This window comes from Homo sapiens, chromosome 18 (assembly GCF_000001405.40).
Source record: "Homo sapiens chromosome 18, GRCh38.p14 Primary Assembly".
Lineage (NCBI taxonomy): Eukaryota > Metazoa > Chordata > Mammalia > Primates > Hominidae > Homo > Homo sapiens.
The window spans coordinates 7,321,964-7,394,052 of NC_000018.10; the positions used below are offsets into that span (position 1 = coordinate 7,321,964).

Consider the following 72,089-nt stretch of genomic DNA (forward strand, 5'->3'; position numbering starts at 1 on the left):
GATGGTTGGGTAGATGGATGGATGGAAGAATTGAGTGGATGGGATAATGGATAGGAGGATGGGTAGATGGATGATGGATGGACAGTTGGATGAATGGATGGGTGGGAGGATGGAGAGATGGATGGATGGATGGATAGTTGGATGAATGGATGGGTGGCAGGATGGATAGGAGGTTGGATGGGGCATGGATGGATGGATGGATGGATGGATAGATGGCTGGATAGATGGTCAGATGAACAGTATTCACTTATACTTATTTTAACCTGGGATTCAGACAAAGGTGTCAGGGACTCTGAGAACTCCCTGAAATTGCACACAACATATCCCAAGGAGGATCATGCCATTGCAGGGCAATTGGAACAGAAAAGTCCCCTGCTGCAGATTTTTATATGGGAAAGAAGGGAAAGGTTGTGACAGTAGAAGCAATATGAACATGATTCTGGAATTGAGTTTTCTCCTTGTCATAGATTCAATTAAATCCTGAAGCAGGGGTTGTAATTTTTAATACCAATGAGCAATACTGATAACCATGCTATTTAGCTTTGAAAACCATATCAGAAGATGAGGGCTTTCAATTTATTTATGTATTTGGTGTAACAAATAAAGTCTAGGTCCTAGCAGAGTTCCTCACTCAAAATAGGTTATTGAAAAATATTTGTCCCATTGAATTCTTTCGCCTTCCCCAAACTTAAGGAGCACTTGAAGATGGAACACTTACAGCACGAGAGTGATTTTCATTCTTTGACACCAGTGTGGGTCGAGGGACCAGGAATCTTCCACTCTGTCCAGAATGTCTTGTCTTCCTCCCTGTTAAAATTTCAGCAGCAAAAAAAACCCAAACCAAAACAAAACACACACCATGATAAAGCCATCATGATGATGAACAGTGGCCTTAATTGGTATTAAAGGATATTTATGTCTGTATGACTAAGTTAAAACCCCTAATTGATTGGAGACACTTGAGTAATAGAATCCATGGAGTCCCATTAGTATTGCATTGACATATTAGCATATCTTCTCCATGATGGCAAACGGATACGGTTGGGAGCTTCACACTGTAGCACATCTGACCTTACATTTATGTTATCTAAAGCAACAAACCCAGCTGCCTACTTCGTGGTCTGAATTACAGATTTTCCATTTAGCCGGACACCATGAATCTGCTGCTACAATTATGTCTACAATTACAACCCCCTTGAGTGCGTAACTAACCTGCACAGAGTGCATATGGCATTCTAATGCAGTTGTTTACTTTATACTCTGGCCTTTCCTTTGAGTAAAAGTGCATCGGCAGCCCCAGCTCCCTCTCCCCTGGAAGGTGCTGCACGTTGTTACTTGGTAGAGCTGTCAACTAGACAGATGCCGGCAGTACTCTCAGGAGCTGACTTCCTCCTGCTGTTCTGTTCATTGCTGCCTTTCTCTCTTCAAAGGAGATCTCCTTTTCATCAGAGCTTTCCAGTCTAGGAAATAATGAACTCAATTCTCCCCTCTGTTCAGGGAATGCACATTCCCAGGGCAGAGTAGTGGGGAGCTTTTTAAATTTAGTTAAGTATCAGCTGAGTCCAGCACTGCACTGGGCACTAAAACCCCCTCCCCAGCTCTGTGTTCTGGGTAAACAGAAATGTGACAGGTCCAAGGTTTTCTCCCAGAATGCCCCCAGCTGATGTGCTCTGGTCCACATCCTATGTCCAGGATCCAACTCCGATGCTCTTCTTTTTCCTTGCTTTTTATAAAAAACAAAAATGTGATGATATTATACATGGCATTTTCTGACCTGCTTTTAGAAAATGTCAAACATTTTAACTGCAATAGTGATTCACTCTTATTTGGAAAATTTACACATTACCTAAGTATATAAAGTTAAGTCTTCGCAGGAAGAGCTACTATTTCCAGATCTCTTTCAATGCATATACAAACACAAGCATATACATAAAAATATGCACCTAAAATCGAAATGAGATTTTGATATAAATCTTTTCCTAAATATTACTATTTATTTGTGGCTAGCACATTTGGATAGTCTCAGCATCAACAAATTACATTTATATTATTACAGCCACCTAAATGCATGGATCAGATGCAGGCTTTTTTATTTAATTTATCCCTTATTGTTAGATATTTTGAATACTTCCTGTATTTCATGATTATAAACAACCAGAGGATTAGCATTTTTTTAGCTGCATCTCCTTTCCCTTTTTCCTTTTATTATGAAAAATTCTGAACATCCACAAAATAAAGAGAATAGTGTAATGAATCCTCACAGCTCCATTATCTAGCTTCAAAGTCATCAACATTTTGTCAATCTTGTTTCATCTAAGTCCCTTCCCCAGCACACACACACACACACACACACACACACACACACACCTTTTTTTTTCCCCTGGAGTATTTGAAAGGAAATCTGACATAAGACACAGGAAGAGAAGTATAAGAAAAGGCCAGCAGATAAGGCCTACTCCCTTCCTCTCCTTGTCTAACATGACTCCCTCCTAGGGATGCTGTGTGGGGGTGAGTTAAGCCCTCTCTTCCTGCTTTTCCTATGAACTTGGAGTGCCAGGCACATTAAATCTACTTTAAGAGGTGCCAGTAGCAGGAAGTTTAGAATCAGAAAGATGTATGTTGTGCCCTTGGTTTTCTCACTAGCTTCCAAATTTTATCAAGTTACTTAGACATTCCAAGCTTGAGTTGGAATCGTCATCACCAGCTCATGGCTGCACTGAGGAGTGCGTGAGTTCTTGCAGTGGTCACAGCTCTAAGCAGCTCGAGCAGAGGCGTTTTGCACCTGAGCTCAGCAGCCAAGGCCTTGACCCTGAGGAAACTGGCTTGGCTCACAGCAGCACTGCACGTGTGTCCTGATTTGTCACCAAACCACAAAATACATGCCCTATTGCATGTCTCTGTAGCCAAACCATACCAGACAGCATGAATTATGGCATCATGAATCCAAGCAAACATGAAGAAATTAACTATGAATGAATCCAAAGGCAGATTGTCTAACCAAGCTACTGTTGGTTAAATTGAGTCACCCATGACCAATATCCTTGCATTTCCTTGGAGCGCTGGATTAGGAAGCCCCACGGGGTTCTCACTCCTGCTGTGGATCCTGTGACTCTAGGCAAGTCAGTTACATCTCTGGGTCACTGTCCTCATCTGTAGAATGAAGACAGTATATTCCACCATCGCCAGGGGCATTCCAAAGAGGGGTGCACCTTTAGACCTTGAAAACACCTGACGTCTGAGTCAGCCTGAACTCAATCATGCAATTGAATGTGCACATGTGCCTGCATTTTTGGCTGTGTGGTTGAAAGAGCCCAGACTTTGCAGCCAGCAGACCCGCCTCCAGGACTCAGCTGTATTATCCACTAGCTCTGTGACTCAGGGAAAGTCGTGCCCTCCCTAAGTTTCTACTTCCTCAGCTAGAATGTAGACATTCATTTGCTCATTCATGCTTCTAATTTTATTCAGCGCCTACTATGTACTGTACCATTCTAGTGCCCACAGTCTAGTGAGGATGTGATTGGAGGTGGAGGAGAAGTAAACAAAAATAAATTGTAAAATGAGCAGTAAGTTAGATGGAGATTGATGCTAAGGCAAAAATAAAGTAGGTGGGGGAGTTGGGGAGCATCAAAGGAGCTGTGGGGGAGGGGCAGTGTTGCAGTACTAGAGAGACATCCAGGTAAACCTCACTGAACAGGTGACGTCTGAGTAAAATCCTGAAATGAGATGAGGGAGCCAGCCAAGAAGATACCAAAGGAAAAGTGTACTAGGCTGAGGGAACAGAAGGTGCAAGGATCCTGAGGCAGGAGCATGCCCAGAATGTCCGAGGACCCACAGGGTGGCCACTGTGCCAGGGACAGAGGAAGGGAGGGCACTGGCCATGCGGGTTCTTGAAGCCCACTGTCAGGACACTGGCTGTTATTCATCCTATGTCTGGAAGCCTTTGCAGGGTTTTGAGCGGAAGTGTGATGTGCTCTACCCCAGCATTTTTCAAAGCATGATCGGGTGACTCCTGGAGCCCCCGACACTTTTTCAGAGATCCCCATGAGGTCAAAATTATTTTCATAGTAATATAAGACATGATTTTCCCTTTTTGTTCTCATTCTCTCTTAATTACACAGTTGAGTTTTCTAGAGGCTACACGACATATATTGCAACAGATTCAAAGTAGAAAATGGAGAATTCATCTATTAATCCAGACATTAAAGAAACTTACAAAATGTGCTCTCCAAAAATATATACTGCTACTTTTCTCAGTTTTTTTTTTTGTTTTGGAAAATAGTGTTTTTTTGTTTTTTTTTGTTTTTTTTTTTCTTTTTGAGACAGAGTCTCGCTCTGTCGCCCAGGCTGGAGTGCAGTGGCACGATCTTGGCTCACTGTAAGCTCCGCCTCCTGGGTTCAAGCGATTCTCCTGCCTCAGCCTCCTGAGAGGCTGGGATTACAGGTGCCTGCCATCATGCCTGGCTAATTTTTTGTATTTGTAGTAGAGACGGGTTTTCACCGTGTTAGCCAGGATGGTCTCGAATTCCTGACCTTGTGATCCACCCGCCTTGGCCTGCCAAAGTGCTGGGATTACAAGCGTGAGCCACCACTCCCAGCTGAGTTATTTTTTATAAATTTGTTTTACTTATGTTAACATGCAATAGGTTTATTATTATTATTTAAAATGAATTATTTTTTAAACTTCAGCTTTAATTTCTTACACTTGATCTTAGCCAAAAGGCCAAGAAGCGATTAGCTTTAATTTCTAATACAGCAATATCAATAAATATAATCCACATAGGCAAGAGCTTTTAGGGGTCTCCAGTCGCTCACTTCTAAGGGAAGAAAGTATTCTGAGACCAAATGTGTGAGGACCACAGGTCTAATGCGAGTTTGAACCTCCATTCAAACCCACCTCTTGCATTGAGATGAGAGGGGGCAATGTCAATGGCGGGATGGTGGGCTCACCAGGATGGTGGCAGTGCAGAAAGTGAGAAGTGTTCAGATTTTGGATAAATTTTGAAGGTAAAACTGATAGAAATTGCCAATGGATCTCATGTATTAATAGATTACGGGAGAGAGTCAAGAATTGCTCATTGGTGTTTGGCTTGATCAATCAGCAGGATAGAATTGCAATTCACTCAGGTGACAAAGTAGAGAGGCGGGTTTGAAGTGGTGGGGTAGGTGGGTGGGGGAGAGCAGGAGCTCTGCTTGAGACATTTTCTTTTCTTTTTTCTCTCTCTCTCTCTTTTTTTTTTTTTTTTTTTTTTTTGGAGACGAGTCTCGCTCAGTCACCCAGGCTGGAGTGCAGTGGCAGGATCTCGGCTCACTGCAAGCCCCGCCTCCTGGGTTCACGCCATTCCCCTGCCTCAGCCTCCCCGAGTAGCTGGGACTACAGGCGCCCGCCGCCACACCTGGCTAATTTTTTTGTATTTTTAGTAGAGACGGGTGTTTCACCGTGTTAGTCAGGATGGTCTCGATCTCCTGACCTTGTGATCCGGCCGTCTCGGCCTCCAGAAGTGTTGGGATTACAGGCGTAAGCCACCGCACCCGGCGAAGCATTTTCATTTCAGATGTCTGTAGGCATCCAGATGGAGATTCCAAGCAGGTAGATGTGTACTGAAGTCTGAAGTCCAGGCTGGAGACATAAATTTGGGGTGTTACCAGTAAGTAGGAGCATTTGAAGTCAAAAAACTAGCTGAGCTCTCCAAGAGACAGCAAGAGCACATCCAAAGACTCTGCCATATGCAGAGGTGGGAGAAAAAGGGAAATGGCCGGGAGACCGAGGCAGAATGGGAGGAAGAGAAGAGACTGTGGGATTCTGGATTCCAAGTGGAGAGAGAGTGTCAGGAAGAAGGGAGTGATGTTTGAGACTGGGCAGTGGGTGCTGACTCTGGGGCTTAGCAACTGCAGATTCCTGGTGCCTTTGCTCACAAAGCTGACCAGGCAAGTTGATGAAAGAACAGAGAAGGCAATACTAAGCAACCCTGCTGAGGGGTTTCTCCCTCCCTGAGGAGGGAGAGAAAGCAAGTGGTAGTGGAGGAAAGACAAAGTCCATAGAGGGTTTTTTCCCCCTTTGATATGGAAGAAAATAAATTTTGTTTACTCTTCTGATGTGGAAAAAACAATAAAAAGACTGACAAGACAGGAAAGAGTGAATTTACTTCCAGGAGAATTAATTGCATGAAAGAATTCTTTTTTTTTTTTTTTTTTTTTTTTTGAGATGGAGTCTCGCTCTGTCACCCAGGTTGGAGTGCAGTGGCACGATCTCGGCTCACTGCAAGCTCCGCCTCCCAGGTTCAAGTGATTCTCCTGCCTCAGTCTCCTAAGTAGCTGGGCACTCACCACCACACCTGGCTAATTTTTGTATTTTTGGTAGAGACGACGTTTCACCATGTTGGCCAGGCTGGTCTTGAACTCCTGATCTCAAGTGATCCACCCGCCTCGGCCTCCCAAAGTGCTGGGATTACAGGCGTTAACCACCACCACGCCCATCCATTTGCATGAAGGAATTCTTAAGGACGAGAAGAGATGGGTCTGATGAGGATGGGTCTAGTCTTGCTGGGAACCTGGGCAGTTCCTCCAGATACCAGGAGAGAGACAAGGAACACAGGCACAGGCAGATGGAGCTTGTGTGAGCTCTGTTCTCACCGCTTCTATTTTCCCAGTGAAATTGGAAGCAAGCTCATCACTGTGAGGAAGGATAGGGTAGGAGGTGTGGAGGGTTAAAGAAAGATAGTTATCTTGGTAATTATAAGACCATATGAGGTAGGCTCTTCAGTGCTGGATAAATGCTCGATGCTGTTTATTCTTAAATATAGGTGTGGGAAGGCAGTGCTATTTTTCACTGTCTTACTGTGTCCCCAGTATAAAGGGAATGATTGTTCTCTATAGGTCAAATACATACATTTAGTAACATTCGGCTTCATATTGACACACCTTCCCAGATTTCTCATTGTAATCCACAGGTCTGTAGAGATGTGGAAGAGATGCTGCTTTATAATATGTATTTCAATGTAGTTTTGATGACTGATGATGAGAAATGGATTTTTTAAGTTCCATACCTATGACCTGTATTTATCCATCCAAAAGCCCGGTGGAATGAGATCCATGAAGGGCCCCTGTGCAGTATCATATGGCTTATGGAGCCCTGCCTGGAAACTGCTGCTTTGTATGTATCCCCAGAGCAGTGGTACCTGCAGACAGAGGAGTGCCAAGAGAGGAGGGCAGGAGGATATTAAGCCATGTGTTCTCTTTCCAGGCAATTTCTCCACTGGGCCCCAGGGCCTTCCTCCACCCAGGCAGCTAGCAATGATTCATCACTGTCTTAGGGGGAAGTTATCCTCGCAGAACCAGAGAACAAAGACAGTAGATTCTTGGCTTTTAAGCTCAAGATCCTTTCCTTTCCCCCTCCCTCCTCCAAGCTTGCAAAGAGGGAAGGTAAGGAGGCGAAGATGAAACAAGAGAAGTAGACACTGGCTGCCTCCCCTCTAGCTATATGGGAGGTGGTGACAAGAAGCCCAGCTCCCTCCTGACTGATGTCACAACACTGTGCAAATGGCCCAGGACTCAAGGAGAAACCCTGAAATGAATTGGTCAAATCCAATCCTGAAGATGACCAAGTCTATCCATTATATGGATTGTATTTCTGCCATCAGGAAGCTTAAAGTAGAGATTCATTGGGCTGCAGAAAAATCAAGAAATTGATATTTCTGCGGGCCTGCGTGGCTTCTTAGTTCCACTTGCAAAAGGGAAAGATTCATTGAAGAAATAACATATTAAGTCGCTACACCTTCGTATTAATGAGCTTATCACAGTGGTTCTCAAATGGGAGATTTTGCTCCCAGGGACAACGGGCAATGTCCGGAGACATTTTTTATTGTCGCAGCTGTGGAAGGAGGGTTGCTACTGGCACCTGGTGGGTGGAGGCCAGGGAGGTTGCTGAACATCTTATGATGTTCAAATAAAAGAAAAAGAATGTTTCAGCCCCAAGTGTCCATAGTTCCTAAGTTGAGAAATCCTCGATTTCTGTCCCGAATCAAAAGATAGGTTCAGCATAAAAGGATCAAGTTCCTCAAGGAGCAAGGAGGAAGAATATAAAATGAACTGAAAGAGAAAATCATTTCTAACCTATTCTACATTTTGGAATACCAGTAGTTCCAGCAGAGTAACTTATTACTTCTAACAAGAGAAAAAAGGAACTTCACAGCTATTGCATTTCCTAGAGTCTGCAAAACAAGTACTCAAAACAGTAGCAGTCACACAGTGTAATAAAAACACTCAGGTTTTAACTCATCACCACCTGGAAGGCACAACAAACACCTCCTACGCAGGTTTGGTGAGAGTCTTAGCTTTTCTCCTGCCGGGTTCTCATGACACTGTTACTTTGTTTTCTCCACCTCCAGCTGAACCTTCCCTCTGGGTCTCCTGACCTCCTCTTCTTCTGCTGTTTCCATGTTTGTTTCCGTTCCTATCATTTGCTTCACTCTCCAGCCTGCCATGACAACTCAGAACTGAGCCCCTTGGCCTTGGCCACCTCTTTTTGGCCGGTAGGCCCCCAGTCCTTGTCTCTGAATCCTTGCCCCAGGGCAAGGCCGGAATTTTCAGCTGTTTCCTGACCACATGACACTCTCTGCACAGTCTCATCACCTATCCAAGGAGGATAGCAGTACCATTTCATAAGGTGACAGCGAAGAGTGAAGGAGTCAGTACTGTGCTTGGCACAGAGTAAGCACTCACATGATGGCCATTTGTATTATTGTCACCTTTTTCCATCAGAAGCCCAAACAGGACCTCAAAATTAATATAGCCACAACCAGACTGTTTTTCCTCCAAAATCTGTTTCTTTTTCACTGCTGCTCCCTTGCGCTTAGCCAACTCAGTGTCACCTTTAACTAGAGTTAAAGAGAGCATTATTAATCATAAGACCAGAGCAACAGGCACAAGCCGGGGCAACTCCTGGCAACCTGGAGAGACGTGTGGTCCTGCTGCTTTAACCCTTTTCTCTCTCATCGCTAATGGAACCATAGTCCAACCACCATCCTGTCTCATTTGGATGAGTGCAGTATTCTCTCCACAGAGCCCCTTCTCTCTGCCTTCCCCCCTCTTCTATTCCTACATGTCTTTTCCTGCTGCAAAACACCCTGTCTCCTAATGACTTAGGAATAGGGCATGCATTATTTGTTCTAGAGTTCAAAGCTTTCTTTTTTTTTTTTTTTTTTTTTGAGACGGAGTCTCGCTCTGTCACCCAGGCTAGAGTGCAGTGGCACAATCTCGGCTCACTGCAAGCTCCGCCTCCCGGGTTCACGACATTCTCCTGCCTCAGCCTCCCAAGTAGCTGGGACTACAGGCGCCCACCACCACGACCGGCTAATTTTTATATTTTTAGTAGAGACGGGGTTTCACTGTGTTAGCCAGGATGGTCTCCATCTCCTGACCTCTTGATCTGCCCACCTCGGCCTCCCAAAGTGCTGGGATTACAGGCGTGAGCCACCATGTCCGGCCGAGTTCAAGGCTTTCTAAGATCTCAGCCAGCATTTTTAACCTCGTTGCTCAGGACCAGGCCCTTCTTTTTTGTTTGTTTGTTTGTTTTTGAGATGGAGTTTCCCTCTTGTCACCCAGGCTGGAGTGCAATGGTGTAATCTCGGCTCACTGCAACCTCTGCCTCCCGGGTTCAAGTGATTCTCCTGCCTCAGCCTCCTGAGTAGCTGGGATTACAGGTACCCACCACCATGCCTGGCTAATTTTTGTATTTTTTAGTAGAGACGGGGTTTCACCATGTTCGTCAGGCTGGTCTCGAACTCCTGACCTCAGGTGATCCACTCACCTCAGCCTCCCAAAGTGCTGGGATTACAGGCATGAGCCACCGTGCCCGGCCAGGACCAGGCCCTTCTAATGGCACCATCCACTGCCATGGGTATCCCCTGGACTTCCTTTTCTCCCACCACGCCTCTCCTCTGGAATGACCCCCTCCCCTTCCTCCACACCCCACCCTTACCTTCATAGATCCACATCCTACCTTCCCTCAGAGCTCATCCCTCACGCCCCCTTCTCCACAAAGCCATCCCTACCACGAGGATTTAGGGTGTCAGGGTGGCCTGATCCCTGGCTACAAGTAACTTCCTCTCCTTTGAGCTCTTATGGTTTTTTTTTGTTTGTTTGTTTGTTTGTTTGTTTGTTTGTTTTTGAGACAGAATCTTGCTCTGTCACCCAGCCTGGAGTGCAGTGGTGCGATCTCGGCTCACTGCAAGCTCCACCTCCTGGGTTCATGCCATTCTCCCACCTCAGCCTCCCGAGTAGCTGGGACTACAGTTGCCCGCCACCATGCCCGGCTAATTTTGTTTCTGTATTTTTAGTAGAGACGGGTTTCACCATGTTAGCCAGGATGGTCTCGATCTCCTGACCTCGTGATCCACCCATTTCGGCCTCCCAAAGTGCTGGGATTACAGGCGTGAGCCACCGCGCCTGGCCACTCTTATGGTATTTAATTTGTATCTCTTTTGTGGCACTTACCCCCTCTAACCTTGAATGAGAGTGACTTGGATTGGTGCTTTTATCTCCACATAATACACTGTACATTCCTCCAGAAGGAACCTATTAATTCAATTTATCCAAGGGACCTTAGCACATGGTAGAGGCCCAGCAGACATTTGTTGACTCTATGATGCTTCCACAGGCTTTTCTGAATATTTTTTATTGGCTGAATTTAAATGTATATTGACTGAGTCATCCTATCCTGGTTTTGTCATCAGATAGTCTCAGCCTACACACAGCACCAGAGACTAGTTAAAACTCTCATTTTTCCCTTTTTTTCTTGGGGGAGATGGGGACATGGTGTGAGGGATACTTAGCGAGAGCTGGAAAGAGAGTGTCAAGCTCACTAATATTCATACTAGGTAAATTGTCACAAGGCGGTGACATCTCAGTGTCCAGATGCGCAAACTGAGGCCTGGGAAATAGAATTTCATTTGACACCACTGTCCTGACCAATGCCAGGGAGAATTAGAGTGGGGGCTGTCCTGAAAGATCGTGTCCTGCACCCCTCTCATTTTACCTCCAGAGAAAATCATGAATCAGAGCAGAGAGAGGTGACTCCCCCAGGTCACAGAGAGGGTGTGGCAGGGGGAACCCCTTCCTTCTGGCCTGCAAGGTTGGTGTCTTAAAAGACTTGTATTCATGTCAAAGAAATACATCTCTGATTTGAATCTGCATGAAGCAGAAAGCAAACATTTAGAAACTGTGTAATCTCAGTAAATGCATAACCACTTCCCATGTGGGTAAAATGTGTGTCGTGGAGAATGCTACAGTCCCTACCAGAAGCCAGGGACAGCCTGGGACTGGAAGGGCCGGAGGGCAGAGCAGGGCTGCCTGGGCTCCTGTGAAGGTGGATAAAGCTCAGGATGGTGACCTGACTATGCTGGCCATTTCCTGTGTGGTCACAGGCCTGGTGACACACTGCAATCCCCCACCGTAATCCCCCGCATGGCCCTTGAGTCTGAGGGAGTCCAGGCTGGAGAGGAGCTGGAGAAGCGGGGGGAGTGGCATTCTGGGTTTTCATGTGGTGCCACTGCAGGGTTGATGGCAGGGGCTCCCTGGTGCTTTTTCCTGATTCTCTCTCAGTCTCGCCAGGTCCCCTCCATGTCTCAAGTGCCTAGCTTCGTCCTGGGCAGGGGAGCAAGCGGGGGAGACCCCACTTGGTGAGAAGAGGGGAGAAAGGGTGATTTTGGTTCCTATGTTTATTTTTTCTCATATCAAACCCCAAACACTTTCTTTCTGATTTGCCCAACAGCCTCCTGGGAGGGCTTTAAGGGAAGACTGTCTGGGAACTGCTTACCACATGCCAGGTGCAGAGCGGGGCGTGAGGCCGGGATCCTCTCATCCTCACACACCTTCCAAACTCAGGCAGCTGCAGGGCAGGGAGCTGGGATTAGAACCCAGGGAGGTACCTGTGATAACCATTATGCCACATGTGGTACAAAGGTAGAGGAGAGGGCGGAGGGGCAGGGACCACACATACACCCAGGCCCCCACAGGAGCAGAGCGTAGCTGGGTAACGTGGCCGCATAGTTCCCGCTGAGGTGCACTGAGGCACGGCACGCTTCTTCCGGAAGCCTCTTCCCTTTCCTCACAATATGTCACCTGTCTGCACACAGATGAAGACAAGAGATGCCAGCAAGATGTAAAACTGTAACACCCCCGACATCATTTCTCTCCCCTCTCTTCTTTCAATAACATCTCGTTCTGACCCATGCCAGGTGACCATTGTTCTCCTGCGTTGTAAAGTCTCTGGTGTCACACAATTTGCAATTGGAAAAATGTGGAATCAACCCAAATGCCCATCAATTAACAAGTGGATAAAGAAACTGTGATATATATATGTATATATATACACACACACACATACACATGTATAAACACACATAATATATACACACACATACACATATATACACACACATACACACACACACACACGGAATACTACTCAGCCATCAAAAGGAGTGAATTAATGGCATTTACAGCAACCTGGATGGGACTGGAGACCACTGTTCCAAGTGAAGTAACTCAGGAATGGAAAACCAAACACTGCATGTTCTCACTCATAATTGGGAGCTAAGCTATGAGGATGCAAAGGCATAAGAATGACACAGTGGACTTTGGGGACTTAGGGGGAAAGGGTGGGGGGGCGAGGGATAAAAGAAGACAAATTGGGTTCAGTGTTTACTGCTCGAGTGATGGGCGCACCACAGTCTCACAAATCACCACTAAAGAACCTACTCATGTAACCAAACACCACAAACACCACCTGTTCCCCAAAAACCTATGGAAATAAAAAAATTTTAAAAAAGAGAAAAGTCTCTAGTGTCACAGCTCTTAAGATCTCATATCATTTTATGCTGTTTGCCTGAACTATACTCACATTTTGTGTACCCTTTCCTGGGTATTGGCGTATTTGAGCTTTCTTACTGTCCTAGCAGGATGAGTGGTGTGGCTACCCTGAAATGAGTTTTAGGCAGCATCCAGGCCTTAGGAGAGATATTTGAGAGACCACGGAGCCTTCTAGTTGTCCCTAAAATTATTCTTTTCCCAAGGATTGCCCTGAAGGTAAACCTGCTTTCCTTGTTGCCTCATGCCTGAGGCCAGGGCTGGGGCCTGAGGAATGTGGCCACCTCCCTGCACCCTTAAAGCTGAGCAGCCACAGATTCCTCAGCAGAGGGGAAACCCCAGGGCAAAGGCCAGGCGTCTGCACTTTCACCTCTACGTTGCTTTTGTCTATTATTATTGCACATTAGTAGCAATAATAGTAATAGACCAATGACTTCATTTATTAAGAAACTGCTATATGTCAGGCACTATGCTAAGTCCTTTATATACTTTATCTTTAAAGCTGTCATGGTTGAGTGTTTGAATCTGGGTTCCAGGTCACCACACTATTTAACTTTGAAGGTTTGCTATGAGGGGAAGTGAAAAAAAAACTATGTAAATATTTGGCACAGGGACTAGTATATTAGAAGTATTCTAGAAATGTTAGCCATTAATTAACCTTTAAGGATAGGTATCATTATATCCACTTTACAGATTTGGAAAACAAGGCTCAGAGAAGTCAAATAAAGTATTCAAGATTCTATTGTTAGAAAGTGGTGACGTTAGGAGCTGAACCCAGATCTTTCTGATTTTCTCCACTACTGATCTTCTGCATTGCTATTTGAGTGATTTCAAAAGCACCAGGGACATTAAATTGAGTGGCTTACTTGGTTTTTGGAAATATAACACTCCTGATTCAGTATGTTAGGTTTGCCTCCATTCATTTAACTAAACAGATCCGTGTACAATCTCAAGTGAGTGATTTCTATTCTGTTATGACAAGGCAATATGGTAGCTGTTTTGCAATAAGCAACTTTTATTTTTGGAATACAAGTTTTACTTTTTAAAATCATGAGATCATATTTCAAAGACCACTTACACACAAAAGTGGAGTCATGGACCTTTTCACTCCCAAATCAAGGCTCCTGCATATGGTAGGAGTTCAAGGAATGAGAGGTGATGGATGGATTTGTGGGTAGTTGTCCCATATGGTTTTCAATGTCCCATGTGATGTCCAGTCTTTTGGCTTCATTAGGCCACACTGGGAGAGGAATTGTCCCGGGCCACATATAAAATACATAAACACTAACAATAGCTGATGAACTAAAAAAAAAAAAATCTCATAATGTTTTAAAATTTACAAATTTGTGTTGGGCCGCGTTCAAAGTCGTCCTGGGCTCCATGTGGCCTGCAGGCTGTGGGTTAGACAAGCTTGGTCTATATGTTTATGCACAATAATCTATAAATTGTTGAGGCCGGGCACGGTGGCTCATGCCTGTAATCCCAGCGCTTTGGGAGGCTGCGACGGGTGGATCACAAGGTCAGGAGATGGAGACCATCCTGGCTAACATGGTGAAACCCCGTCTCTACCAAAAATACAAAAAAGAAATTAGCTGGGCATGGTGGCGGGCGCCTGTAGTCCCAGATACTCGGGAGGCTGAGGCAGGAGAATGGTGTGAACCTGGGAGGTGGAGCTTGCAGTGAGCCAAGATTGTGCCACTGCACTCCAGCCTGGGCGACAGAGCGAGACTCAAACAAACAAACAAATCTATAAATTGTCAAGACAAGCCTACCTTAAATCCCATCCAAGGGGCTATAAAAGTGATTACAGCTCCTACATCCTGAAATGTCTTGTGCAAACTTGCTGGAAGGCATTCTCATTACCCCAAACCAAGGACAAAGTAAAGTCAGCCCCCAGCAAGTGTCTATTCCACTTCAGGTGAAAGCAACAGCTGTACTCTCTCCATTTTTATTAGTAAAGTGCTGGAAATGGCTAACTACTTCTGTTCTAACTCGTTTATCAACATCCCACAATCCCAAATAATGACTCTTAGGTTTCTTTTCTGTTGTTTTCTCACCAAAAAGCCCAAAGTGAAGGTCCTAGGTCTGGGGCACTCTTGTTATCTGAGCCAGGAAATTAATTCACTGTGATTTACTCTAATGCACCCAAATGTGCAACTGTGGCTGGTGATTGTAGAATAATGTGACTTTTCACAGTTAACTCGTGACCCTCTCAGTAGGCACATGTTCAAAATGAGTATAAGTGCAGCTATGTTATTTACAGCTTACATGGCTTTGATAACACTTTGTTCATCTTATTCTGTAGATCGCATTTAACTCTGCAACGCGTAGTAGCACCTCCAGAGGAAAATGCGAGGGATCTTAAATCTCCTTTTCTAACACAGTTGCAAAGGCATATTAGAGCTCATGTTATCTCCCCTAGAACATATTCAGCTCAAGATAGTATTTTGCAAGGTTTGAGCTGAAAGATTTCTGGAATGATCCAAAGCAGTGCTTTGAGAAATATCTGTGGGAAAGACGAATTGTTTTTGTTTTGCTTTGCTTTTTTACAATCTATAATCCATTGCCCATTGAAACTTAAACATGATAAAAATGAGTTATGAGAGAAATTTAATGAAAAAGGGCATAAAAATATAAGCCCCAAATTTTAAATATTAGATACAGCAGACATCATAAAATTACTCTGTCAAGTTGCCATCAGAGTTTCTAAATGCTTACTGTCAATTTCTGGACTCATTCCCTCAAAGACCAGAAATAAATTACAGATAGACACCTTCCTCAGATCACAGTTTAAGTATACTGTTATAGGTTGAGCTTCCCTAATCTGAAAATCCAAAATTCAAAATGCTCCAAAATCTGGAACTTTCTGAATGCCCACACCTCACCTCATGTACACAAACTTTGCTTCATGCACAAAATTATTGAAAATATTCTACACAGGGCCGGGCGCGTTGGCTCACGCCTGTAATCCCAGCGCTTTGGGAGGCTGAGGCAGGAGGATCACGAGGTCAGCAGATGGAGACCATCCTGGCTAACACGGTGAAACCCCTCTCTACTAAAAATACAAAAAAAAATTAGCCAGGCGTGGTGTCGGGCACCTGTAGTTCCAGCTACTTGGGAGGCTGAAGCAGGAGAATGGCATGAACCCGGGAGGCGGAGCTTGCAGTGAGCCAAGATTGCGCCCCTGCACTCCTGCCTGGGCGACAGAGCGAGACTGTGTCTCAAAAAAAAAAAAAAAAGGTAATATTGTACACAATGGAAATGCAAAACTTTTTTTTAATATTCTGTATAATTATCTTCAGGCTATGTGTATAAGGTGTAGATGAACAATAAGTGAATTTCATGTTTAGGGTTGGATCTCTTCCCCAAGATATCTCATTATGTATATGCAAAGATTCCAAAATCCCCCAAAAAATCAAAAATCCAAAATTACTCTAGTCCCAAGCATTTTGAGTAAGAGATATTCAACCTGTATGTGTTGAGAACAGACAAGGACAGACTATAAGGATCACCCAGCTCTGATATGCAATAGTTCTGTGTCTATCTTAAGACCTGGTCAGGGCCAGGCACAGTGGCTCATGCCTGTAATCCCAGCACTTTGGGAGGCTGAGGCGGGTGGATCACCTGAGGTTGGGAGTTCGAGACCAGCCTGACCAACATGGAGAAACCCCGTCTCTACTAAATATACAAAAATTAGCCGGGTGTGGTGGTGCATGCCTGTAATCCCAGCTACTTGGGAGGCTGAGGCAAGAGAATTGCTTGAACCTGGGAGGCGGAGGTTGTGGTGAGCTGAGATCTGGCCATTGCACTCCAGTCTGGGCGACAAGAGCGAAACTCCATCTCAAAAAAAAAGAAAAAAAAAACCTGGTCAGAGCATGATTTTTATGAATTGAATGTTTGTGTCCCCACAAAATGTATATGTTGAAGCCTTAACCCCTAGTGTGATAATATTTGGAGATGGGGTCTTTGGGAGATGTACAGGCTTAGATGAGGTCATAGGTGGGTGGGAAATGATAGGACTATTGACCTTATAATAAGAGAAAGAGAGACCAGAGCTCTCTCTCTCTCTCTCTGCCTTGTGAGGATATAGCAAGAAGGAGACCATCTGTAATCCAGGAAGAGAGCCCTCACTAGGAACCAAATCTGCTGACACCTTGATACTGAACTTTCCAGCCTTCAGAACTATGAGCAATAAATGTCTGTCATGTAAGCCAGGCATTTTGTTGTTATGGCAGCCCAAGCTGACTAATACAATGGTGTAACACTGCCTCATGTTGAACAGAGCTGCCAAGGCCGAGAGTTCCTTTTGTGGGCTGAACATCCTTCGACCCTTAAATTATGACCCCAATTGTATCAGTATCTGGTTCAAGAGCACAGCTGACTGTATCTACTCTGTTGATGAGCACACAAATCACAGCTTTCCTATCTGGTCCCTGAAGAATGGATGCCTTGCTGCTCTGATTAATTATGCATCAGTTAATTAATTTGTTGGCTTTAGTGAATTGAATCAATTACTTTAAATGGCTTTTAATTGTTAATATATGCATTATAACAGAAGACAAAAGCTGTTAATAGAATTCAACATGAAAACCTCCCAGGACAGAGGATGGCCTTGTAAAATAAATTATTTAAAGTTTCCCAAAGAGTCCTTGTGACTTCCAAAAAGCCAATAGTATTTAAGGCAATATGGAATTCTGTTTGAGAGTTCTTTTTGGAGTAATTCTAAACAAATACAGATGGATAAGGTGTGAGGATTTATTGAGAGGCGATTGTCACCCACATAATCAGTCTCTAAGCTCCTGCATGTAGATGTCCTGGGAAAGCTAGAAGGCCCCATGAGAGCAGGATTACTGCTGATGGAAGTGTAAACCTCATCTAGAACCCTGATTTATAGGTGAGGAAGCACTAAATGATTGTCAACAACTCTGATGAGTGGCGTAGAGGGTTCTCTGTGTGTTGCTGCTAGATTCTCTTTCATTTCAGGGAGGAAGCCAACTAAGCAGTGGGGTCTGGGAAACAGTGGGCTGGGGCGGGGGCAGGGGGACCCTCCAAGTCTTACTATCTCTTCTCACCCAGTCTGGAAACCCAGAACCCAGAACCCAGTGGCAGAAAATGACATCCACACAGCTCTGCATCTGCATGGGCAGCTCTGGTTGGGGTGGGGGTGACACACATTCCCTCCCACTTCTGCTCTGGGATTTACTCCATGCGCTGTGAGAGGAAGAGGGCAGAGGGCAAATTAGACGCTGGTGTCAGAACAGTGAGCAAATTCCTCCCCTAGGTACCTTAATCAGCAGTCACAGAGAAGATCTTCAATCATGAGCCAAAGTAGCTCCTTGGCTAAACTTGGTAGACGGTAATATTTTTACGCGAAGATCAGACCTAGTCTGTAAGCAAACCTCAGTTTCAAGACTGATTCCTGTGGTGGTTAATTGGTGCAAAAAATAGAAAGAATGAATAAGACCCACTATTTGATAGCACACTTGGATGATGGTAGTCAATAATAATTCAAATGAATATTTTAAAATAACTTAAAGAATGTAATTGAATTGTGTGTAACTCAAAGGATAAATGCTTGAGGGGATCAATACCCTGTTCTTCATGATGTGATTATTTTACATTGCATGCCTGTATCAAAACATCTCATGTACCCCATAAATATATACAACTACTATTTACCCACAAAATTTCTTATAAATAATGAAAAACATTTAAAAAAAAGACTGATTTCTGCTTCTAAAAACCCTGTTGCTGATGTCCAAAAGAGGGTTGTTGGTAATCCAGAGAATAAAATTGGGAGAATATCATTTTTTTTTTTTGAGACAGAGTCTCTCTCTGTTGCCTGGGCTGGAGTGCAGTGGCATGATCTAAGCTCACTGCAACCTCCGCCTCTCAGGTTCAAGTGATTCTCCTGCCTCAGCCTCCAGAGTAGCTTGGACTACAGGTGCCCACCACTATACCCGGCTAATTTTTATATTTTTAATTGAGACGGGGTTTCACCATATTGGCCAGGCTGGTCTCAAACTCCTGACTTTGTGAACCGCCTGCCTTGGCCTTCCAAAGAGCTGGGATTACAGGCGTGAGCCACCGATGGGAGAATATATTTTTAAGCAATTGTTTGACTAACTCATTTACTGTCCAAACATTTGAGAGCCCCCTACACACCAGGCCATGTGTTAGGTGCTGTGTCTGCAACTCTCAACAAGATGAATCTCTGGAAATAGACATTTGGAGCATCATGTAATAAATGCTACAAAAAGACATATACCGGGGGCTATAATAACACATTGGGATGCCACTTAACCTAGGGTAGCAGAATCATGGAGGTTTCATAAAGGAGATGAGTCTGGAAAGACAGGGTAAGAGGAGTTAGCTAAGCAAAAAGTCAGGTCCAAGGGGGAAGGTATCTGACGGATAAATAAACAGATGGCATGTGAAAGCCTAGCACCAACTCCACATAGTTCTTCAGGGCCAGAGTACAGCTAGGATGGAGGTCCAGATTGTGAATCCCACAAGTGATGAGATGCTCTTGAATGGTTTTGAGGAGAAGAATGGCATGATTATATCTAGATTTAGAAAGATTATCACAACAGTAGTGTGGAAAATGGATTAAAGAATGCTGAAGACAGTAAGCAGAGAGACAAGCTAGGACCCTGTTGCAGCAATTCAGGAAAGAAGTAAGGGGAACTGCAAATAACTGGTGAGGCTGGGATGGAGACTTGAGGATGGTCATGATGTGCACACCACAACATGCCATTCAGACACCCATCAGTGAACGACTTGTTGCCCCAGTTACTGAGAATGCCATGAGCAGGCAGTCTTCAGCTGCCAGTCCCATCAGGGATTGCTTGAGTTGCACACAGCTTCTTGCCTGAGGTCACTTCCCATCCCAAAGCCCAATGACAGTGATGTGAGGGCATGAAGGCTTGGTCAACTTGGTCCAATTCAGGGCCACTCTGAAGGACCATCTAACTCCAGTCCTCCCTGTGAAACCCCACAAGGCTGCCATTGTGTCCACATGAGCCCCACTTTTCCCTCTGTCTAATCCTGCCTCAATTCCGTCCCTTACACAGGGTTGATCCTAGAAGCACATCCTAATAAGCCTGCCGCACACTAACTCCATCTGCGTCAGCTTCTTGGGAATTCCAAGCTGCAAGAGTAACCAACTTGATTCATAGGTAAGAAGGAGAAAAATAATCAAGAATAATTCCAAGATTTCTAGCTTAGTTTATTAAGATAGGAAATAAAGGAAGAACAACTTTGGGAGGGGAGTGATGTATCCAGGTCCGAGCACTGTTACTTTTTTGATGACACCACAACTTTTAGGTCTCCTTAGCTGGAAACCCTACAATCATCTTGACCCTTCCTTCCCTTCAAGCCCAACTCGCAATAAGTCCTATCAATTATTTTCTTCATATGGTTGTGGGATTCATCTTTCATTTTATTCCCACTTCTTACTTCTATGTATTCCAAACCTTACCATTTTATGCCTGAATTGCCACAATAGTCTCAGCTTTGGATTGGACCTTCTTGGCCTCTGTCCCTAACTTGTGGTTCTGGTCAGTGTTTTAAAATCATCATTACCTTTATTGTGCCACTACCACCTTAGCATATCTCAACATTTAGTGCTACGTGATAGATATTAGTCAATTTACTGTTCTACACTATTTAATTCGATTCCACTCAAGAAACCACATTTAAGCTACTACTGTCATTTGGGCATGATATGAGAAGCTTGGAGAACCCAATATGAATGAGATATTTTCTGCTTTCCAGAAATTCTCAATTTATAGAGGAGACTAGCACTTAAATAATAGTGAAACAATGTGAAGAGAGCTCAACTGGGACACAGGTGTTTATAGAAAACAGAGAGTAGAATGGAATTATTTCTGTCCCAACTCTTTCTGAGGGCTCTCAACTCTTTCTTGTGCACTGTTTCCTGGCTTCGTGCTGTCTGCCCAATCTAATTCTCACTCTCTGAGTTGGTGTATTTACTATGTGTGTGTGGTGACCAGCCTCCAGTGATTCTTGTTTTCAGATATTTATTTATTTGGGTAATATCTCCTCAGTAATATCTCCTCTCCAATCAGTAGAATATGGTAGAAATAACAAAATGTGGCTGGGCACAGTGGCTCAAGCCTGTCATTCCAGCACTTTGGGAGCCCGAGGCGGGTAGATCACGAGGTCAGGAGATCAAGACCATCCTGGCTAACATGGTGAAACCCCGTCTCTACTAAAAATACAAAAAAATTAGCTGGGAGTGGTGGTTAGCGCCTGTAGTCCCAGCTACTTGGGAGGTTGAGGTGGGAGAATGGCATGAACCCGGGAAGCAGAGCTTGCAGTGAGCAGAGATTGCACCACTGCACTCCAGCCTGGGCGACAGAGCGAGATTCCATCTCAACAAAAAAAAAAAGAAAAGAAAAAGAAAGAAAGATATAACAAAGGTGACATCTGAGGCTAGGTCATAAAAGACATACTTTCTGTGAATAAAGTATATAACATACTGTTTTTCAAGACACCGGACATCAGTCATGAAGGACAGTGTTTGCTTGGAGATAGGAAGCAAATGATGTGAGCCCTTTAACTACTTGAGTTTACTGCCCGATCACAGCTCCCAGGCCATAGCACAGGAAGAGGGATACCAGCAGGAGCAGACTCTGGATTGAGAAGACAGGGTTGAAAGTCCAGGGAGAAGAAGGTGGCTGGACTTTGCAGGCCAGAATATTAGAGGGGAAAGAGAGATACTATGAGAGAGATCCCAGTGATCTGCAGAAAGTTCTTCAGTGTTCAGCTGGGTACCTACCGATCAGTGCATGTCTGTGCAGCATAAAACAAAAGATGGGGAAACATCCTTACTTATCTTAAAGGATAAGAAGGAATAATACCCAATGCTCACAGGGCCAAGAATAGTACCTGTTCCCACGAGCCAGGCACCGATCACTGGGTAAAGCATTCATAACGGTCTTGTCTCAGTAATGGATGAAAATTAGCCCTTCTCTTGTCCTACCTAACAAATCTTAAGTGAAAGATTCAATGGATCAAACTATTTACAAGTAACTTAATTATGTCCCAGAACAAAGTTCAAGAATACTTGTAGCAATTCAAAACCATCCAGTAGCCGAAAAGGCAATATCTCGCATCCAGTAAAAAATTAGCAGAAGAGGCAGGAATGTGACTCATAATAAAGAGAAAAATCATTCAGTTGAAACTGACCCAGAACTAACACAGATGTTAGAATTAACAAACAATGGCATTAAAACATTATTATTATAAATTTATTCCATGTGTTCAAAAAGTTAAGTGAGACCTAGAAGTACAAAATGACCAAATGCAACTTCTGGAGATAAAAACTAAAATGTCCGCAATGAAAATTGAATGGGATTAATGAGAGGTTGGACATTGCAGAAGAAAAGATCAGTGACCCTGAAGACATAGCAATAGAAACTATCCACACTAAAACATAAATAAGGATTTTTAAAACTAAAAATATGGGCAGTGAGCTATGAGACAATTTTGAGCACCTTAACGTGACACTGAAGTCTCCAAAAGAGAGCAGGGAAGAAAAAAATATTGAAAGAAATAATGGCCAACAATTTTCCAAAATTGATGAAGACAATAAACTCAGTGTCACAAGTAGTTCAATGAGCTCCAAGGCATAAAACTACACAAAGGCAAACCAAACTGAAGTTGCTCAAACTAGTGATAAAGAAAATTTAAAAATCAGCCAGAGAAAAAAGACATACATAAGAGGCACATAGTTAAGAATGACAGCTGGTTTCTTGACAAAGGCAATATAAATAAAAAGACAAGAGAAATAGTTTTAAAAGAAAAAAGTCATTCAGAATTCTATACCCAATAAAAATATCTTTCAAAAGTGAAGGCAAAATGTAGATATTTTTAGACACACAAAAGCTATAAGAATTCATTATTCCAGCATAACCATACTATTAAAACATCTTAAAGGAAGTCCTTCAGACAGAAGGAAAATGATGCCAGATGGAAATTTGGATCTATACAAAGAAATCGGCCAGGAGGGGTGGCTCAGGCCTGTAATCCCAGCACTTAGGGACGCCGAGACGGGCGGATCACGAGGTCACAAGATCAAGACCATCCTGGCTAACACAGTGAAACCCCGTCTCTACTAAAAATACAAATAATTAGCCAATTGTGGTGGTGGGCACCTGTGGTCCCAGCTACTCGGGAGGCTGAGGTGGGAGAATGATGTGAACCCGGGAGGCGGAGCTTGCAGTGAGCCAAGATCAGGCCACCGCACTCCAGCCTGGGTGACAGAGCAAGACTCCATCTAAAAAAATAAAAAATAAAAATAAAAATAAGTGGCCGGGCGTGGTGGCTCACACCTGTAATCCCAGCACTTTGGGAGGCCGAGGCGGGCGGATCATGAGGTCAGGAGATCGAGACCATCCTGGCTAACACGGTGAAACCCCGTCTCTACTAACAATACAAAAAAATTAGCTGGGCGCGCTGGCAGGTGCCTGTAGTCCCAGCTACTCTGGAGGCTGAGGCAGGAGAATGGCCTGAACCTGGGAGGCGGAGCTTGCAGTGAGCCGAGATGGCACCACTGCACTCCAGCCTGGGTGACAGAGGGAGACTCCGTCTCAAAAAAGTAAATAAATAAATAAATAATAATAAAAATAAATAAAAAAAAGAAATCAGGAGCGCCAGAAATAATAACTAATGATTACATAGATGATTGCTTTTCCTTATTAAATAAGTTTAAAAGATAATTGACTATTTAAACAAACATAACAATTATGTATTGTGGAATCTCTAACATGTGGAAAGGTAAAATATATGACAGCAGTAGCACAAAGGCTGGCAGAGGGAAATGGGATATACTATTTTATATTCTTTTGTTATATATATGAAGTGGTGTCATATCACCTGAAAGTTAACCAGAATAAGTTAGTGATGCATAGTAAAAATCCTAAGAGAATCACCCAAGTACAAAACAAGGAGTTAAAGCTCATAATTCAACTAAGGCAATAAAATGAAATAGTAAAATGTATTTAGTTAATCCAAGAGAAAGCAGAATAAGAAGAAAAAGAAAACAAAGAGACAAATAGAAAATAAATAGGAAGAGAGTACATTTAAACCTAAGCATATCCATGCTCACAGTAAATGTTAATAGACTAAAAATTCCAACCAGAAGTTTGAAATTGTCATATTGGACCAAAAGGCAAGACTACGCTGCCTATAAAAATACAATTTTTTAAAAATTTTTCCATAGGTTATTGGGGTACAGGTAGTGTTTGGTTACATGAGTAAGGTCTTTAGTGGTGCTTTGTCAGATTTTGGTTCACACATCACCCAAACGGTATACACTGCACCCTATTTGTAGTCTTTTATCCCTCGCCCCCTCCCATTCTTCCCCCCAAATCCCCAGAGTCCACTGTATCATTCTTATGCCTTTGTGTCCTCATAGCTTAGCTCCCACATATCAGTGAGAACATACGATGTTTGGTTTTCCATTCCTGAGTTACTTCACTTAGAATCATAGTCTCCAATCTCATCCTGGTCACTACAAGTGCCGTTAATTTATTCTTTTTTATGGCTGAGTAGTATTCCATCATATATATATATATATGTATATACACACACACACACACCAAGTTTCTTTATCCACTCATTGATGGGCATTTGGGTTGGTTCCATGATTTTGCAATTGTGAACAGTGCTGCTATAAACATGCGAAAAACACAGTTTAAATATAAAGACACAGATTAAAAATATATTCCACACTAACATGAATCAAAGAAAGTTGTAGTGGGTAGGCCGGGCGCAGTGGCTCACGTCTGTAATCCCAACACTTTGGGAGGCTGAGGCGGGCAGATCACTTGGTCAGGAAATCAAGACCATCCTGGCTAACACGGTGAAACCCCGTCTCTACTAAAAATACGGAAACAAAATTAGCTGGGCGTGGTGGCGGGCTCCTGTAGTCCTAGCTCCTCGGGAGGCTGAGGTGGGAGAATGGCGTGAACCCATGAGGCCGAGCTTGCAGTGAGCCGAGATCGCGCCACTGCACTCCAGCCTGGGCTACAGAGCGAGACTCCGTCTCAAAAAAAGAGAAAGTTGCAGTGGTTATATCAATCTCAAGCAAGGTAGATTTCAGAGCAAAGAATATTACCAAGAATAAAGAAGGTCAGTTCTTAATGATAAAGAGGTAAATTCATCAGCAAGATATAACAATCCTCAATATGGATCTAATAATAGAGCTTCAAAAGTACATGAAGCAACAACTGATAGAAGCACAGGGGAAGATAAACAAATCCATAAATATAGTCCAAGATTTCAGGACCCCGCCCTCAATAATTGACAGCACAATTAGACAGAAAATCAGTAGGGTATAAAAGACCTGAATACAACTATGAACCAAATTGGCCCAATTGATATTAATTCAAAAGAGACCATATGTCTAAATGTAAAACCTAAAGCTATACAACTTCTCAAAGAAAAGATAGGAGAAAAACTGTAAACTTAGGTTAGGCAAAGATTTCTTAAATATGACACCAAAAGCATGCGCCATAACAGAACAAATTGGCTAATTAGACTTCATTAAACTTTGAAATCTGCTCTTTACACTGTTTAGAGAATAAAAAGTCAAGCCATAGACTGAGAGAAAATGTTTGCAAAGCATATGTCTGATAAAGTATTTGCATCCAGAAAAAAACCCAAACATAATAATAAGAAAACCAGCAACCCATAAAAAGTCAGCTAAAGATTTGAACAAACATTTCATCAATAGCCATTAGACAAATGCAAATTAAAACCACAATGATATACCACTACACACCTATTAAAATGACTAAAATTAGAAAAGACTGAACATATGGATGAGGATGTGAAAGAACTAGAAATCTCTTGCACTTGTGGTAGGAATACAAAATGATATAGCTGCTTCAGAAAACAGTTTGCAGTTTCTTAAAAAGGTGTACATACGGCCAGGTGCAGTGGCTCACGCCTGTAATCCCAGCACTTTGGGAGGCCGAGGCGGACGGATCACGAGGTCAGGAGATCGAGACTATCCTGGCTAACATGGTGAAACCCTGTCTCTACTAAAAAATACAAAAAATTAGCTGGGCGTGGTGGTGGGCGCCTGTAGTCCCAGCTACTCGGGAGGCTGAGGCAGGAGAATGGTGTGAATCCAGGAGGCGGAGCTTGCAGTGAGCTGCAATAGCTCCACTGCACTCCAGCCTGGGCAACAGAGCAAGACTCTTTCTCAAAAAAAAAAAAAAAAAGAGATGTACGTATACCTACCATTCGATCCAATCATTCCATTCCTAGGTGTTCACCCAAGAGAAAAGAAAGCAGAGATCCATGCAAAGACCTGTACACAAATGTTCATAACCACTTTATTTGCAAAAGCCCAAAAAGGACACAACCCACGTGTCTATCAACAGGTGACTGCATAAGAAAACTGCAGCATATTTATATAGTGGAATACCACTTAGCAACAAAAAGAGAGGAAGCATGAATACACAGCAGCAACCTGGGTGAATCTCAAAATAATGTAAAAAGCCAGCTAACTGATAGTGACAGAAAGCAGACTGGTGGTTGCCTGCAGGTGCGGAGGAAGGACAGGAAAAAGGGATCACTAAGGGACAAGAGGAGAATTTGGGGGATGATGGCTATGTTTACTGCCTTGTGGTGTAACACATCAAATTTTACCACTGAAATATGTCTATTTTACTGTATATCAATTATACCTGAAGAAGTGGTTTTACAAAAGAGAGAAACTATGAAGCTCATTACTGACATTGTAATTGCAAAGAAATCTGGCCTAGCTATGAAAGCAGCTTTCCTGCAGAGCATAAGTGACGATTCCAGTTCTCTGCTAGAGAGCGTGGCCAGGTAGATGGGTCGGCATCAGCACTTTTCCCGTTAGACTACACAACACGCCCCGGCCGTAATTTCACCAGCAGAGCTGGACTTTGCTTGCAACCTGTTAAGCTCAAGCCCAGCGTGAATGTTTTGCTAGACAGAGCCATCTTTCTCTGGATGTTGCAGGTCAGTGCTGGGTGACCGCAGAGCTTCTCTAGTAAACCCACATCATCCCAAGAGTGGCCTCCTGTCCAGAGAGGCGCTCATCTGCCTGCTCTGCAGACGGACAATCGCTCTGTTTTGTTTCAATGCTCAACCTGACCAGCCTCCAGCTACCACTCTATCTATCTTTCTAATGATGCCAAGCGCCATGTTGGACCATTTCCAGATACTCTAAGCTCCTCAAGGAAGCATTACAATCTGTGTGCCATCCATCTTGTGCTCCCAGCACCAAACGCAGTTCCTGACTGGGAGTTGCCAGTGAATACATGTTTATTTTATGAACGAATGAATGAACAGATGAATGTTTAATGTAAAGAAGAGAAGGTTCAAGTTAATCCTGATACCTAAAAGTGCCCACATTATGACCAGATAGTGATCTAAATCTTAATTCACAAGGAAGTTATTTAGAAATAGCAGCTTATTGTGTTATATAATACGGGTCGCTAAAATTACTTGAGCGCTTACTATGCTAGGCACTATTCCAAGCATGTAACATGCATTGTCTCATGGAATCTTCAAAGGTACCAGCAGTAGTCTGCTAGGAACGCCATAGCAAAGCACCACAACAGTGCATTTTCTCACAATTTTAAAGGCTGGAAGTCTCTGATCAAGGAGTTGGTTTCTCCTGAAGCCTTTCTCCTTGTGGGTGGCCTCTTCTCCTTGTGTCCTCACATGGTCTTCCTTCTGTATGTGTCTGAGTCCTAATCTCCTCTTCTTATAAGGACACTAAGCATATTGAATGAGGGCGCACCCTAATGGCCAGAGGTAATTTTAACTCAATTGCCTCCGTCATTAAAGGCCCTATTTCCAAATATAGACACAGTCTGAGGCAGTGGGGATGAAGACTTCAACATATGAATTTTGAGGGGACACATTCAGCCCATAATAGTACCAATAAAGTTGGTTGTAACTATTGTTCTCATTTTACAGGGGAGGAAACTGAGGCAAAGAGCAGCCACATTGTCCAAGGTCATGCCCTTAATACATGTCAGAACCTGGACACCAAGAATGGTAGTCTGCCTGTTCCAGAACCCCATTCTTAATTATCATTCTATACTGACTTGCAATTGATCCACATATTCTCAGTGGAGGTCAGATTCTCAGGCTAGCCCCAAAAGCCTAATTCATCATAACACAGTTGGGATGCTACTAAGGGTATTCCAAAACCTGGGTTCTTGAAGACTTAGGGATAAAGAGAAGAAGTTGAACTTAAAAACTAGCAGTGGGGGCTCCATGAGCAATAGCTCTGGGGCGCTGGCGGAGTGAGAGGCAGCCAGGACCCTTGGTACTGGTCACTCCTGTAGCGTGATAAGGGGACAGGGGTCAGTGGCCATTTCTACACAAGGGCCACCTATTAGTCAAGTGGCATAATTCTGAGACTGTTTCTATTTACAAAAACAAAAAGATGATAAATAGAGTAGAAGGCATGATTAATACGCCACAGGGATCTTTAAAAATTATGTAAATTATTTTAAGGCTTTTAATTTACTTTACCTTTTTAACGTGCTGTAATATACTACATAGACACATGCAATATAATTTTAAATCCCCGGAGGCCTTCTTTTTGGATAGTAAGTAATTTCATAGCACAGCAATATTTCTTAGACTGAATATCTCAGGCAGAAGACAGTACTGATTCCTTTCTTCTTCCACTTCAAAAGCACACAGGAACCCATCTATTTCTCTAAATATTTTTTTTTCTGGCCCATCTGTATCTTAAGCAATGTCCAGGTTTGTCAACCCCATCATTTTTGTCTGTGTTATGAAGGAATGCATGTTTAAAAATGCATTTCGAAAAGAAATAAAAGCGGTCATGTCAATGGATACCTCCCTGTCCATGGGATTTCATTCTAATATTTAGGCACTATTCTAGGTGTTGGAAATGTAGCTGCATAAAAAAGCCCTTCCTGTGGTGGAGATCAAATTTTCGTCCTTTTTGGCAGGTGAAGGCTCAGGCGCTTGTGAGGACAGGCCTCTGACCTAATTCATCTGCATGCTGTACTCTTGCCCACTCGGGCAATGTTGTCCCAGTTGAGGAAATGCCTGTACACAAAGAAGCCTGAGGGAAGAGTCTAGAATGTGTGAAATCGTGGGGTGCTGCAGAGCTCTCTGGTTATAGTTGTCTCAGCACCTGGCCCTCTAAGCCCAATGGTCCTGGGATGGCAGCTTTCAGCCTTTGTGGATGTGCAGCCCAAAACCCGGAAGCAGAAAGAATGCAGGCTTATTTCTCCTCCACCAAAGAGAGAGGAATAACATTTCATATGTGTCACCCAAATGAAGCTGAACTTTCAAGTTCTCCGAACAGCATCACATTCAAAAGAAACACCATTAAGATATCAAATGAAGCGATTAAAAGCAATTTTAAAATATTAATGAAATTGCAAAAAGGACCAAGAAGGAATTTCATTCATAAAACTGAGCTAAGTTGTTAAAATTCTTCTTACCATGTTTCTTCTCAAAGCTCCACTCATTATAGCTCAGCAGCTGCCCCAGTTGGTTCTCAGGTTCTAACAGAGATGGGGACAGAGAGTTGCACTTGAATGTCTTTTTTTTTTTTTTGAGACGGAGTCTCGCTCTGTCTCCCAGGCTCGAGTGCAGTGTCTCGATCTCGGCTCACTGTAAGCTCCGCCTCCCGGGTTCACGCCATTCTCCTGCCTCAGCCTCCCGCGTACCTGGGACTACAGGCGCCCGCCACCACGCCCGGCTAATTTTTTTGTATTGTTAGTAGAGACGGGGTTTCACCGCGTTAGCCAGGACGGTCTCGATCTCCTGACCTCGTGATCTGCCCACCTCGGCCTCCCAAAGTGCTGGGATTTCAGGCGTGAGCCACCGCGCCCGGCCAGAGTTGCACTTTAACCTCTTACGAGTGCTGAGGTTTGAACGGACATGTTCTTCCAACATTCTTAGGTTGGAACTTAAACCCGAAGGTGATGGTGTTAAGAGGTGGGACCTTCAGGAGGTGATGAGGTGGTGAGGGCTCTGCCCTCATGAAGGGATTAGTGCCCTTATGAAATGGCTCCAGGGAACTAGCTAGTCCCTTTCTGCCCTTCTAATATGTGAGGACACAGCAACAAGGGACCATCCTGGTAACAGACAGAACCCTCACCAGAGACTGAATCCGCTGGTACCTTGATCTTGGATTTCCCGGCCTCCAGGATGGTAAGAAATAAATTTCCATTCTTTATAAATAAGCCAGTCTCAGGTTATTTTGTTATAGCAGCACAAATGGACAAAGACACCAAATTTAGGGGGTGCCCTCTGATGCAGGCTGGCTTGATACAAAACAAGAGCCTTATGACTTCTATGCCCTCTTCCTGCTCTGGAGAATCTCTGTCTGGTGTCCAACCTGAGCCCTGCAGAGGTGCTGGCCCTGCCCTGTGCTCCAGGCCATCCTTGCCATGGACCTGTAATGCACTGCTGTTCTCTCCCAGCAGAGTTCTTGTCAAGGGGATGATCGCCTGGTACATGGCCAGAAATGCTTTGGTTCATATTTCCCATGTGTCCCCTGCCCCCATCCCATACACACCCCCAGGAGGTACACTCAATAGGTAAACCCAAAGGTGAGCCTCAACTCCCTTTGGCTCACATATCCATCTTTTCAGGGGGCTCTCACTTCTCCACTTTGGGAAATATAGGGGCAGGCAGGTGAACCTCCCACTCCCTTCTTTCCTTCCTCTATTCCTCCTTCTTCCATTAGGTCCATCTCTTCCTTCCTCCCTTCATTCCTTAGAGAATAATAAGTTTTGCTTAATTGGAAGTTGACTTTTCCTTTCAATTGCCTGTTTCTAATGTCTAATATAATCCCAGTAGGCCATGATGCATGCTGAGTTTTTCCCTGGGATATTGGCATTCCAATGTTAGAGTTGGGCTTCTGTTGCACTATTTATAATGACGTCCGAGTGCATCTCATGGCTTCCTCGTGGATTTATTTGTCTTTTTGGTGCTCAACATCCTTTGTCTCTGTAGTTTTGAAGTTATTTTGCTCTCACTCTTGGATGACAATTTAGCTGTATTTGGAATTCAGGGTTGACAGTGTTTTCCATCAGCATATGGATGATGACACTCCATTCTCCTCTGGTCCCTGTTGTTCCAGATGAAAGTTGTGCTCTCAATCTAACTGTTATCCCTTTGTGGATAATCTGGGTTTTTTTCGAGCACCTTTTTCTTTTTTCTTGGTGACCTACAGTTACTTTGAACATGTGTTACCTTGTGTAGAACTTGATGTACGCTTTCAGTCTCAGGACTTGCATCCTTTATTCTGAAAATTCTCAGCCATTCTGTCTTTAAATGCCTGACCACCATTTCTTCTCCCCTCTACTGCTGAAAATACTCACAGATGGATGTATGATAGAATCTGTCTGTCTTCCATGTCTCTCAATATTTTCCATTTTTGTTTCTTCTCTTGACCTCTGAGTGTTATATTCTGGATGAATTCTTCACTATTTCATTCACTTTACTACATCTTCTATTTGATTGTGTCTTGTATAGATTTGACAGCATTGGTGGAGTTACTCTTTTTTATTCCAATAACTATATTTGTTACTTCCAGGCTCTTAACTGGTGCTTTTTCATAGCTACACATTACTAATTAATGTCTGCCAATTTTGTAATTTTTTAAAAAAAGTTTTTCCTTTATTTACCCTGTTGAAAAATATTACCATACTTATTGTAAATCCTTTCAGATTATTCCATTATTTTCATTTCTTCAGGAATGAATTCTCACTTGTTGAATTTTTTTGGCTATCTTTTACGACACAAACCTTTCTATGTGTTTTGAAATTTTGAATGTGAGTTGTCTCCCACCCCCTCTTCTTATGTACAACTTTTCTGTCTGATCTTTTGAGGTTGTCACCTCCCAGCACTGCAGAGTCCCTAGTTATAATCAAGCTTTATGCTGACAGCTTAAACCCTTACATGCAAACCCAGTCCCTGTGCCAGTACATAGTTAGGCCTGGTTTCAGGCTACCAAGAAATCTCTGTTCTTTTCTTCCACCCAAGCAAGAAGCTGACTTTCTACCCCAGCTTTGGTTAGTAGTTGTAGCTAATTTTAGTCTATGTTCTTTTGCAGGGAGCCCAGAGCATCCCCATCTGGATGTATATGGGGAACTTTCCATCCCCTTTCTCTCTGAATAGAACTCCTGTCCACCACTCCCTCTCTTTGACCCCAGTTTTCAGCAGGCCTAGTCCCTGCTTCCTGTTTTGTGTTCTCATTTTATCTCTTGTCCATGTGGATGATTCTGTTGAAAACTGAGGATTTTATTGTCTATAAATTTTTGAACAAATGTATATATTAAAAATATTCTTGACTGGGCACAGTGGCTCATTCCTGTAATTCCAACACTTCAGGAGGCTGAGGCAGGAGGATCATTTGAGACCGGGAGTTCGAGACCAGCATGGGTCAAAAAGTGAGACCTCTGTTAACATTAAATTCACTGTGTGTGGTCACGCACAACTGTAGTCCTAGTTATTTGGGAGGTTAAGGCAGGAAAATTGCTTGTGCTCAGAAGTTCAAGGTTACATTGAGCTATAATTGCACCACTGCACTCCAGCCTGGGAAATAAAGCAAGACTCTATATCTAAAAAAGTTTTTAAATTTTTAATTCTCATAGCCTTGTGTTTGAAGTGGGATGTGGGTATTTCTGCAGGACCTTGCCTCACATTGTTGACCACCTTCCCCACCGCTCCACACCCTTCCATCTGTTCTCCAAAAAGACTCTTACAATGCATGGATTATAATTTGACTCAGTGCCATCCTCACAAAGTGTATATCTTTTCATTTACAGTCATGTCTACTCCTCCTAACCTTACTTGTGGAATGGAGGGCTTTGCCCAAAGCTAAGGCAAATCTGGCCCATGGGGATATGACATGGAGCAGCGTGGGTGTCAGGGCTTTGGCTTGCCCTGATGCCACATGACATCTACACCCAGCCTTGGATGCCACTGTCTTGCAGGCTTCCTAGGGTACCCTCCAGTGCTGAGCCAGTGGGAGCAGGAGGATGTTGCTGAAGGTCTATCTGCTCCTCCCATTCTCACCCCATCCCCTGCAGCTTTCCTGCCACAGATTCATTATTTTGGAGGATTCAGACTTTCTTCTCCCTGTGTTCTTTCTCTTCCAAGCCACCAATCCCTATTTAGATCTTCCTAGCACCCCTAAATCTACAATCCATATCTTGGTAAGCAAAGATGGCTTTTGAGTAGAAGGTAATCCTCCCGTCACCCTGCTCTGGACACACAGGGAACTAGCCAGGCTGGGAAGTTTCCTTGAAAACCTTAGTTTCTTAGCAAGAAGAAGTGATATTATGCATATGAAGAACAAATATTCTATGATTCATTGTATTAGGAAAAAAATGTCCACTTGATGCGGATTATAGATATTTGAAATGAACAAGCTAAGAAAAGAAGAAACTACAATTTGGGTTTGTTTTGTTTGGGGCTTCTCAACACTTACGCCCAAGGACTGCATAGCACAGTAATCACCATATATCTCATTGACTATGCCAAATTAACTTTGTTATAAAGTTTCATTTCATTACAAAAGAAAACAAAGCAGTATATAACAGAGAGAGCTCTAAGCCAATACATTTCTACAATATTGAAGTACATGTCTATACTCCATGTACATATATTTGTTGTAATCTGTTCTAAATGCATTTTGGGTCTCTGCTATTGCTTTTGTATCTTCTCAAAACTATTAAAGATGACAAGAACAGGAGTTTTTTAATGGCTACTCAATAGTTAATCTGATAAACTAATTAAGCAATGGCTGTGATAGTTAATAATGTCTCAGAGCTTACCACACCCAGAGAATATGCTGCATTTTAACAAATTCCTTGAACATTTTATCCAAAGATAGAGAAGAGGAAGAAATTTAATTACTTATATAGTATTAGGTTAATTTGGAGATATTTTGAATAGATTTTTTGGTACTTTATAATAAATCATACATTTAGAAGGTAGATGTATTTCCCTCTCTAGATGAAACTGGTTCTTGTCCTAAGGAAAACAATTTATTATATAATAGCACCCACAGAAACTTGTGATAGACAGGTGTGCTCTTAATTTTTTTAAATCTTTTGCGATTTGATGGATGAAAAATGAAAATAGGACCTTAATCCTTTTGTCTTGCATATCTTTGAGCATTAATAGAATTGAATTTAAGATATCTTTGGTTATCTACTTTGTTTTGTAAATTGTCCTCTTTCCTTTTAGTGTTTTTACCTTCTCTTGGATTTATATAAGCTCTCTTTATGGTAAAAGCTATTATAATATTATAATCAATAAAATGTCCAAAGAAATAAATGAAAGGGGCTTATTTTTCTTACTTTATAATAACTCAAGTTTCTAATTTTGTAAATTTGCAAGAATAGGGACTAGCTACAGTGGAATGCAATACCTCTCTCTGTTCATCCAGCATTCTGGCCTCTGTTGTTGAATTAGCTGTCTCCCCTAAAGGACTGCACATGGCATTTTTCTTTCTCTTTTTTGACATTTAAAATATTTCTAATTTGGCCAAGTTAAAAAGGCTAGAAAAGAAAACATATCAGTTTCCTATAATGAATCACAAGAGATTTTTCTACTGTGTGACTGGCATTATATTTGCCAAAAGTGAGAGGTTAAGACATATGAAGGTTTGATTCATCAGCAGAAACAGTTGCTAAATGTCACATTTAAACTGTCATTACTGTTAGTCAAATATGCAAGACAGTGGGACCCCACACTGGACAATCCTTTCTAAGGGAATCTTAGAATCCCTTTACATTCATTTTCCAGACTGTTTCCTCTTTATTGCCTACCTCTCTCTTATTTGTTAGGAAGTATTTCAGACATCAAAACATGTAGAGAATAATCTAGCAAATACCAATTTGCCCCTACCCAGCTTAATCACAAAAGCAGTGGAAACTTCCTGAATTATTCTCCATCCCAAACATCCTGTTCCCCCCCCCCATCTAGAGGTAAACACAATCCTAGATTTAGTTGCATTGATCCCATGCTTGATGTTATCCTTGTGTTGCATGTAAATGTACCTCTTAGCAATATATAGGACTGACTGGTTTGCATGTTTTTTTTTTTTAAGTTTCTGTAAATGATATAGCATGTGACTTTTGCTTGACATTGTATTTTACAGATTTATCCATGTGGCTACTTGAAGCTGTAGTTCACTTATTTTTCATTGCTATATAATATTCCATTGTATGACTTCCCACTTAACTTGTTCTTCTTGAAATTCATCTCCCTTGGCCTGGCTCAGTGGCTCACGCCTGTAATCCCAGCACTTTGGGAGGCCGAGACAGGTGGTTCACGAGGTCAGGAGTTTGAGACCAGCCTGGTCAACATAGTGAAACCCCGTCTCTACTAAAAATACAAAAAATTAGCTGGGTGCGGGGGCGGGCGCCTATAATCCCAGCTACTCGGTAGGCTGAGGCAGGAGAATCGCTTGAAGCCAGGAGGTGCAGGTTGCTGTGAGCCGAGATCGCGCCACTGCACTCCAGCCCCGGCGACAGTGTGAGACTCCATCTCAAAAAAAAAATAAAAAGAAATCTCCCACATTTCTTTTCCTGGATGACGTACTTTCTTAAATGTTAATCTCTCAAAATATTATTCAGTGTGTGTTGCTTTTGTTGCTGTGTGTGTGTGTGTATATATATATATATATATATATATATTTTTTTTTTTTTTTTTTTTTTTTTTTTTTTTTTGAGATGGAGTCGCACCCTGTCGCCCAGGCTGGAGTGCAGTGGCACAATCTCGGCTCACTGCAACCTCCACCTCCTGGGTTCAAGCAATTCTCCTGCCTCAGCCTCCCGAGTAGCTGGGACTACAGGTGCATGCCACCATGCCTGGCTAATTTTTTGTATTTTTAGTAGAGATGGGGTTTCACCATGTTAGCCAGGAAGGTCTCCATCTCCTGTCCTCGTGATCCACCCCCCTCAGCCTCCCAAAGTGCTGGGATTATAGGCGTGAGGCCACCGCGCCCAGCCATATTATCTTTTTTTAATCTGCTATTTCTTCTCATTCTGTGCCACTCTATACATAGATATAGAATGAAATGGAAATGGTTTGCTCTGGAAGGTCTGACTCATTATTGTTTGCTGATTTGCATTCAGTTCAGGGTTTACCTGCTAGCAGGGCTGCTAAGGTCCCAGGCTGGTTAATGCTTTATTCCCACACCATCATAATACCTGCACTGACCTTCTGACTTACTACTACCTGCCACAAACTTATGAAATGAGTGAAGTGTGTCACCAGAAACACAGGCTTTCCTGATTTTTGAACTCTCACACAAAATCTAATGGAGCTTTAGGATGGGCTCAGTGGCTCACATCTGTAATCCCAGCACTTTGGGAGGCTGAGGTGAGAGGATCACTTGAGCCCAGGAGTTCGAGACCAGCCTGGGCAATGCAGTGAGACCCCATCTGTACCAAGAAAAAAAAAAAGCTGAGCATGGTGGCACAGGCCTATAGTCTCAGCTAATTTGGAAGCTGAGGCAGGAGGATTGCTTAAGCTCAGGAGTTTGAAGCTGCAGTGAGCTGTAATCAGGCTACTGCATTCCAGGCTGGGTGACAGAGTGAGACCCCATCTTAGAAATAAAGAAAGAAATTGGGCCGGGCATGGTGGCTCACGCCTGTAATCCCAGCGCTTTGGGAGGCTGAGGTGGGTGGATCACTTAAGGTCAGGAGTTCGAGACCAGCCTGACCAACATGGTGAAATCCCGTCTCTACTAAAAATACAAAAATTAGCCAGGTGAGGTGGCGTGTGCCTGTAATCCCAGCTACTCGGGAGGCTGAGGCAGGAGAATCACTTGAACCCTGGAGGTGGAGGTTGCAGTGAGCTGAGATCGTGCCACTGCACTCCAGTCGGAGCAACACACAGTGGGACTCTGTCTCAAAAAATAAATAAATAAAAAATAAAGAAATAAAAGAGTTTTGCTTTTTAACACGAACAAAAGGCTTTCGTGTTTAAGTTTCTATCATAGAACTTTAGACATCTGCAAATGGGAGTGGGGACCAGAAGGTGTGTCTTTGGCCTGGCAACATTGTACAGTGAAAAGTGCAGGAATGTGGGAATCAGACTAAGCCAGCCCCTGACCCAGCTCTGCTGCATGCTGGTGATAAGACAGTGGCCAGTTACCCCTTCTCCACCTAAATCTCCTCGTTTATGAAGTAAACTGCCTTCCAGGATCTTACAGATCGTGCATATTACATATGCAGAGAGCAGACCCCTAGGACAGAGTAGATACTAAATGCGTGTTAGTTTCCTTGTTTCCTTTCTTCCCCTGATTGCTCTTCGTGGGAGTCTGGTTCCCACACAGATAAGACTGATTGCTTCCCCACCCCAGCATCTGGGAGGGGCTGAGAGGAGTGCTTGATAGCATCCTAACAACTATCTTCAGAAAGGACATCCTGGGTTTTAAACAATTGACTACAAAAATCAGAATAAAAAGTAAATTAAGATTAATGCACTGCATAGATTTAGTTTCATAGGCTAGAAATCTCCCACATTATACCTTCTGCCTGGCAGGACATAGAAAATAATCATTCCAATGCCAAGCTCCTTGAGTCACCTATAACTGCTCAAATTTGAGACTTCTGTGGGCATCCCCTCAGCCACCTCTCCCTAAATGTCTGCAGAGTCCCTAGAGAGCCACAGTGTCCAGTCTTCCAGCTCCTAATCCTACCGTAGCTGCTGGCAAACATCCAGCCCGAGTCTATTTCCAGCCATCTCCCGTGGCTCCAGCTTCTCTCCTGTTCACAGCAGCACACCGGCTTGGTCCTTCTCTAGATGCCAAAGCTGCATTTCTCCAGGAGGATTTTATAGATAGGAGTTCATCAGATTTTTTTTTCATTTGTAAGTGAAGGAAACTTGATTCAAACCAGCTCCGGGATAAACCAGTAGGAGGTTTACTGGGTCTGGTAGCTCTGAGGGCCAAGGCTGGGCTGGATCAGATGTGGTTGGATCCAGACTCCCAACCTCCGCCTCCTCCACTGCCCAGTGTGTGTGCACATGCGTCTGTCTGTCTTAGCTCTGCCTCCCTTTGCCCATTGTCCTTGTCTCCCACCATGTACAGGCTAACTCCATGGAGAGAGAAAGTGACCCTTGTCAGCTCAAACCCCTCTCCTTTCTGTTCATAACTTTTTTTTTTCTTTTTTGATGGAGTCTCACTCTGTCGCCCAGGCTGGAGTGCAGTGGTGTGATCTTGACTCACTGCAACCTCCGCCTTCTGGGTTCAAGCAATTCTCCTGCCTCAGCCTCCCGAGTAGCTGGGATTACAGACGCCCGCCCCCACGCCCATCTAATTTTTGTATTTTTAGTAGAGATGGGGTTTTACCATGTTGGCCAGGCTGGTCTTGAACTCCTGACCTCAGGTGATCCACCCACCTCGACCTCCCAAAGTGCTGGGATTACAGGCGTGAGCCACCGCACCCAGCCCTCCGTTCATAATCTTATAGAAACTGACACCTGCCCTCCCTTAGAAGCCAAAGGGGGTTTGCATTTTACATAAATGCCAATACATAGATAGTTCTATCAGTATTATAGGAAGTGAGAGCAAGTCGGGCAGTCTGGAACAAAAAGAAGAGTTCTGGGTGGATGAAGAATATCAGATATCCTAGTGAGAGGTGACAACGTGCTGGCAGCCCTGGGTCACTCTCAGCACCTCCTCGGCCTGGGCTTCTGCTCTGGCCATGCTTGAGGAGCCCTTCAGGCTGCCGCTGCACTGTGGGAGACCCTCTCTCGGCTGGCAGAGGCTGGAGCTGGCTCCCTTTGCTGGCGGGGAGGTGTGGAGGGAGAATTGGGGGCGGGAACCGGTGCTGAGCATGGAGTTCTGGGTGGGTGCGGACTCAGCAGGCCCCATGCTCGGAGTGGCGCCGGCCCCGGCAGTGAGGGGCTTAGCACCTGGGCCAGCAGCTGCAGAGGGTGCGCCGGGTCCCCCAACACTGCCTGCCTGCCTGTGCAGCGCTCGAATTCTCATCGGGCCTCAGCCTCCTCCCCAAGGGGCAGGGCTTGGGACCTGCAGCCTACCATGCCCGAACCACCCTGCGGTGGGCTCCTGCACGGCTGGAGCCTCCCCAACGGGCACCACCCCCTGCTTCGCAGCACCGGGTCCCATCGACTGCCCAAGGGCTGGGGGATTGCAGGCACGCAGCATGGGACTGGCGGGCAGCACCACCCAAGACCCCAGGGTGGGATCTACTAGCTGAAGCCAGCTGGGCTCCTGAGTTGGGTGGGGACTTAGAGAACTTTTATGTCTAGCTTGAGGATTTTATATACACCAATCAGCACTCTGTGTCTAGCTCGGGGTTTGTGGATGCACCAATCAGCACTTTGTATCTAGTTAATCTGGTGGGGACTTGGAGAACTTTTAAGTCTAGCTGGAGGATTGTGAATGCACCAATCAGCACTCTGTGTGTAGCTCAAGGTTTGTGAATGCACCAATCAGCACTCTGTGTCTAGCTCAAGGTTTGTAAACGCACCAGTCAGTGTTCTGTGTCTAGCTAATCTAGTGGGCGACTTGGAGAACTTTTATGTCCAGCTAAAGGACTGTAAATACACCAATCAACATTCTGTGTCTGGCTCAAAGTTTGTAAATGCACCAATCAGCACTCTGTATCTAGCTAATCTGGTGACGACTTGGAGAACTTTTACATCTAGCTAAAGGTTTGTAAATACACCAATCAGCACTCTGTGTCCAGCTCAAGGTTTGTAAACACACCAATCAGCACCCTATGTTTAGCTCAAGGTTTGTAAATGCACCAATCAGCACCCTGTGTCTAGCTCAAGGTTTGTAAACACACCAATCAGCACCCTGTGTCTAGCTCAAGGTTTGTAAATGCACCAATCAGCACCCTGTGTCTAGCTCAAAGTTTGTAAACACACCAATCAGCACTCTGTATCTAGCTAATCTGGTGAGGACTTGGAGAACTTTTATGTCTAGCTAGAGGATTGTAAATGCACCAATTAGCACTCTGTGTCTAGCTCAGGGATTGTAAATGCACCAATTAGCACCCCGTCAAAACAGACGAATCAGTTCTCTGTAAAACGGACCAATCAGCTCTCTGTAAATTGGACCAATCAGCTCTCTGTAAAATGGACCAATCAGCAGGATGTGGGTGGGGCCAGATAAGGGAATGAAAGCAGGCTGCCCAAGCTGGCAGCAGCAATCCTCCCGGGTCCCGTTTTACACAGTGGAAGCTTTGTTCTTTTGCTGTTTGCAAGAAATCTTGCTGTTGTTCACTCTTTGGGACAGCACTGCCTTTATGAGCTGTAACATTCATCGTGAAGGTCTGCAGTTTCACTCCTGAGGCCAGTGAGACCAGGAACCTACCAGGAGGAATGAACAACTCCGGACAGGAGGAAGGAGCAACTCCAGCGACACCTTAAGAGTTGTAACACTCACCGCGAAGGTCTGCAGCTTAACTTCTGAAACCAGCGAGACCACAAACCCAGCAGAAGGAAGAAACTCCTAACACGTCTGAACATCAGAAGGAACGAACTCAGGACTCACTATCTTTAAGAACTGTAACACTCACTGCAACACTCACCGCGAGGGTCCGCAGCTTCATTCTTGAAATCAGTGAGACCAAGAACCACCAATTCCAGACACACTAGGGCCCAAAGGACTTTCAAGGTCCTGCATTCTGGAAAAAAAAAAAGTAATAGAAATAAAAAAAACACTGTAGGTGACTGGCTGAGATTGAGCCTGACCTGCATTCACAGGCCTCATTTTTCAGTCACTGCAGAGGTAGGAGACCTTGACTCCTATCTACTGAGATGTTAATGCTCACCAAGGTTTCTCCTGCCCTTCCTGGGTGTCTGGAAGATCACGTTTGCTGCCTGTTGAATGAGCTGTGTTCAAGTGGCTTCCTTTGAGCAATAATGTATGAGCAGAAGTGATATGGGTCACCTCAGGGTGGAGGCTTTTGAGGGTCATTGTGCAACTCTGCACACCCTTCTCCCCAAGCCAAGCCACAACCGTGAAGTTTTTTTTGTTTTTTTTTTTATACGAAGTCTCACCCTGTTGCCAGGCTGGAGGGCAATGACGCGATCTCGGCTCACTGCAACCTCCGCCTCCCAGGTTCTAGCAATTCTCCTGCATCCACCTCCTGAGCAGCTGGGATTACAGGTACGCACCACCCTGCCCAGCCAATTTTTGTGTTTTTAGTAGAGACGGGGTTTCACCATGTTGACCCGCATGGTCTTGATTTTTTGACCAAAGAGATTCTTATGATGAGAAATTCTTATGGTGGAGCTAAACAAAGCAGCATGCAATGAGGAGCCAGCTCATGGTAGGATTTGAAATGAGGAATTAACATTTGCATCTTAAGCCACTGTGATTTGGAGGTTGTTGCTGTAGCATTAATTCCCTAGCTGGTCCTGATTGATACAGTTGGGCATTGGAAAAACTATATAGTTCTACTTTGTCAATAAAGTCTGTGAAATTGAACATGTGCTTTAATTTTTCTGAGCATAAATTTGCCTTTGCATGTTGCTTGATATTATTGCAGAGAAGAGCATTAGGTAACCATTAGCAGAAGAGAATTTTTTTTTTTTTTAATGCGAATGGTGTCAGAGACTGGCCAGATGCTCACCAGTACCAGTACTCACTGGTCCTGCACTTAAGAAAACTACATTTCCCAGCCTGCCTTACAGTTGAGTTGGGACCGTGTGACTGACTTCTGGCTGGATGTGGGCAGAATCATATCCTCGCCTTCTGGGCCAGTCGTAAAACATTCCATGTGCGAGCTTTCTTGTTTCCTCTTCTCTTTGTAATTTGTGAAGTTAAAAGCAAAGAACTCAATGATGATGGGCATACAATAACAGGAGCCCAATCCTTGAATTAGCATTGTAGGATAAACCTGGAGGATTCCTGTCCCTGAAAATCATACACAGCATAGCCTCATCTACTCTAAATAGTATTCTATGTAAGAAATGTGTCAAGACAGTGGTCCCAGAGTTCAGAGAAGGTAGGATGGGTGGTTCTGTGATTTAATGAGGAGCATGGAGCCACCACCATAGCCTAAGGGCCTGACGCCTATAACCAATATTCCAAGCTTCTGGCTGTTACTTAAATTGATGATGACTAAACTCAACTGAGTGGGTGCCAACTTTGAGCAAGCCACTCTAAGATGGAGAATCTTCACAAACCACTTCCAAGTTAATTTCTGTGTGCCTGCTGTGCCTTGTGTTTGAGGAGCATCTCTGCTCCTCTGGTCTGCGCCCTGAGGGCTGTGAGACTCTCTGCTCCTGGGGAGGGGTCTTCCCATCATCAACACCAAGCTGAAACAGCAGGGGGTCTGGGGCCCTCCCTCCTGGCCACCCTACAGCCCCCATCCTACATATGCAATCCTCTTTTGCTCCTCCGTGTTGTATGTGGACACAGTGGTTAACAATAATAATGAACGGTATTGAAATAATAGTATTAAAATATAAAATAAAAATAATAGTATTAACATTTTTTTTTTTGAGATGGAATTTTGCTCTTGTCACCCAAGCTGGAGTGCAATGGCATGGTCTCGGCTCACTGCAATCTCTGCCTCCCCGGTTCAAGCGATTCTCCTGCCTCAGCCTCCCTAGTAGATGGGATTACAGGCACCCGCCACCACGGTTATACTTTTAGTTAGAGACGCGGTTTCACCATGTTGGCCAGGTTGGTCTCGCACTCCTGACATTACGTGATCTGCCCACCTTGGCCTCCCAAAGTGCTGGGATTGCAGGTTTGAGCCACTGTGCCAGCCATATTAAACAATATTTTTAAAAGCCATGGTCTTTCATAATGTTCTAGATTTATCCTTAAATATCCTTGGGTTGGGGGTGATGCCTGTTATGAAGTAAAGTTTAAATACTTTAATTTGGGTTTTGAAATTCAAACTCAAGATGTGTCTGGAATTGGTTCCTTCCGGTGGGTTCTTGGTCTTGCTGACTTCAAGAATGAAGCCGTGGACCCTCGCCGTGAGTGTTATAGCTCTTAGTGTGTCTGGAGTTTGTTCCTTCAGATGTTCAAATGTGTCCGGAGTTTATTCCTTCTAGTGGGTTCGTGGTCTTGCTGATTTCAGGAGTGAAGCTGCAGACCTTCTCAGTGAGTGTTACAGCTCTTAAAGGTGGCGTGTCCAGAGTTGTTTGTTCCTCCCAGTGGGTTTGTGATCTCGCTGACTTCAGAAATGAAGCCACAGACACTCCTGGTGAGTGTTACAGCTCATAAAGGTAGTGGGGACCCAAAGAGTGAGCAGCAGCAAGACTTATTGTGAAGAGGGAAAGAACAAAGCTTCCACCCGGCGTGGAAGGGGAACCGAGCGGGTTGCTGCTGCTGGCTTGCATGGCCAGCTTTTATTCCCTTATTTGGCCCCACCCATGTCCTGCTGATGAGTCCATTTTACAGAGCGCTGATTGGTCCGTTTTACAGAGTGCTGATTGCTCTGTTTTACAGAGTGCTGATTGGTGTGTTTACAAACCTTTAGCTAGACACAGAGCACTGATTGGTGCGTTTTTACAGAGTGCTGATTGGTGCGTTTACAATCCTTTAGCTAGACACAGAGCGCTGATTGGTGCATTTACAATCCTCTAGCTAGACAGAAAAGTTCTCCATGTCCCCCCTCAACCCAGGATGTCTAGCTGGCTTCACCTGTCAAAGACATGCTGGATATGTTCTGTCTGAGACTTCAATCACATGTGTCTAAATTCAAAACCTTTTTTAGTTCCAATATTCCATGCTTTAGTTGGAAGAGGACTCTCCTTTTAGCTTAATAGGTGCTGGACATTGTGGTAGGTGCTTTATACAGTGAAATAGATATTGCTAACCCCCAAAAAAACTCCTTCCCAAGAGGCATAGTCAATCTTTGAACGTTAGCCTGAATTCAGAGTTTGATTTTAACTATTTTGTACTACTATCTGCTCTTCTATTGTCCTGATTTTACACCCTTTAGAGGGTTGATGAAAACTACCCAGACTGGGGGGGTTACCTCCTTCTACAAAATGACCCCCGTCTCCACAGGACAGGAGGTGTCAGCATCCAGGATAAAGCAAGATGCTGAGAGGGAGGGAAGGAATGAAAGGATGAATGAAATAGACAAGCAACCCAGAAGTGCTTGAATCCACATTTATTATACTTTTGCTAGAGTAGAACTTAAGAATAATGAAGCATGCCTCTCATCAGGTTTATTGTGGAATAAGTAATTTAGTAAACACAAAATAAAGCTGCTGAAAGATGACTTTAAAGCTGTTTGTTTCATGGAGCATAAAGGGTGATTTCGGTGCAAGCATTAAAACAATTATTCTGAAGCAATTATAGATGTAAGTGACCTCAGAGAGACTCTAAGTTGGCAATGGACCTTGCCCCAGAAGCTTGAGGTGGGGAAGGGGCACAGGCTATTCTTTATTTCAACAATGGCTCTTTTGCCCGTTACATAGTAGAGGAGAAAGAAATGATTCCAGGGCTACTTCTCACAACTGTGGCTGTATTTACATGCTTGCAATTGTGGGTGCTATTAAAGCGGACAATAGAGTGATACTACGCAGTTGCAGTGTGTGGGAAAGAGCTCTATGTTGACTTCCTTTGCAGGAAGGATACTGAGTAAAAGATCTAATGATTCTAACCTCTACCAAGTATTGCCTCCATCTCCCCGCCAGCCCTGGACAAAGTGCTTCCCAGGCTTCATTTCATGCAAGCCTCACAACCACCCTCTACAGTGGTTTCATTTTCCTAAGTGCTTTCATTTTCCCTATCCTACAGGTGAGACACGGTAAGGAGCTCACCTAAAGGCTCCTAGTTAATAAGTGGCAGAGCCAGGATTTGAACCAACACCGTTTGGCTCCTGAGCCTGCACACAGAACCACAGCACTGCCCACCTGGAACTGTGCACCGACAGCCTGAGCTGCACAGACTCTAAGCTGCTGCCCCCTCTGGCTTATCCCAGCAGGCTGTCTGCCGCCAAGCTTAGCCTCCATGTGTCATTTGTATCCCCATGGGAAGATCAGGGTAGCCACCAACAGGGTAGTTCCTGGCAGCAACTCAAGAAAGGTACAGGAGCTAACAGGCTGTGGCGACCAGCAGGCCCCATCCCATGCCCCTCGGCCCCTGTTCCAGCTGCTGCTGTGGATGGCACGACTTGCCATGCTGCCAGTGGTGCCACTCCAAGTGCCCTCTGCATCTTTTACTCCTTTTAGCCCCAGGTCTTTCTTCAACGCCCCCAGAGCTCACTCAGCCAAACAAGACAACCCTGAAGTGGGGAGAGAGAAGGAGAGGGAGCCATCCATCAGAAAGGGTTGGGAGTCAGTGACTAGAAAGAAATAGAAGGAAACCCAGAGGCATATCTATAATTTCCTTAGCGGGACCCCAGTGGAGACTGAGCCCCAGTTAGCCACGGGTCAGGCAGTTCAGCAACACCTGGCCACCATGTGAATTTCGCCATCCCCCCTTTCTCTCCCGACTTCTTTCTCTTGCTTCCTGGAGTTACCTAACAAATAAACTACCCGTGCACAAGCTCTTGTTTCCTGTGGAGGAAACCAAACTCAGGTCTGCAGGCACTCCCAGGCAATAGCAGTACTGGCAGAAATAACCAAGTCACTAGAACGGGCTCCGAGCGGCTCCCTGAGTGCCTGCCTCCACTCAGACACCTCGTTGTCCTTGCTTGCCCCTCTGCTAGATGGCGGTCGGGTTCTCTGAAAGTAGAAGCTACTTTGGAGTTTGGAGGACAGGATGGGCTTTGCAGATGGGCACCTGTTTTCAAAAGGAGAGGACAAAGCAGGATTGGGTAGAAAAAGTCCAAATGCAACTCAGGCCCTACCAAGCCAGCAGGGGGGGTCTGGAGCACAAATCACCCTCAGTGTTATCCTGGGTGGGGCCAAAATGGCCAAATGGCTGGGCCTTTATACCCTCTCCTTGCTGGGTAACTGACTGCAAGTTGCCCAGGAAGGGTGAGACCCTGGTAAGATGGCTCTCTGCAAGCTCTTTCCTGAGGGGACCTGGGAGGTGCAGCTGTGTCTGGTGCACTGTAAGACAATGCTGTTTGCTGGTGGACACGTCTGTGCCCTGCTCTCCCGCTGAGGGCGGAGACCTGATGTTTTGTCTTCAACAACTGGAACATCCCCTAGCATGAGTGGACAGCCAATAGGGGTCAAATGATTTAATAGCTAGTATTAACTATGGAAAAGCCCGGCCAGGCGCGGTGGCTCACGCCTGTAATCCCAGCACTTTGGGAGGCTGAGGCGGGTAGATCATGAGGTCAGGAGTTCAAGATCAGCCTGGCCAAGATAGTGAAACCATGTCTCTAGTAAAAATACAAAAAATTAGCCGGGCATGATGGTGGGCACCTGTAATCCCAGCTACTCGGGAGGCTGAGGCAGAGAATTGCTTGAACCCAGGAGGCGGAGGTTGCAGTGAGCCGGGATTGCGCCACTGCACTCCAGCCTGGGTGACAGTCTCAAAAAAAAAGAATAATAATAATAATGGAAAAGCTCCCAAAACAAGCTTCATTTTACAGGAAGAAAATATTGGAGCCCAGAGGGATTAAGGAACCCGCCTGAGGTCACACAGCTAGGAAGGGCAATGCAGCATCTAAAGCACTTCTTTGACCCCCAAGTCCTTAATCCTTCCTCTGCTCTTAGAAACCTGAACCAACAGTATTAAACATTTTCTCATTTTGATTCTCTGCTGGATACCTGCAGCCTGCCAGATTTCCAGCCATATTAAAAATAATAATGAAAAAAAATATCCAGACCCATTAATCAGCTCTGTTCCCCAGGGCTTGGAAGGACACAGTTTCAATGCTCTGCACCCAGTCAGGAGGGAGGAGGCTGAGCTGTCACCATGCAACTTTCAAGAACTGTGGTGACTGGAGGGAGCCAATCACCATAGTTCTTGAAAGTTGATCCCAAGCTCTGGTTTTAAAAAAGACTGTTTAGACCAAGTTCACATGCTTATGCCTCTGGGTTGATGAAATGATCAGCCCATACCATTTCTAAGCAACTCTCCCAACTCTGGGGAGTCACATTCAAAGGCAGGAAGGTCCTTTGGAACAAAACTATAGTAGAGCTGGGGACACCCAAGGAACAAAAAGGGTTACATATTTATCTACCTGCAGTGCTCCATTGTGGGTTCCAAGAGGTCTGCTCTTTTTCTTGCCAAGACCAGAGGGATGTGCCATGTTACCTTGACCATTTAGAGATGGAAACCACACTGTGATTAGAGACCTGGTCTATCACAGATTCTATCCAGCCCCAACCCCAAACACTGACAGATCAAGCCACCAGCTGCCATTCCAGGGGAATCAGATGACGAGTTCCTAAGTTTGGCCATCTGCAGGATGTAAGAAGAATAGAAGGAAGCTGGGCTTTGGCAGCCTGTGTTTATAATTAGCAGTGTAATGGTTTTCAGGGTGCTCGCTGAACGGAGCGTGCGTATTCCTGCTGCACCGCTGTATTGTGATCAGGGCGCCTGATTATTACAGATGTGTGTATGGAGCCAAGCACCCATTCCTATGAGGAAAGCTAAATAGGTGCCCTATTTAGGTCATGCCCATCAGGCTCAGTGGAGTTACCATGATGGGCAGGCAGAAAAGCCCGTAAGTCCAAGGCATGCAGGGGCCTGGGCGTGTTTACAGCACTCACATCGTAGGTCCCTTATTATTAATGTTTACTCTGTGCCACTGTTTGGACCCCATTTCCCTGAAATATTTCTAAATCAATGAAAAAAAAAAGTTAGAGCACAGCTGGGTTCTTTGACCTCCCTGGAAAGCAACTCCCAGAAAAGACTTCACCCTCTCCCATTCCAGTGTGCAGGAGCCATTCCAGCGGACAGGACCGTACACGCAGGTGCTGAGGAAGATGCGACTATCAACAAGGCCGCTACCCTCAAAGTGAGGAGGGTCCCCCGCTGCAGCAAGCCATGGCTCCTTATCTGCCTGGCTGATCCTGTGCCCCTTCTCACGTGTGTGGTTTCTCAGATGGATTGTGCAGACAGTGGGGGGGTAGGGGTTCCACCGGAGGAGCACAGTGGCTACTGAGAACACCTTTTCAGGAAGCATCCATCTAGGTGTGGGGACAGAGGGCATGAGGGCCGCAGGCAAACACAGGCTTGCACACAAATGCAGGTTGCCTTCTTCTTTTATCTGCAAGACACAAGGAAATGATCAGGAAGGTCAGAGGGCTCTGGGGGCTCAGGATACTGAGGATGGGCAAGAAACAAAAGGACGATGCTGAAAGGAACTCACTATTTAAGACCCATCCACTTTCCCTCCCCGGCCAGGTGTCTGACTCGCTCCAGACTCACAACCTGAGGACCTGGCCCCAGTCCACACTCTGCCCTGAGCTGCTCTCCTCCCTCTCCTCTTCCCCTGTCACAGCTTCCCCCACCATCCCTTCCTCCCTGGCCTTATTAATGACATGTAAATATCACTCTGATGACTTTGCTGGTATAATCGGTTACCAGCATATTCTGCAAAGGATTCAATTAAAATGGAACCAGAGATCAGAGAGGCCTGGGAAGATGGGGGGCTATTGCCAAATTCTTCTGACTGGGGGAAAGCAGCACTCCCCACCTGTGCCACCCAGAAATGGTGGCCGGCCTGGTGACAGCAGCCAGGGCAGCTTAAGCAGGACACAGCAACCACCCTCAGAAACCCCCCGGGGCTGCTGCTGGTGGGAGAGTGTCCTGAGAAGAGCAGGAAAGTCATCTGCTTTCAGGAGAAGACGTCATTTTTTCCCAGCTGCTGATGGGAGGGGGCGGGGTAGGGACTCATAAAGGCAGGCACAGCCAGATATGGCCAGCGTTTTGAACAAACATCTTATGCCTTGTTTAAATCAGAGACAGTGCAGATAAAGATGTATTTCGTCCAACTCTTTGCTCAGGCTTTAGCCCTAATTCTATCGCAAACAATGTTCATTGTTTAATGTCTTTATATTCAGAAGTTGTTCCCATGCATATCTGCAAGGGAAGAAGCAGAATGCTGATAGCATTTGTGAGCCGTGCTGGCCCGGCAGGTTTCGGGAAGAAGAATGAGATCAACGCTGGAGTGGGAGGGCCCCACTCAGGGACCGGATTCTGTGCAGAGGCCAGACCTCAAATGACATGGACAGCTCCACGCTGCCTGCTCCTAGGTCCCACAGAGCAGAGACGGAGCAGCTAGGACCACAGAGGCCTTTTCCGGAGCCAAGTCCTGGCAAGGAGGCCAGGTGGAGGAAGAGGAAGGGGCGCGGCTTCCTGTCTGTGTATGACTCCTCCAAAGTAGGGCCCTGGCCTGGGCAGGAAAAAGATGGCCTTCTCTGATACGAATGCTATTTAATTGTTGGAAACAATAGATCAGGGTCTTGGTAAAGGCATTATTTGAACTCAAATGTTTTGCCGAGTTATGAAAAAGGTGATTATGTGATCTTGATCTGATTAGGGTGGAACGGAGCTAAATGATGGATGAAGCAATTGCTTTTTTGAAATACCAAAATTACAGCAAGGTTGGGCTTAATCTTTGCAGCTATTCACTGAGATTTCTGAAACAGTTCAGGGTAGAGTGCAAATAGTATATTAAGAAGAAAAGAATAAAATATATTTGCAGTGGAACCTTATTGCTACCTATCCCAGATGGGGTGCACTTAGGAGGCCCTTGGGCAGCTGGCCCGGGTGTGAGAGAGAGAAGCATGGCCCGTGGGTGAAGCGCAGAGTAGAGCAATGGAGGCGAATGTGGAAGACAGAATGTGACGCTGGATGTGGCCCAGGAATCAGGCCTCTCCTTAAGTCTCCAGACGAGGAAACAGAGCTAAAGCATCTTGCTGCAAGGCCGTCGATATATTGATGGCACCACCAGTCGCAGGCCCAGTTCTTCTAACTCCTAGTACAGGGATCACAGAGAATTGGGCCGAGCACCGGGGGCTCCTGGAGGGGGCTCCATTCCCAGGGTGGTGCCAGGTGGGTGAGGCCTAGCTTGGAGAGAGAGAGAGAAAGACAGAAACTGAATTGGTGATGAAATTCAAAAGGTTAGATTGGTGATAAAAGAAGATCAAATGCAAGAATGCAGGGAGGAAGGAAGGAAGGAAGATAGGTGAGGTCAGAGAGAGTGCAGGGCTAGAAGACATGTGCTGGCAGCATGAGGGTTCAGGATGGGTCCCTAGGGTGACAGTCACAGGTCCTAGATGCTCTCCCACCAGGGTATGGCCACAGTGATGCCACTGTACCCCTTAGAAATTTGAAAGTAAGGCTGGGTGTGGTGGCTCATGCCTGTAATCCCAGCACTTTGGGAGGCTGAGGTGGGTAGATCACCTGAGGTCAGGAGTTTGAGACCAGCCTGGACAACATGGTGAAACCCCATCTCTACTAAGAATACAAAAATTAGCCAGGCGAGGTGGTGCACTCCTATATTCCCAGCTACTAGGGAGGCTGAGGCAGGAGAATTGCTTGAACCTGGGAGGTGGAGGTTGCAGTGAGCCAAGATCGTGCCCCTGCACTCCAGCCTGGGTGACAGAATGTGAGACTCTGTATCAAAAAAAAAAAAAAGAAAGAAATTCTAAAGTGGAACACCCTCACTTAACTTCCTTTAAAAGTCTTTTAGGAATATGAAGGAAATCCAGTTATTAAAGTAGAAAAAACTGAATTAACATGCCTTAGTATACATGGCACACCTCTTTGCAGGGCACCTGCAGGCCTCAGGAACTCATCTGCATATCTCTGAGGTGGATAAAGGTTAGGAAGGGCTGGAGAGGGCCCCTCTTTCCCCAGGAAAAAAGGTTTGGCCAACAGAAACCAGCTGAATATGTGTGTGTGCACTACGAACACTCCTGATGGGTAAGTGCTGGTTGAGATAGGTGTGTGACATCAATCTCTAGCAATTACAGAACTCTAAGGTGGGAGTTCCCAGGCTCACAACCTACGGGTCCAGGCCAGAAAGTAATAAGTACAATAAAGGACTATTGCATAATGGAGTCTGTTTGGATTATCAATTGCTGCATGACAAACTATGCCCATTCTTAAAGACTGCAAACAGCAGTTTATTATGATGGCTCATGTTTCGTGGGTTGACTGGACTCAAATGGGACCTCACCCTAGAAGTTCCAGAGTGTTACTTTCACAACTCATTGATCAAGCAAGTCACTAATGTCAGCACAGATTCAAGTGTCTTTGTTTTCTACTCTACATTCTTGTACCTGGTCTTCTTACTTTTATCTGCCCTATTGAATTCAAACACCAATTCAGTTTCTCTCTCTTTCTTTCTCTCTCTCTCTCTTTCCTCCTCCACAAACTTGCCCTTACCCACCAGGCACCACCCTAGGAATGGCATCAGCTTCCAGGACCCCCTATTGCTCAGCCTACTGTCTTGTGAGCACTGTGCTGGGAATAAGAGGACTTGGGCCTGTACCTGTTGGCCTCTGAGCAAGACACCTTGCCTCTGTTTCCTACCTGTGAGCCCACTTTGCCTCTGTTTCCTGCCTGTCACTGAGGGGCAGTTGGTCACATCACCGCAGAGCATGTGGAGTGAGAGGCATCTTTGGAAAGACAGTCTACCATGGTGCCTTAAATTGTATTCTTTCCAAATGAATCTACTTTGCTTTGCATATTAATTGCATAGATACAGCCTTTAAAAATCATAACTATACTGTCTCCATTTTATTTCAAAATATGCAACTTTTCCAGGTCTATTTTTTATTTTCCTGTTTTTGATAGAGACATAGTACAATAAATATTCCACTTCCCTTTTTACACATCTATGAGAAAAGTGACAAAGCAAACGTGATGACAAATGGCAGCTGATGTACAGGGAGGTTCCAGGACACGCAAGGGACTGCGGTGCAATGGAGTGTGTGCACCCGTCTAACAGAGGCGGCTGCCTCTCACTGCAACTGATTATTGTCACGTGAGAAAGACTGTTGATTATATGGCCTACAATTTACTTTAAAACACTTCAGCATATTCAGTGTGATACATATGTGGATATAATTTAATTTTAATCTACTCCCTAGATGCAGTTAACATTTGAAGTACTCTTCAAATTAGAAATCCATACTCCAGGGATGGTTAGTCATCATTTGAAAGACCCTAATCAGAAGTCTGCATTCCAGATGCAAACACTTCAAACATTGCTATCTGAATCTGCTATAAATGGTTCATCAATAATCCTAAGAAGGGAGGCTATACTCCTGGTGCCTCTGGTTAACACCTGCCATGCACAGTAGGTGTACCCACCTTGTCTTCAGGTGAGTGCTACCGCTTAATCACTGCAACTACAGCTTCCCATCAGCCCCATTGTAATCAGGAGACCATTGCGATAGCCAAATCTTCTACAGTCATACCTGGCCTACCACAGAGAGAAACCACAGAGTTTCTACGAATTCAGGTTGTATTAGTCCATTTTCACACTGCTGATAAAGACATACCCAAGACTGGGTAATTTACAAAGAAAAAGAGGTTAAATGAACTCATAGTTCCACGTGGCTGGGGAGGCTTCGCAATCATGGTGGAAGGTGAAAGGCACGTCTTACATGGCAGCAGACAAGAGAGAAATGAGAACCAAGCAAAAGGGGTTTCCCCTATAAAACTATCAGACCTCGTGAGACTTAGTCACTACCACAAGAACAGTATGGGGGAAACCGCCCCCATGATTCAATTAACTCCCACTGGGTCCCTCCCACAACACATGGGAATTATGGAAGCTACAATTCTAGATGAGATTTGGGTGGAGACACAGCCAAACCATAGTACAGGTGCTCCCCTCATTAATGTATTTCTCAATGCCTTAGTAAAGAAAGGGTCTACAGGGCTCGGCATAGTGGCTCACACCTGTAATTCCAGCACTTTGGGAGGCTGAGGTGGGTGGATCACCTGAAGTCAGGAGTTCAAGACCAGCCTGGCAAACATGGTGAAACCCCATTTCTACTAAAAATACAAAAATTAGCCAGGTGTGGTGGTATACCTAGAATCACAGCTACTTGGGAGGCCGAGGCAGGAGAATTGCTTGAACCCTGGAGGCGGAGATTGCAGTGAGCCACGATTGCATCCCTGCACTCCTGCACTCCAGCCTGGGTGACAGAGTGAGACTCTGTCTCAAAACAACAACAACAACAGAAAGGGTCTACAGGACCTTCTCGTGGTAGTTGTGGGGTGAGGGGTGTGCAGGTCACACACTAAAAATCCAGTTCCAAATTCCTGTCTCCTTAAATCCTTGGATTCTCTTCTCTACATTGTGCCAGGGAAACTCAGGCATCTCAGCATCATTAAATGTAGGCCACTGTGGAGTCCCAGTTTTAGTCAAGCAAACAAGTAAACGGTTAGAGCCACCTCCAATGGCACGAGCTCACATACAAAATCCAGAATCTTTGGTAAACGCTGATCCATTAATTTGGCCCATCTACTGCTTTCTCCCTCCATCCCCAGGTTGGCATCCCTAGAAACTGCTCCCACAAATGCTTCTCAGGTTTCTAAGTATATACATTAGCAAAGGCTTGTAATCCTTTTAGTGTGCAACTTATTTCTTTCTGGGCCGTAAGGTATACCTGTACCCCTGAGATTGAGCCTAGTTATGAGGCTAGGAGGAGCACGGGGTGGTTATGGAGGGTCGTGAAGATAATAGTCACCTGCTTTCAAAGTATCTGCCCCAGGTGAGGTTATCAGAGAGTTTTCAAGCAAACAAGCCTAGGTTCCTGAGACACTGGAGGGCAAGCCAATTCTACTAGTAATTGAGACTCGGATGTTAGTTTCATCTGACAATCCATCCAACCAGATGTTCCCATTCTGTTTCAGGAGCCTATTTCCCCCCAGTCCATGCCCTGGCTTCTACATAAGAAACTTGGAAAGATTGTGAGTTCAACTGTTGTAATTGAGCAACCAACACAAATTAAATTTTGTGTTTAATTTTCAGCAATGTGAGCACTATGGCAAAAAGAAATATAAGATTCTTCTAGGGCTGGCAGGGAGGCTTTCCAGTTTTTCGCCCACGGCTTGGGCTAAAGGTTAAATGACCTGGGCTTGTCATTTTCTTTCTGTACGTGCTAAAATGCATTCAAAAGAATCCATCCCACACCATAGGTCTTATAGTAATTATTATTACCAGAATGGACAAGTGCAGCAGACCCTTGGGCTCCCAAAGTACATGCCTAAATTGATGCTTCATCTAAATTTCCCACAGGTAATGGCTAGATTAATTGTGATACACACCATGGCTTACTAGTGTCCTATTTTCTGTTCTTGGCATTGGGCTCAAACCAAAGCGCACCACCAAACCAATTCCCAGGTCCCATCTTTGCAAGTCTATGTCCTGGGGCCGCTCTAGGTACCAACTGTGTATCAGTCAGGGTCCAATCAGACCACAGAGAATACACAGTAAATTGTATAGGCAAAGTTTAATGTAAAGAATTAGTCATAGGAGGCTGCGCGTGGTGGCTCACACCTGTAATCCTAGCACGTTGGGAGGCCGAGGCGGGCGGATCACAAGTTCAGGAGATTGAGACCATCATGGCTAACATGGTGAAACCCCATCTCTACTAAAAATATAAAAAATTAGCCGGGCATGGTGGTGGGCGCCTGTAGTCCCAGCTACTCGAGAGGCTGAGGCAGGAGAATCACTTGAACCCGGGAGGCAGAGCTTGCAGTGAGCCGAGATCGCACCATTGCACTCCAGCCTGGGCAGCAGAGCAAGACTCCATCCCCCACCCGTCAAAAAAAAAAGGCCAGGCACAGTGGCTCACGCCAGTAATCCCAGCACTTTGGGAGGCCAAGGAAGGCAGATCACAAGGTCAGGCTATTGAGTCCATCCTGGCTAACATGGTGAAACTCCGTCTCTACTGACAATACAAAAAATTAGCCTGGCGTGGTTGCAGGCACCTGTAGTCCCAGCTACTCAGGAGGCTGAGGCAGGAGAATGGCGTGAACATGGGAGGCAGAGCTTGCAGTGAACTGAGATTGTGCCATTGCACACCAGCCTGGGTGAAAGAGAAAGACTCTGTCTCAAAAAAACAAAAGAGAATTAGTCATAGGAGATGAAAATAATGGGGAAATTGGTGAGCGTTAAAGAGAATTCTAAAGAATTACAGAATTGCAGATATAAGGAGCAGCCCTGGTCCCTAAGGCTGAAATAGCCCAGGGACAAGACTGAGTCAGGCTTAAATTCTAGGCCTTTTGGAGAGGGCTCAGCTGTGGCTCACCAGATGGCACAGAAATCCTTTGTTGTAGTGCTGTGCAGGTGGAGGAAGCTGTCCACAAGGAGGTACTGAGCCTCAGAACTTTGCTGTAAAGCCACAAGTGGGCATCCAGGAAAAGCCATTCACAGAAAGGTGTCTCCTTGGTGCTCTCAGTGGCAAAGCTGCTCAAGGGGGTCCTGGGAGAAGCTGCTGGCTTCTGGGCATTGCCAGCCCTCATGTACGTTCAGAAGCAAGTGCCAGAGAAACCACACGCTGACAAAGCCTGGAGAGGAGCACAGAATTAGGAAGAGAAACTCCTTCCTCCTCCCATGTCCCTCCAACATCCTCTCCTGAAAAAGCATCACCACATTCCAGCTGGCAAAGGAGGAATACTCACAGGGCTCATCTGTATTGTAGCAGAGCAGGCAATGAAGGGTGCATTTGAAGATGAGATGCAATAAACTGGGAAGTTGAACACCTACTTTTACACTTACAAGTGTCCTAGTTTAGACAGTGAACTATATAGTTTCCCTGATCATAAGAGTTCTTAAAAATAATTTATTAGTATAATGAGTAAGTGTTACTCATGTACTTTCACTCTTGCATGAATGGCATTTGGGAATCTTGCAAGCCCAGTAGGCCAACATCTTGGGAGTAGCACCTTTGGTCTGAAGCCCTGTTTGCTTTTTTTGTCTCACCATTTATTGGATTATAATATTGCCTAATTCCACCAAAAGAGGAGTTGACTCTGCTATTAAAACACTGCCTCATTTTCATCTCAGAGTGAATCTCTCATATACATTGTTTTTCAGAGTGCCTGTAGAGACAAGAGTGAGGACCTCACAGGTTGTATGACTTTTTATGCATGCTTGTCAATAAATGTTTATATTTTACAGCTTAGTTCTGCTTGGCACAGAGCCCACTGTCAGACCTTCCAGTTTTTAAAGCAACAACACAAATGTGGATTTTCATACACAGTCTTACAATTTGTAAATGTTGGCAAATAAATTTGGCCGATGTTGAAGGCGAAATACAAACCACATCTCTGTAACCCTGGGCAGGTTCCTGAACCTCTCTGTGCTTCCACTTCCTTATCCATCAAAGAGAAACCATGATAATAATAGTACTTCATAGGGTTGTTATGGGCTAGACTGAATATATAGAGACTGGACACAGAAGTACTGTGTGTACTGATCATTTAAAAATAAATAAGTAAATTTCTGCCAGCCATCTGCCCATGGGCTGCCTACTTTTGACACCTGCTTGCCAGGATTCATGTTGCCCATTTGCATGTGCTATTAGCCTCCCTGGCTCATCTATGGAGGGGAAGAAGTAATACTTACAATAAAAGTACACCAAAGGAAGCAGCTTCACCTATAAGCTGTAAAAGTGGCCATACTGGAAGAAATCTTCCAGACACATGTCTCAACAAGAGTGCCTTCTCTTCCCTTCTGTTGTGCTGCTGTCACTAGGCTAGAGGCAAACATATGTATCCCTGCTGCCAAACACTCACAATTGATTCAGTCGAGTTCTGGGCACAGGGTAGGTGCTCAGTAAAGTTGTTGACTTATCTGGACACAGTAAACACGTATGCTTGTGTGTGCTTAGATGCCAGATGCCTCATTTGGAAGCCATCTTTCCCTGGTAGAAATATTGGCCCCACACTTTGGCATTTAAAGCTCCGGAAATCAGTCCAGTGGTTTCTGTTTAAGTCGGGCCCACCGATTAAAATTTTGAAATTCCAATCAAGACTTTTATTCTTTCCTCCAGAGCAGTCAGAGTTGTTACCTTGGGAGTTGGGAGGTCTGAACCTTGAGCACAGACAGAATGTTGTATGTTGTGGCTTTGTGGCTTCTTTTTTATTTTTTTTTTGGAGACAGATTCTTACTCTGTTGCCTTGCCCAGGCTGGAGTGCAATGGCACCATCTTAGCTCACTGCAACCTCCGTCTCTCAGGTTCAAGTGATTCTTGTGCCTCAGCCTCCTGAGTAGCTGGGATTACAGGTGTGCACCACCACACCCAGCTAATTTTTGAATTTTTAGTAGAGACACATTTTTGCCATATTGGCCAGGCTGGTCTCGAACTCCTGACCTCAGGTGATCCTCCTGCCTCAGCCTCCCAAAATGCTGGGATTGGATTGCAGGTGTGAGCCACCACACTCAGCCTGGTTGTGGCTTCTTTAGGAAGCCTGCTTGCTTTCCTCACACCTCATGTCTCTGAGCACCAAAGAAATGAAGAGGGAGGAAGAGAGAAAAGTAGCTTGGTATCGGCGAAGGAAGGGATTGTTAGAGAAGGCAGGATATCTCCACACCAGGCTTTCAGCTCACAGGCAGATGGCCAGGCAGCAGGACTCCCCAGCAATCCCCAGGTGGAAGCCACGTGGGGAGTGCTCCCACTTGGGAGTGACCTGCTCAGCTCCTCTGTACCCTCACACGAGTGTGGCTGTGATGTGGGCTGTGGTAGCCAGAGGACTGGACTCACTGTGACGCCTTCTCCATCCTCCCATGCAGTCACCCACCCCTGGTACCCCTGGTCTCTGAGTGTTTCAGGCAGTTTTTCTTGCGGTACTGTCTCACACCGCAACTTGTGCTTAACATGTTGAGCTAATGCCTTTCTCTCCCACGTTTGGTGGTAAGCAGATAAATTCTCACTTCTATCTTCATACCCAATGAACTATACTTAGAATACTTACACAGTACTCCTGGGCTAGGGATAAAGCCCATTGGAAGGGTTGCGGCTAGAAAGAGTGAGAGCCCTGTACAAATGAAGACTTTCCACTCTGGCGGACACCCACCCTGGATGCGCCTGAGAAGTCTTTGTTTATGGGAGGCACCTGGCTCTCCAGTTCTTGAGTCCTTGGAGGAAAGTGAAAATTTCCCCAAGAGGGAGAAATCCCTGAAACCCAGTGCATCCTCTACGTTGTTAATAACACAGGTCCAGTGGGACTATTTGATTGTCACTAGAAAAATTTCCCAGGAGGAAACATTCACAACATCATATTTCAGCTCAATTTCAACTCAGCAAAACAGAGCTTATTGATTAAAAGTCTGATTCTAAAGTCAGTCTGCCTGGGCTTGCATCCTAACTCTACCACTTCCTAATTATTGAATAAACTTCACTCAACTATACCTTGGTTAACCTTATCTTTGAAATCAGGGCGTTAATAGAACCTCCTCCATAGGATTCTGGTGATAATTAAGTGAACCAACACATGTAAGCTTAGGACACTGGACGGCATACAGCAAGTGCTCAACAAATATTGACTATCACTGTTGTTAATACTACTGTGCCAACTGCATTAGCAACTTATTTTCTTGTTGAGTAAGGTGAATCACAGTTTTGTGCAGGGTACAAAACTGTGGGTCTATGCAGATGCATTGACTTGAACAGCAAAATACTGTGTTTAGAATAACACAGGAGAAATAGAGGAAGGGAAACAATACTGTTGAAAACCATTGAACTGGGTGTAAAAAGACTCATGTATGTTTTTATAAAACAAGCAAGGGAATACTGACTAGTTGGTTGAAATTTTATGTTGAGAATAAAATAACAGTGTCTACTACTCTCAAGAAGGTCATCATCCTGGCTGGGAGACCCACAAGTCAATAGGCAGTCCCAGCACAGCACAGCACAGCACAGCACAACACAACACAGCACAGCTGTGTGGGATAAAGCATGAGGTGTCCTGGGAGTGTAATGGAGGGGCATTTTGCTCGATCTTTGGGAAAAATTAACTTCCTGAAGGAGGTAGCACCTAAGCCAAGAAGTGAATGCTGAATTAGAATTAAGGATAGAGAGGGGGAAGTTATTCTGAATAGAAAGAGAAACATACACAATGACTCATAAGAGAGAGTGGTCTGGGAACTGCAAGTAATTCAAAATGGCACATGGCTGGTGCACTGGTGCTTACAGGAGAAAGCAGCAGGAAACAGACCACAAAGTTCCTTCTAGATCATGCAATCCAGTCTGACCCTTGTTTGAAGATGATGGGGAGCTAATGAAGGCGGTATTATGCCTAAGTGCCATTATTTATTGCACAAGGTAAATGGATAGGGGGTCCAGGTTAGAGAGAAGCATACCCTCTAGGGGGCTTTTGTAGTAATCCAGGTTAGGAGAAAATCATAGCCTGAGATGGGGTGATGGCAACTGGAACAGAGAACAGCAGAAGGATTTGAGAGGAGATTTGTAAGTCAGAATCCAAATGCCTTGGTGATTTAATGGATGTGAGCTGAGGAAAAGGGGAGAAGAGGATGTAAGACAAACATCAATGTTTCTGGTTTGGACAAGTGAGCATATCATTTTCTGAAAAAAGGGAAAGGAAGAACAGATTTGAAGGAAAACAACATGGAATGGGTTTTGAGGTTGTCGTGCTGCTGGTGCCTATGGACGCTCCAGTAGGGAGGAGGTGTAGGCCGTTGGATACATGGCAGAAAAGAACTCTGGCTGAGAAATCTCACACACAGGCAAACACACGTGCACACATATGCACTCACACGTGCACACATATGCATGTGCGCACACCTACACATGTGCACACATGCACAGGCAGGTGCACACACCCATACACACATGCATGCATGCACACAAGTTCATATACATATGCGGACACCGGCGCACACACATGCACAGGCACACATGTCTTGGCCCTATCTCTGTGAGTCTATGAAATATCATTATTAAGAATACTGGGAGTAATCAGTCAGTATTTTGATTACTAGGTGAGTACCTCATCCTTCCAAAACTGCCTCTTCAAATGACTGACATAGTCCTAAGGATCAAATCAACTTCACTCAGGAATCCAGTCTTTGATCCCCACACCTTGCCTGACACTACTCTGACCAAGAACCCAATGAAGCCCTCGCACCGCAGCTGGTCACCACTCTACACAGAGACCTGCCTCCCTGGGACAGGAAGAGGATGTGTCTATCGCTCAGCAGGTGATGGGCACTGACAGTGGCTTTGTGGGGTGTTGGTGTGTGCACCCCCCCGCCCATGCACTGGGCCCCTGTTGGCTTTGGGGTTTGTCTTTGCAGCCCCGTCATTGTTCTTGGAGAATAGATGCGCAGAAACAGCCTGCAGAAAACAGCACAGAAACCCCGCTGCAGCAGGGCTCCCCTTCCGCCCCCCATAAGGCACAGGCAGGGATGATTACCTTCCTCAGCCAACATCAAAGAATGTTAAATGTTGGAGAGAATGCTCTCTTTGGTGCTTAAAAGTCACTCCCCCCAAACACTCACCAGGGCATCCAGGGGAAAAATAAGCCCCTTGCCATCTACCAGATGTGTTTATTGTGGGGAAAAAAAGCCTAAGCAAATCTCCCCAATAGGTCAGAATCTTAACAAGGATAGTAACTCCCTTAACATTCAGATGCAGCATTAACCACATCCATAAACTAAATCTACAAACAGCAGAAATAATAATAAAAAAGATATTTATGGAGGCAATGTATGAGAGGTAATAGTAAAGAGAATCCCTTCCCGTTGTTGTCAGCCCCTGAGCTCTATGATTCTGAATAGCTGACAGCCTTCCAACCTCATAAATTCCAAGAACTGCAGCCACTGGGAGCAGCACAGCCTCCGGCCCCTCTGTCCCTTGGGTTTCTTACAGAAAGGTAAAATGACCAGCATGCATACATTGTAATGGGACATAAGGTGAAGGAGGTCTTTTGCTTTCATTCTAAAGCAGAAAGTGTCCCAGTATTTATGGGAAATCACTATTTCTGTGTGTGTTTTCAAGTTTTCATGTATTAATGAGCGAAATTATCAGTGCGGCTAACTGGGCTGTCTCCATGCTATATGGACAGTCTCCTTCTCAGACACTGGAAGCCAGAGGCTGAGCCATGTGGGTGTTGTCAGACAGCAGCAACAGTTTCCGAAGGAAAACCTGGAGAAGACTCTATAGCAGAGAACAATAGAGTACTGGCAGAAGTAGATGCAAAATACTAACAATGCTTTATGTTCAAATTATCCCTTTTGTTCTTGATTTCAAAGCCCTGAACACAGAAATTCAATCTCAAATATTTATCTGCGGTCAGCATCCTTGCCCCATTTCACAGAATGGGAGACAGGTGCAGAGAGTGAAAAGAGCAGCCCATACCAGCAGCAGGGCTATGAAGAGAACCTTTTTGCTCCCACCCAGGCTGTGGCCCATCCTTCTGAGTTGGAGTCACAGCAAAGCCTCCGACTGGAACAGAAACAAAATCAACTCAGCCTTTCCTCTTTCAGAGGGAGTCAGGGCTAATATCCAGCTGCTGGAAGTGAGAGGCCTTTGGAGGAAGAACTCTGAGAAGCAAGGCTCCCATCTGCTCTTTGTGGACATTTAATATCTCAGGGCGATTTCTGCAGAGCAAAGTTTATCCCAGGCTCTGGGCTGGATGTTTCCTGCCTCACAGGCATGCAGGGGCTGTGAGCTATTGGTGTCCCTGGCCATTACGCTTCCACCCCTGAAGAGACTCGAATCAGAAGCAGATCAAGTGGTTTCTGTATGATTATGGCTTAGAAATGATGAGCGGCGGTAGAAACATGAGATAGGATCATCATCTTTAATCCTGCACCAGCGCCAGCACATTGGTCATTTGCTTGTATGGAACGTCAGTTTCAGAGGGGGCGATTCCATTTAAGAAGGATGTGGTGCTTTCCCATCAGGCAGGTGAAATTGACTTCCGTTGATGATAGGATGCCTGCATATTTGAAAACAGGAAAGCATTTGCTTTGCCCCAGTTCACTTTTTGGTTAAATAATATTCAAAGAGGTAGGGTGATAAAACTCCTTTGTCACTTGTCAGCCCTGAGGGAAAAAGCGGGGGGGCGGGGGCGGTAGAAAAATATAGAAAAGAAAGCAATTATAAAATAGAACTCAAATAAATGCTAATCTTGACTACCTCTCTTTTTTTTTTTTTTTTTTTTGAGATGGAGTCTTACTCCGTTGCTTAGGCTGGAGTGCAGTGGTGCAATCTCGGCTTACTGCAACCTCCACCTCCCGGGTTCAAGTGATTCTCCTGCCTCAGCCTCCCGAGAAGCTGGAATTACAGGCGCCCACGAACAAGCCCGGGTATTTTTTTGTGTTTTTAGTAGAGACAGGGTTTCACCATTTTGGCCAGGCTGGTCTCGAACTCCTGACCTCAGGTGATTCACCCACCTTGGCATCCCAAAGTGCTGGGATTACAGGCATGAGCTACTGCGCCCGGCCAGCTACCTCTCATTTTCTAAGGAAACTTCAAGCAGCCACTTAATAAACCCAGAGTTGAAACAGTCTCTAACTTTGACATTATCAACGTGTGTGAAATAAACAAAAGCCATCGTGCAACTATGAGGGCAGTAATTATTGTAACACTTGAAATGCCCTGGGGATGAAGCATGAGACTCCACACAGAGTCTTGGACTGCCATCCATTCTGCTTTGGGGAAATTTGAATGTCTATGCTTTTTCCTCTTTCCCTTTTGTTTTCCAAACACAGAGGCCAAATACAGAAGAGCAAAGCAGACAGAAAACTAGTTTGGTTGTGGTTTGTTTTGGGTTTTTTGGTCCTATCTCCTGCTCGTCTCTCTCCTCCTCCTTCGTCGACTTTCCTCCAACCCTCTGCAAACTTTGCCTTCCGCTAACCCTTCAATCATTTCTGTCTTCAGGTGCCTGCTTTCTTCCTTTATTTAACTGATGTTAACACAGTACATCTCAGTTTTTCTCTAGACTGACACCATTCTCGTTAAAAAATATATCAATGTGTCCTGGAATATTTCAATGTCGCTCCTTAAACCCAGCAGAATTTTTCCCCATCACAGAAGATGTGTAGACATGTAGGGAGAGATGTGTCCTCAGACCACTGGCATCTCCGGGAAGGTAACCTCAAGACTGATCTCATCTGTGGGCAAATCACAAAACAATGACACTCTTAATGATTTTGCCTCCCAAGCTATTATAACCTGAAGACCAAGGGCATTAAAAACAAACCCACTGAAAACCTTCATAATCAGACCACCCTGGACTCTAAAAACAGTTTATCAAGAATCAAATTCAGAATCTCAGCACCTTGGGGGTCCGAAGCAGGCAGATCACTTGAGGTCACGAGTTTGAGACCAGCCTGGCCAACATGGTGAAACCCCGTCTCTACTAAAAATCCAAAAATTAGCTGGGCACGGTGGCAGGTGCCTGTAATCCCAGCTACTTGGGAGGCTAAGGCAGGAGAATCGCTTGAACCTGGGAAGGAGAGGTTGCAGTGAGCCGAGATTGTGCCACTGCACTTAAAGGATGAAATGAGTTAATAAAGACACAGGAAAGCCAAGTTTTGGTGGGAGTCACTGAGAATGAAAGCTTCTAAAAGGCAAATCTACATCTGCTTAGGGTTCTTGGTCTTTGTTTAAAGTAAGACACGACGCTTTCTGCAAGAATGACAAGGTCTTTCATGGAACAGAACTGCCTGTGATGCCCACGTGCATGAATAGGGCTGATACAAACAGCACAAAACCCCATCAAGCTGCTAGAATATGAATAGTCAGACTGTGCCCCAAGTCTTAGTTTGGGTGCTCCAGAAATAATCCCCAGGACTAGGATTTAAGTGCAATTAGTTTATTTGATATGAGATCCAGAGAGCACTTGTAGCACAGTAAGCAAGACAGAAACAGAATGACAGACAAGAAAGGGTTCCTTGTCAAGTGAGTTACAACTATGGGTACCCGCAGCTCTAACCTGCTGTGGAAATCCAGGAGCCAGCGTAGCAGATGCACTTCCGAGGGTCCCGCCATCTGTAATTGGCTGAGTCGTCCCAGGAGTCATGGATCCCATGGCAGCCAGAGAGCACTTATGGGAGAAGAAATGTACATGCTGGCAGCTGGAAATCCAGCGCTCCAAAGTGGGGAGGGGAGAAAGATATGGATGGGGCACTGACAGCCCCGACACAGGCTCCCAGGATCCCTCACGGCCTCTTATTTCCATATTACAACAGCATATTAAACAACACTCAGAAGCATGTGGCTCTTTGGTTAGTGATGATTGTAAAGGGTGGCCCTGAGTTGTGTCAATTGGGAGTACTAATGGTTTAGATAAATTAGTAGCTGAGTGCCCCATGGAGGTGTGAGCCCTGCCTGAGAGGAGTTTGGAGCAAAAGTATTTCTAGGCAGTATTCCTATAAATCCTACAGCAAAAAAATTGCATATACCCATTGCACATTTATTCCTCCACAGGCAGAGAAGCAGGAGATGGCAGCTCCTTAACCCACCAGCTGGAGAATCGTCTACAGCAGTGGTCTCTGCAGCAGTGTTCTTGGGCATCCCTGTACCCTCAACATACCTTGACCCAGCATTTGACACATAGTAAATGTGCCCAATAAATGTTTGAACAATGAATCAGTGGATGGATGAATGGATGATGAGTGCTATGGTTTGGATACAGTTTGGCCCTAGCAAGTCTCATGTTGAAATGCAATCCCCTGTGGTGGAGATGGGGCCTGGTGGAGGGGTTCTGATCATGGGGCAAATCCCACATGAACATCTTGGTGCTGTCCTCCCAGTAGTGAGTGAGTTCTCACTCTAATAGTTCCTACGAAAATTGATTGTTTTAAAAAAGCCTGGTACCTCCTCCCTTTTGTCTCTTGCTTCTTCTCTTGCCTTGTGATGCCTGATCTGCTTCCCCTTCTGTTCATGGAAGCTTCTGAAGCCCTCACCAGAAGTAGATGCTGGCGCCATGCTTCTTGTATAGTCTGTAAAACTGTGTATCAAATAAACCTCTTTTCCTTACAAATTGTCCAGCTGCAGGTAATCCCTTATAGCAACACAAAAACGGACTAAGACAATGAGTCACATTTGTAATGAAAAGTGTAGTCTTTGAAAATTTGGCGTGACTTACCTGGAGGTTTGTAATAATTTGATCTACACAGGGTGACACAGGACAGCAACCATCTGTATAGCATTGGGCTATTATATCCATCAGACTTGAGGATAATCTTCTGAGGGCAGGGACAGTGTCCATTTCTTGCCATTGAGTTTCCAGTGCTCACAACAAAGATGCGTCGATGGGTCGGGCGTGGTGGCTCACGTCTGTGATCCCAGCACTTTGGGAGGCTGAGGTGGGCGGATCACAAGGTCAGCAGTTTGAGACCAGCCTGGCCAACATGGTGAAACCCCATCTCTTCTAAAAATACAAAAAAAAAAAAAAATTAGGCTTGGTGGCACATGACTGTAGTCCCAGCTACTTGGGAGGCTGAGGCAGAAGAATCTCTTGAACCCGGGAAGCAGAAGTTGCAGTGAGCTGAGATCACGCCATTGCACTACAGCCTGGGTGACAGAGCAAGACTCGGTCTCCAAAAAAAAAAAAAAAAAAAAAAAAAAAATTCGTTGGATGAATGAATGAATGAACAACCAATGTAAAAGCAGAGGATGGTATAGTTGTTAAGAGCATCACTTGGGAGCTATGTTTCTTAGGTTCAGATGCAAGCTCCACAACCTTGAGCAAGTTATTTAAACCCTCTGTGCCTCAGTTTCCTCATCTATAAAATGAGGATCATGATAGTGTCTATCTCATAGCTCTGTTGTGAGGATTAAATGAGAACTCATTTAAAAAACTTAGAACAGTCCCTACAGAATAGTAAGCCATATAGAAACGTTTGCTCTTATTATGGAATCTCAGAGTATCCTCAATATAACAGAAATTATTTTTCCAAAAAAACGGAAATACAGCCACTGTGAGAGGTGAGGCCAGCTGGACTTCTTGGGTCCAGTGGGAACTTGGGCAAGTTTTCTGTCTTACAAGAGGATTGTAAAACGCACCAGTCAGCGCTCTGTAAAATGCACTAATCAGTGCTCTGTAAAACGCACCAATCAGCAGGATTCTAAAAGTAGCCAATCATGGGGAGGACTGAAAAAAGGCTCTCTGATAGGACAGAAATAGAACATGGGAGGGGACAACAAGGGAATAAAAGCTGGCCACTCCAGCCAGCAGAGGCAACCCTCTCAGGTCCCCATCCGCAGTGGAAACTTTGTCCTTTAGCTCTTCACAACAAACCTTGCTACTGCTCAGTCTCTGGGTCCGTGCCATCTTTAAGAGCTGTAGTAATCACCACGAAGGTCCGTGGCTTCTTTCTTGAAGACAGTGAGACCATGACCCACCGGCAGGAACAAACTCTGGACACAATTGGACCAAAATGGCCTTTTAAGTAAGTTCTGAGTCCCACGTTCATTATCTGCAGAACTTTGGGATTTCAGGACACAATTCCAGGCAAATGAGTTTCTACAGCCTCAGTATATTTGGGGAAAAAAAAAGTTCAATCAATGAAAATCTAGACCAGGGATCAAGAAATTTGGGTTCCTGTCCTGATTCTGGCTAATGCATGTCTTAGCTTGACTTACTTAAAAGGTAAAGAGAAGTAACATTAGAGAAGCATTTAGAGCATTTTTAAAAGGGAGGTATTGTTAATAAAGAAAGACCATTGGCATAATTGCATTGTTGAAATACTGTACTATGGAAACACACCTTTTTCTCTGAAAAATCTTACGCAAAAACAGATGACAGAAAAGCAATCCAGTCAGCTCAGATTAACACTCTAATAGAAGAAAGAGGGCAAATATGAAAAAATGCAGTCATTTACTTAAAAGCAATTTCTAAAGCAAAAAAAAATTAATAATAACTAAATCTGTGATACAGACTTCATTTGCTATTAGGAATGAATTTGGCTGGGTCTTGGAGCCTTACACCATGCATCAAAACTAATTTGAGCTTGGATGATTTTCTTTTTCATATGGTATATTTAACTCTTATCAGATGGATATACGGACAAATAAGTAATGACATGTGCACAGTAAATTAAGCTAAAGCCATTTTTCTCCTTTAGGGACTTAACATGGGGAAAGCATTATTCAGGGATGATTTCTTCAGACACCCGCCCCTGTAAGAGCCTGTCATGGACCTGAGTTATTAACGTAGTATAAAAGAAGAAATTTGGTGCTGTTGCCCACGTGTTCTTCCTGAGCCCTGCTAAACTGGACTCCACTGTGCCCTGCACGATAGGCTTGTTGCTAGGTAACAGTCACAGGAACCCCGGAAAGCCTTTCTTCAGGGCTGCAGATATTTTCTAGTAAAGCCCTGGCTTCTGCAGTCTGGAAACTATGTTTCCATTGCTCATTGTCTCTGTTGCTCTTCCTCCCATTTGTTTTTGTTTACAGATCCCAATTTAACAAATGAGTTCATCCATCTCATGCGGTTAAACAGCTGTGTAAAATAGAGACCCCACTTTAATGGTATTGATTTACTGCAACAGGTAATTTAATAGAGAGCATTCGACCACTGGTGTTTGTCTCTACTTTGTACAAAGAGAAGCGTTAGGAAAAGCATGCAACCATATTAAGATGCTTCACAACAGGATGCTCTTTAAAATATAGGTTTAACTGAGACGAAATCTGTTTCAAACCACAACTGTTTTAGAGACAAGTGGAGGTATTTGAAAATGAACTAGATACTAAATGACATTAAGAAATATATTAAAATGTCAGATGTGGAAATCGCCTGGTGGTTATGGAAGAGAATGTACTCATTCTTTGAAATAATGCTAAGAGTACAGTGTCATAATATCTGAAATTACTTTAAAAGGTTTCAGCTAAAAATACGACAAAATATTAATATTACTAGATCTGGATGGTGTGCTCTGTGAGTATTCATTGTTCTATTCATATTTTTATATGTTGAAATTTTTCATAATAAAAAGTAATTCATAATTTAAAATCACTAAAAAACCAACTACCATCTTCAGAGGAAGATCTTGTAACATGGAAGGCCCATTTATTCTGCTCCTAAAAAGAATGAGAATTTTAAAGGGGGGTGGAGTAGCAATCGAGAAAGGAGATTGGGGAGGCAGAGAGAGAAAAAGTGTGTAGGGTTGAGGACCCTGTAGAGGGAAGTGGCCATTTAGAAACCCCCAGTGGTAAGTGGATGCAGAATAATGACTTGTAGTGCTCAATTTGAAATCATTGCGTCTCTGCAGTCTAAAGTCCTTCTCTATGAAACAAAATTATTCAGTAAGTTGTGCTATATTTAAAAGGGTTCGTGAGAGTGAAAAATGAATCAGGTGTCAACTTCAATGTTGTAGAAAGAGTCAAAAGGCACACGATGGTAAAACCATCCATAGACTTAGCCATTTCCATGGAAGCTGCAGTTGATGGTGACCATGAGACTCAGGTCCTTGGGAATTCATGGAAAGCTTTGGAACGGGGTTGAACGTCTAACCACGAATGAAATTAGACTTGAAACAATCTCATCTTGATCTCAAGGGCTCAGGTTACATCGGGATAATAAATTTTAGTCTTTCTTCAAGTCTAATAAGGTTGAAATAAAGTATATATCTTATTTGTAACAAAGTAGGGCATGCATTTATCAATTAATCAGATCACAAAATAGATACATTTACTATGAAAGTCATCCGATAAATGTTTATTCAGCATATACAGTGTTCCAGGTACATTTTTATGAGCTGAAGACTGACATAGCAACAGTGGGTTATATTTTGGCATGGCATTGTAAAAGAAGGATGGGTCCTAGACATCACTTGAAAGCAGAGCAAAAAAAAAAAAAAAAAAAAAAAATTGCCGATGGCTTCGAGGTACAGGAGAACGAGAGTAGTAAATGAGGACATCCTTGTTTTCTACTGAGCAACAGGAAAAATTGAGTTTTCATTAAGCGACATGGGAAAGACTGCAGGAAGAGCAGGTTTGGCGGGAACAGTGGAAGATCAGAGACTGGATATGTTAAGTTTGAGATACTACTTGACATCTAGTGGAGATGTTCTGCAGGCAGATGGATATATGCATCAGGAGTGTACTGAAGTCTGGGACAGAAACATAAGTTTAAAGTGTGTATTGTGTGTTTATTGTTTTAAGGTTACCTGGGATTTGTTTCAATCAGTCATGGTAAGACACACAGACGTGCATAGGACTGCCATGAAGGAAGAAGTGTATTATATTCACAGATCCCTAGAAACAGGTGGCATGGCAGGCCAAGCAGGGCCACACGGGGAAGCACCAAAGTGAAATGGGAGGGCAGAGCAGAGAGAGAGGGAAATTGTAGGCAAGAGCCTTCACTGTGGTTTCCCTGAGAAAGAATGGGTGAGGCAGTGTGGGCATTTCAGATTGGCTAGTTAGTATAATTTCAGTGGGCTCTGGGTGTGGGTGCTGTCCCTCGTTGTCTGGTATCTGGTCCTGGGGTGGTTAAAGCAGATGGACGGTGGCCCAGGGTGTGAAAGTTCAGATGAGGAAATGGTGGAGAATAAGGGCTCTGGCTTGGTTTGGTTTGCATTTGAGAGAGTTGTTTACTACTTCTAGGAATTGGCTAACCCTGGGAGAAGCAGTCCCTCCAGGGTCAGCCAGGCCCCAGATGTCAAAGCATCAGCATTTAGAAAATAAAAAACACCACAGTTAATACAATAATATTCAAAATTATGACCATGGATGAGATCATCAGGGGTTGGAGCTATGGGCACGCCAAGCAAGAGGTCAGCAAGATGAGATGGATACAGCAAATAAAACAGATTAAAGGGGGGAAAGCAGCAGAGAAAACCAGGAGAATGTGGTACCCCCAAAGTCAAGCGAATAGTTTCCCAGAGGCAGCGGTGAGAAACTGTGCCAAATGCTACCCATAGGTCAAGTAAACAACATGGGGGTCATTGGTGACATTTGCAAGAGTAATTCCAGTGAAGTTTTGGGATCAAAAGCTCACATGAATCATATTTAACAGAACAGAAGGCAGGATTTGGGAAGACTACTAACTCCTCTTTTGAGATGTTTTGCAATAAAGGGAGCACAGAAATGAAGTAAAACCCAGAGTGGGGTCAATCTAATTTTTTTTTTAAGATGGAAGGAAAAACTGAGCAAAGGAATGGCACAAGGAAGAGCCTGGAGAGGTGCCCGTGAGTAGCCAAGCAGGAACCAAGAGGAGGGTCCAGCCTTGTATAGGGGTATGGACACTTCAGCCATAGCGTCATGGTCTGAATGTTGGTTCAAATTCAAATGTTGAAATCTAATCCCCAGGATGATACTATCAGAAAGTGGGGGCTGGTCAGGTGCAGTGGCTCATGCCTATAATCCCAGCACTTCGGGAGGCCGAGGTGGGAAGATCACGAGGTCAGCAGTTGAAGACCAGCCTGGCCAACATGGTGAAACCCCGTCTCTACTAACAATACAAAAAAATATTAGCCGGGCATGGTGGCGGGCACCTGTAATCCCAGCTACTCCAGAGGCTGAGGCAGGAGAATTGCTTGAACCCGGGAGCCGGAGCTTGCAGTGAGCCGAGACTGTGCCATTGCACTCCAGCCTGGGCGCAGAGCGAGATTCCATCTCAAAAATAAATAAATAAAGAAAAGAAAGTGGAGCTTTGGGAGGTGATTAGGCCATAAATGGGATTCAGGCCCTTATAAAAGAGATGCCAGAGAGCTAGGTAGTCCCTTCCACCACGTGAAGACACAGCAAAAAAGTACCATCAATGAACCAGAAAGCAAACCCTCACTAGACATGGAATCTGCTGGTGCCTTGATATTGGACTTCCCAGCCTGTAAAACTGTAAGAAATAAGTAGCTGTTGTTTGTAAGCTACCCTGTTTTTTTTTGTTACAGCAGCCCAAACAGGCTAAGACGTAGTGATGGGTGGGGAACAGGCACAGGTGCTGGTCTTCGTGAGGATAGGGTGGTGAGTGTAGTGGAAGTGCGTTCATGGCTTTGGTTTTCTCAGTGCAGTGCTGTTTTTAGCTTGAAGCCTGTTCTTTTATCTGATGCTGACTTTGATGGTATTGACTGGATAGGATACAACAATCTGATTCATGTGAAGTGAAAGAGACTCCCCCATCTCCTTTTTTATTTTGGCATGGCATTGTAAAAGAAGGAAATTGAAAGAAAGAAATGCTCATCTAAAAATACAGTCACATAAACAGGAGGTGTATGATCCTGATTAAACTGCTCACACCATCTTGGGAACAAGTGGATGTGGGAAGAGAAAGAACTGAATGTGATAACAGTAAATATTTTGATGCCACTTCCAAGAAGCAAAAAGTTAATTCCTTCCCAGAGTATCCCAAAGGTAAGAGAAGAAGAAAAATAAAACCTCACCTACACAAAATGTGGATTCAGCATTTGACTGCATCAGGAAAGGCTTGATAGCCTCCGAGGGAGTCCCTAAGAAAATGGTTTAGGAGAGAGATGCGCAGGCACACACACCCCCCTATACACTTAACACTCTTAACCTCTCAAATCCCTGACAGATCGCAGTCCCGGGAGTTATGCTCCTGGGACTGGGACGCCTGCATTCAAGCAGCTTATTCTTTTGACCTTGTGGTTGTTATGTGCCAGTTGCAATGACATGTCCCCTGCTCTCCTCTTATAAATAAAGGCAATTTACTCATCACCGTCAAACAGTGCCCTAAAGACACATTTTTTTTTCATGTTCGTAACAATCCTCTAGGTGGGTGGGGTAGCCTTCGTGGAAGTGATGGGGCTCTGAGCCTGATGAGAAATCGTAAAGTGCTCCCACTGCACAGAAAAAGTCATCTCTGACATTCAGTCGGGCTGGACTTTGAGCTGCCAGTCCAGTCCTAAGACAGGCTTGTCCTCTCCACAGAGCTGGCCCTGCCTCCCCTGTAGGTGTGGCCGGCAGTGTGTCCTGGGCAGCAGGGTCCACAGCATTGCCAGCTGAGTCTCCCAGACACCTTCCCAGGGGCTGGGCCACCTCTGTGTAGCACTGCAACTCACCCAACCGAGGGCGTAAAGGCACAGCCAGGAGCAATGGGTTTCCGGCCTCCCTGAATGAGATCCTCCTACCCCGTCCAAGGAGCTGTATGCTTTCTCGGATGCCCTGCGAGCCTTTATTCACTTCCCTTGGGTGTGCATTTGGTGTGTTTAGATTCTAGCTGACTCACTCTGGGCCTTAAAAACCATTTTACCTTTAATTCACCCATCTGCTGTCCAGGAGGGAATCATTTTCAAGCCAAAGTTTCTCACCTGGGTCATGCCTATCTCTTGCAGAGATAAATCACAGTTCGCCCTCTCACTAGAAAAGATCCAGCAGACAGAAGGTTTTCATTTGTACCAAGGCCCCCGTGTTATCTTTTATGCTAGTCA

The 72,089-nt window shown here is 44.6% G+C and overlaps 1 long non-coding RNA gene across 1 annotated transcript, besides 1 other annotated feature; it reads right to left on the reverse strand.

Annotated features, from left to right (window-relative positions):
• Nucleotides 1-5,485: 5,485 nt before the first annotated feature.
• LOC105371975 (uncharacterized) lies at nucleotides 5,486-37,815 on the reverse strand. The gene is made up of 3 exons (XR_935123.1): nucleotides 37,601-37,815; nucleotides 29,370-29,432; nucleotides 5,486-5,617 (listed from the first exon to the last, which is right to left on the reverse strand). It is a non-coding gene; the product is annotated as an uncharacterized LOC105371975 (long non-coding RNA).
• Nucleotides 25,993-26,164: a silencer, noted in NCBI's record as "fragment chr18:7347954-7348125 (GRCh37/hg19 assembly coordinates)". NCBI's record gives its function as "represses an EF-1alpha promoter that drives an FKBP-Casp9 reporter gene in an ReSE screen in phorbol 12-myristate 13-acetate-treated (for megakaryocytic differentiation) K562 erythroleukemia cells {active_cell/tissue: K562(+PMA)}" and the evidence as "EXISTENCE:reporter gene assay evidence [ECO:0000049][PMID:32094911]".
• Nucleotides 37,816-72,089: the final 34,274 nt, after the last annotated feature.